At 48.3% G+C, this 60,948-nt stretch overlaps 1 protein-coding gene across 1 annotated transcript; it reads right to left on the bottom strand.

Annotated features, from left to right (window-relative positions):
- Positions 1-5,142: 5,142 nt before the first annotated feature.
- Positions 5,143-33,502, bottom strand: LOC311233692 (chloride intracellular channel protein 5-like; the record flags this gene model as incomplete). The annotated part of the gene is made up of 5 exons (XM_084320687.1): positions 33,399-33,502; positions 30,253-30,378; positions 27,612-27,718; positions 26,864-27,027; positions 5,143-5,307 (listed from the first exon to the last, which is right to left on the bottom strand). The coding sequence occupies exons 1-5, from the start codon at positions 33,452-33,454 to the stop codon at positions 5,143-5,145; spliced, it is 618 nt and encodes a 205-aa protein (XP_084176813.1). The 5' UTR covers positions 33,455-33,502.
- Between the last annotated feature and the right edge of the window lie 27,446 nt (positions 33,503-60,948).

The following is a 60,948-nucleotide window of genomic DNA, read 5'->3' as shown; positions in this document are numbered from 1 at the left end:
GATCAATACCATACTGCTAGACATGATCAATACTATACTGTTATACTGCTAGACATGATCAATACTATACTGTTATACTGCTAGACATGATCAATACTATACTGTTATACTGCTAGACATGATCAATACTATACTGTTATACTGCTAGACATGATCAATACCATACTGTTATACTGCTAGACATGATCAATACCATACTGTTATACTGCTAGACATGATCAATACTATACTGTTATACTGCTAGACATGATCAATACTATACTGCTAGACATGATCAATACTATACTGTTATACTGCTAGACATGATCAATATTATACTGTTATACTGCTAGACATGATCAATACCATACTGTTATACTGCTAGACATGATCAATACTATACTGTTATACTGCTAGACATGATCAATACTATACTGTTATACTGCTAGACATGATCAATACCATACTGTTATACTGCTAGACATGATCAATACCATACTGTTATACTGCTAGACATGATCAATACTATACTGTTATACTGCTAGACATGATCAATACCATACTGTTATACTGCTAGACATGATCAATACTATACTGTTATACTGCTAGACATGATCAATACCAAACTGTTATACTGCTAGACATGATCAATACCATACTGTTATACTGCAAGACATGATCAATACCCTGTTATACTGCTAGTGGGGTAACCCCGACCTTTAAAGAGGTCATATTGTCCCCCGAAGAGGGCAGACAGACAGTGGGAGGGAAATGGGTGTATTCAACCAAGTTACCAGAGGGCAGACAGACAGTGGGGGGAAATGGGTGTATTCAAACCAGGAGGGTATTGAAGGCCACGACAAATACAAAGTATGGTTCGTAGCAAAATTGCTTAAATGCTGAAGGAGGGTACTCTATGTTTAAATACTGAAGGAGGGTGGCTACACTGCTTAGAGGCAGGAGGATGAAATACGGGAGGAGTAGAATCCAGGTTTGCATTCTTTCATTTATTTGCATTTATTTTAAATTTGTTGGACCTTATGGTGTTCTTGTTCTGTTCTTGACTTATTGTTATGTTTTCTTCTTGACTTGTTTAAAGAAGACCTGTACGGCCCATGGGGACATTAACGTGTGTTGTCGGGCCTTATAAATAAATTTTATTTGATTTGATTTAATTAGAGTCCATGTCTAAATAGTGAAATGGATCCTATGTTTAATTCCACGTTTAAGTACAGAGGTGGATGATTTACCATGTTTAAATACAAAAATGGATCCCATGTTTAAATACAAAGGTGGATGACTTACCATGTTCTCAATGATGTAACTATGTGGGAAAGACCCTGAAACGTTTAGCCATGTAAGAATGTAGATCAAGGGAAACACCATGTGATCAAAGACTAGACTATCAGGAGGATGCTCAGAAACTGACAACTGTCAAAAAAAATTACAGAGAAGCTGTGGGTAGCCTCATTTATTTAACAATGTGTACCCGCCCTGACCAATGGTTTGTAGAGAGTAGATTGTCACAGCATTTTGCTGACCCCACAGAGGAGCATTTGGATTACAGCCAAACATGTTTTTTTGTTATCTTAAAGGTACAGGATATTGTGTGAGTTTGAATACAGACAGCTCACTGGTTTCGTGGAAATAAAGAAGCAGCCCACAGTGGCACTATCAACTAGTGAAGCAGAATAGACGGCTCTAGCTATGACCATACATGAGTGTATTTATCCAAAACAACTGCTAGAAGTGATGGAGATAAGATTATGAGTATATTGCTTAATATGTAATAGGTAACTGGAATGTATCCTCTATACCAGATACGGTGGTTCTTGAAGATGAGGGGCGTTTTGTCAACATCATTTAACACTTTAATCGCAGATGACGTGTTTAGACGTCATTCCTAGCCATGCTCATTCTGCCGAAGACGCCGTAACTCGTCTTTGATGTCAATATTTCAAAAATCTGTGATCGAAATCATATTTCTCCTCCGGAGACATGAGATGTACTGGTGAGCTCCACTCAACTGTCTAACGGTTCAAGAGCGCCATCTGGTGGCCGATCGGCAGATCGGCCAACAGGACGTGACGCGCCAAACAGGAAGTGCTCATCCATAAATCGTCCGGGCACTCGCGATCATTAGCAGGACTCTATCTCAACACACTGGATAATCAATCGCTCGCCCTAACTCAATAAACAACGTTATTTGGACGTATATAGTATTATACAACCTGGAAATGGTTCATCAGGATCAACATCCCATAATCGAAAACTGTCTACTCCACGCTGATCGTCCAACGGCACGAGGAAGATACGGTGAGTTTCAACGTTATTTTCTAACGTATTCTATACTAACTGATCTGATGATCATATGACCCACACTAGATGAATGGTATAACGTTGCCCACGGAATTATAAACGCCCCCTCGCCCATCCGGTCAATATCAGATGATACGTAGTAACTTCTAGAAGTACCTCCAGTTGAAATTTTTCATCTGGCAACGATCGCTACCAAACTGTATTTGATCATCAATATAATGCATTTGGAGCTATAAATCAAGTTCTGGAGAAAGCTGCAGAAAACGATAAAAACATACTTATACTTTAGACCATATTTTAGTATGAATATGTGAATGAAAAAGTATATCGTTGCTACACCCTGAACAATGGATATAGGACATTGAATGGGCCATAATAATGGCAATTTAGCAATAGAATTTAAAAAGTTATAGCCCTGCAAAGAAGGGGAACTTCTCCATAGACAAATAGAGCTGGCTAGGGATGGTAAATTATGAATTTGAACCATGGCGATCAAAGTGTTAAAAATGATGGACACTGTGTACATATGAAGGCTGTTGTTTATGAGGGCAACCAGGGAACCATTGTGATTGCTAGGAACCCAGTGTGTCAACATAGATGTAAACATGTCAATATAGAAAATATCATCTCATCAGATCTGTCATCAGAGAAGAAAGAATGACACTGGTTTACTGTCCAACGGATGACAGGGTAGCAAACACTATGAGGAAACCTGTTCCAAATTAAAATTGAAGGAATTTACAAGGGTCATGTTTAATGTGTAAATACCCTGTTGATGTTTTGGATTATATTATTTCCTTTGTAAAATGTTTTTCAAAGAAGTTATCCAGTATGCTAATACAAACCCTAAGTGGGAGTGTTGAAGTCAGAGGTGTAGGATTGTTAGTAACTGTCTAACTGCATATATAACTGTTTCCACTAGTAACTGTCTAACTGCATATATAACTGTTTCCACTAGAGGGCGCTCTAGGCGGAGCCACTCAGGAACACCACCAGGTGGCGAGTATAAATAGAGATGTCTCCTCCCATTCTTTCTCTTTTCCCCCAGCCTCTCAGTGAGAGGAGAACTATAGAACTGCTGCTCTGCCATATGAATAAATAAACAACACCAAAGATAGAAACCATGCCTCTTGACCACATTATTGTCGCCCTATAGCCGGATTCTGTCAACAATACTGCTAGACATGATCAATACCCATATCAGAGATACGTTTCAGTGAAGAAAATCACATCGCTCAGTGTCCATCTCTGAGAAAATAGATTTATTATTCATCGCTTCATGATTTATTATTCATCGCTTCATGATTTATTATTCATCACTTCATGGTTCCAAATCATCACAAAGAATACAAACACAGTTAAGTTTTACACCCATGATATTATTATATATTACGGTATTAAGTATTATTATCATTCTTTAACAAGTCTTCTGTCTCTAGATACAGGCAGTCGTCAGACAAGATCACAAAGGTTTTTATCTTTCACATTCATATTGTCTTCAAATATATTGTACAGAAAGAGAAATATGCAGGCAGAGTGTGATTCTCACTAAAGGCACTTGTAGCTAATAATGTACTGTAAGTTACATACTGTAGGCATTATGTCAAATGTTTCATCTAGTATTTTACCCACTTTCATCTTGGTTTTTAAAGGAACACGCCAACATTTTGGGACATTAGCTTACCGTCTTCTCCAGAGAGAGACAAGAAGATGGATACCAGTTTCCTCTCTGTGCGTTCAGTAGAAAGCTATCTGGCTGCATGTTAGCCTAGCTTAGCACAATGAATGGAAGCGGACATGGCCGGGTAGCCTTCGGGAGAGGTGTTAGTTGGACAATGCCTAGGCTAACCGGCACTGTCCGCTTCCATTCATTGCGTCACATTATTTGACATTCACTCACAACAATACTGTTGTCTTGGTCGACTCTGAACATTATTAAATACAGCGTGATGCATGATCCCCAATCATTGCTTTGTTAGAAAATATTATTTTTAAACATAACATGAAAATAATAGATTGAAATAATTACAATTACAATACACAGTTCTCCAAACAAAAAATAAACAAACAAACTAACGAAAAACATTTGCAAAATAATTAAATACAGTGTGACGCACTACAATCATAGCTTTGTTAGAAAATAGTAATTTTTAAACATAACATTAAACATAACAGTGAAAACTCTGGCATTAATAAAATGTGAGTACTCGGTATTCATTACGTAGTACTCAGTAATCAGTACTCAGTAGTCATCAGTACTCATCAGTACTCATCAGTACTCAGAGGGCCCAGTATTAAGGCAAGGTGGATAATTGTTTCAAAGATAGAATCAGTCATGAATGATTAGATCCCCCAGCCCTCACAGGTGTGTGACAAACATGACACTGTGCAACTCCTTCTGGACTCTGGACAATGAATGGACTGTTTGTATATTGACTTCTACCAACGTCAACCTTTAGCGGTGTCCTCCAAACCTGTTACACATTGTATTGTGCCACATCATAACAACAACATAGAAGCGGACTAGCTAGCTAGCTTGGTAATATAATGATTTCAGCACATTTTGGTAGCTTTTGGACAGAGTCCTACTCCATTCATCGACTCTGTGCTAAAAATACATTTTCAACATTACTGCTGGAAAGGATGTCATGTTTTAAAATGTGTTAATTAATGAATCAATGCCAATTAATTATTACATCAAACCAGTCATCTTTTATGCACCTGGTCCATTCAATGTCCAGTAATTTCGTATTCATAGGAGCACACCACAGAAAAGTGACGTGAAGATAAAGGTCTGTGACTGACGGCATGCCATGACACAGGGTGACTTGTGATTGGACAGGGTCACTTGCCCAGCCTCTTCGCCACGTCCTGATAGGCCTGCTCAATCTCTGCGTCCGCAGCGCAGGTGTTGGTGAACTCGTCTCGACTGTAGGCGTGTCCCAGGTAATGCCACACCCCTCGGAAGTCAGAAGGGATTTCGTAGTTGCGGTATTTCTTAGCCACAACCTGGAGATAGAATAAAAAAACTTGTATTGGCATGAAAATCAAAGAATGTCTTAGAATGGCAACAAACACACAGTTCATTTGTTTTTCAAAATAGCTTTTTTATTTGACTTTGACAATTCCAGTTGTCCCCCTCAAGTTCGGTTATTTGCATGTATTATTATTATTATTATTATTATTATTATTATTATTATTATTATTATTATTATTATTATTATTATTATTATTATTATTATTATTATTATTATTATTATTATTATTATATATTTTTTTTTTTAATTTCTCTTTTTCCCCCTTTCTTTTTCCATCTTTCCTCCATCCCAATGTTAGTTGTTATGCCAATTCCCAATCCCCTACCTGGTCGTTGCGTGCTCTGCCCCCTACCGTCGGTCTGGGAGGGCGGAGACTATCACATGCTTCCTCCGACACATGTGTAGCCAGCCCACCGCTTCTTTTCACCTGGCAGCGCGGACTCTCACTGGGAGAGTGTAACGTGTGGAAGGTTCACACTACCTCTCTTAGATCCATCCCTCGCTGAGCAGGCGCCCCGACCGAACTGTAGGAGTCGCTGTTTACAACGACCAGGACCCACCCACGCCGGCTTTCCCACCCGCTGACACAGCCAATTGTGTCAGTATGGACGGTCGGCCAAGCCGGAGGCACCATAGCTGGATTCGATCCCACTGGCTCTGTGGTGGTAGCTGTTTCTAAAAGGACTGGATTAGTTCCAGCTCATAGCAACCTCACCATGTGACATGACTATAATATAGACCTGTTCGCTGTTTAAAAACATACCATGTTCGAGCCAATCAGCAATACCAACTGAAGCACCAAAAGAAGTACAATGGGGCTCTATGGAGAAACCATGGCACTTTGTTGACAATAATGAGTGTGCTCTCCCGTCATCCATTCAAAGTGATTGACTGATTGACACCAGCTGAGTGATGGACTCATTAATATCAGCTGAGTGTGTGTATATAAGAGCGACCTTCACAAATAAAAATGTTGCTTCCTTGATACACGAATCTCTGTCTCTCAGCGTTTTATTCCTTCTCTCTATACTGTATAGTCCAGGTTATGATGTCTAGCCAATACGCAATATCCGACATTCAACAGGTTATGGGCCCAGAGCGCTAGAATCATGACGACCAGACAATCGGAAGGGAGTTCGCGTTGGTCTCGTCTAGCGTTTGACAGAGATGAACAAAAGTATGAACTGTGGGAGACTAAGTTCATGGGCCATCTCCGGCTACGGAGACTAAAGGGCACTCTCGAAACGGATCTCCCTGACGATGCGTCTGCTGACGAGTTGAGAGAAGATGGTGAGACAAACGCATTGATATACGCAGAGCTCATCCAGTTTCTGGACGATAAGAGTTTATCGCTGGTAATGCGAGAAGCGTCTGATGATGGACGGAAAGCCATCGGAATATTGCGCAATTATTATGCGGGTTCAGGGAAGCTAAGGATTATCAGTCTCTATATAGAGCTGACTACACTGCACAAGTCTAGCAGTGAAACGGTGACTGACTATGTAATTCGGGCAGAAAGGGTAATAACTGCACTGAGAAACGCAAATGAGACTTTGAGTGATGTCTACTCGTGGGCGTGGCTATGGTATTAAAAGGACTGCCCGAGGCATTTAAACCCTTTGCGATACATGTCACACAGAGTGATGAGACTATAGTGTTTTCTGAGTTTAAGACTAAGCTCAGGAGTTCTGTGTCATACTAGCTCCCGCTCAGCGTCTATTGCATATATCTCGCTTCAGCGTATATACACTGAATAAATTTCAAAATGTACCTTTACATGCCAGCATTCATCTGGCCACACCCCCATCCGCTTACCTACATAAGCAGGGATGGGACCACACACTCATCTCCTTCTCAAATGTCATCACAAGCTAAGTGCTGCTCACATGCCCACTTGACGTGGAGAAAAATATTTACTCTGAGGAAAGGAAGAACAAGGAGATACGTTGACATCATATCTTTATTTTCTCTCTCACTATTTTCGAGAAAATACGGCGATATTGTCTTCGTACTGGAGTGTCTGGAAGATGATGATCATTCTAAAAATCCTCCACCGGTTTTCGTATTGGGAGCGCGCCGCTGCATGCCTCCCAACTGCAGTTCCTTGCTGTGGCTGGTTGCGGTAAAACCTTTCAGCACAGCTGGACTGTAGGACGCGCCGCTGTTGTGAGAAGCGGTGGTTCCAGGTTGGTGAGTAATGTTTTGCTTGCAAGCTCCACTTGTCTGTTAGTGCTATGGGGGCTAGCTGACAATGTTTACGAACACCGGCCCCAGATTAAGGTCTTTTGTTCAGCCTCTTAGGCAACAGCGGAAGACCTTGGTCTGAAGCCCATTATAGTTAACTAGTGGGCCACGACCAGTAACACTGGTGATCCCTGTGTTTTCTGGACGAGTGGATGTTTCTCTGTCACCGTGAGGCCCCGTCTTTCATATACAAATGAGAGTATTCCCTCACGAGGAAATATGGGCATGGATGTTCGTTAGTGGAAGATCTGTGTTCAAGTCAGCTACAGCCCAGATGGGAATTGTGCTGGCCCCGCCGGGTGTTGGTAAAATCACCGTTGTAAAACTGTGTTAACATTTCGTTTCTCTTCTCTCTTAAACAGTGAGGAGGGTTTCAGAACGGCGGCCTGTCTGAGTGATTGTTATATCATTGTGTACAAGTTCAGGTGATAGCTGCTTAGCTTACGTGCTAGTGGTGGCCTACTGTTAGCCAGTCAGCTGTTAGCTGCGGCGCTAGCCTGTTGTGATCACTAGGCTAGGAAACGTTAGCTTGCGTGCTAGTTGTGGCCTACCTAGGCTAGGCTAGGAAACGTTAGCTTGCTGCTACCGGCCGAGGGCGGCCGTTAGCTTAATGCTACACTGTTGAACGTGCTTTGAATATAACATGTTTTAAATACTCTTGACTACGACGTCATCTTTGACAGAGGATGTTCGTCGAACCTGCCCTGAGCCAGGACGGCAAGGACTGCGTCAACAAGGGGGACCGTAGCGGCGGGATGGAGCGGCGACGCTGCCCAGGTCGACAACACAGAACGGCTGTGTTTACTACGGTGCCTTGTTAGAGACTGCAGTTTCGCTTGATCTGCGCTCATGGTAGGCAAGGTCCTGACCAGGCCTTGAGCACTTCTTCTTGCTTTCCCTTCTAAATGTTTTGTAAATAACGATGTTTTCCAAAACGAGTGTTGCTGCACTACATTTAGGATACGATGCGAGTTATGTGTGAATTGTCTTGTCACTGGTATTTAGCTTCTCCAAGCAAATCGGGTTGTTTGTTACAGATGTGAAAATGATCTGGTTTGTTGTGTTGAGAAACATCATGTGTGTTTATGTACCGTGTACTCACAACTAAGGGGGTTAAACTAACCTATAAAGCTATGCTTAGTGACATATGAGTAAAGAATGATTCTTTTCTCAGCCTGTAATGACAATGAACAGTGTGTTCACATATTAACAGGTTTTCCTGTTTTAACTGGCCGTATTAAGGGTAAAGTAGGAGGGTTGTGTTTCCCCCCGGTTCCCGTGGGGACTTCTTCATCCTCCTCTCAGACATGTTGTTACACTACATTGTGTCACTGTGTTGTAGGGATACGATGTAACCCTTGGCTTGATTGCTGAGGTTGTGCTAAAACTGCTTGAGAAACTTTATTTTCCTAAAAGAAAAGATTGTTTGGTCGCTTTTCGTGTGTGGCCGATACTAATCGAGAATTATGTATTCTCTCATTATGAAAAACGGCGTTCCTCTGTAGAGTGTTTTTGCCATTTTTTGTAGGTGATGATGGGTTGTGTGTGTCATGTGACCTACAACTGGGTTGGGCTGGCCACAGAAGCACATGTGTATGTTTGGTACTGGGGCTCTTGGAGAGCCCTCTCTATTCTGTGTTTTTTCCTTAGTAAAAATCAGATAGCAGGTTAGCACATGCGCTGTGTGAAGCTGATAGACGCTTCATGGAGCTGACTATGACATACTCTTTTTGTCACTACATCGTATCATGGGTGTGGGGTCGTAAAGGGGTGAACTGGTAACCTTTCCTCCCCCTTTTTTCTGTTGGTCAGGGGTAAACCCACCTGTCCTTCAAGGTTCCTGTCACGTTGCGGTTCGGCACATTACAGGGTGAGGGGGGGGGGGGGGGAGGGAGTTTCCTGGTCCCACGCCCTGGAATATTGGGCGTGTGCACCGCAGAAATTCCCCCGCCATAGAGTACGTCACTGTGCGTGTCTCTGTTGGTAGGACTTCCGTGTGCTGTTCAGGTCCATGTGATGGATCTGTTTCGGGGGGTGGTCAGGGCTCCTCCTCACGAAGCTCCTATTCGGGCCTTCTGTGAGTTGGGACACTCCTTCCATGTGAGGGAGCCTCCTTCGGAGTACACAGCCTCCTCCTCAGATTGTCAAGGTGAGTGGACCCTCAAGAAGGAGTCCTACTCTATTGTGTGTGTATTCGATTCAATTCGATTATTGAGTGTGTATGGGTTCAGTGCCTCCTCCCCGGAGAGCCCTAAAACCAATCTTTTACATGGCTCAAAGTGCAATATATTCTTTTCAATCTGTACAGCTCACGTGGGAAGTCTCTCTGGGGATTTCCGTCTCCTTCCTATGGGAGGGTGGTGGGATGTAAAAATGTGAAAAAATGTTACCCCCGACTGTGTAGACTGGGATACATACTGTTGGTGCTTCCTTCTTTTATATTAAAAAGAGTTGGAGTTAGGAAGTATCACACCTCTCTTGTCGTTCCCCTGGGCGCCTTGGGGATTCAATGACAGGTCTAAATAGCCTGTTCATTGATGTGGTTGTGTCCCGACGCACGCATAGTGCTAGCTCGGGGTGTTCTGTAATCAGGCGACTGACTGGCACGCCTTGGTTGCTTGGGGTTAAAACGGCGTTTTTATAAAGCAACTGGGATGGAGGTTTTTCCTCTTCCGACGACCTGTTTTGGTTGTCGACGGATTCTCGTTCATATCTGGGGGATGATGAGGGAATGGCTCTGAACATATGTAGAGGGGTCTCACGCCCTGGGGGTGGGCCACCGGGTGCGGTTCGCCCCGAACGTCTGGGTGGCGCCTTCTTTTCATGTTTAAGATCAACACGCATATCTGCCCCTTCTCCTGGAGTAGGCATGTCGGCGTGGTTAGGGCACGGGACTGGTTCTGGTCACGCTGGTCCGGATCAGTTAAACCTGTTGTCCACCGGGGATGCAGATCTGCTGTTCTGGTACCCTGAGGGACTTGGGCTTTTTTCAGGGGGAAAAATGCCAGGTCGGTCCGGGTGTCACAGGGTTAAGCGCTATGGAGACCCTGGTTGGGTACATTTTGTACTCAGCACTGTCATAATGGCTTACGGCCATGCCAACCTGTACACGCTCGATCTCGTCAGATCTCGGCCGCTACACAGGTTGGTCCTGGTTAGTACTTGGTTGGGAGACTGCCTGGGAATACCAAGTACGGTGTGCTTGGGGCTGGTTCTCCATTCTTTTCGCTCCTCTCTCACGCATGGCGAAGAGGGGCCTGTTGGGGTGGTCTTTGACCTCCTCGGGGGACCCTGTGCTCCCCGTATCACCGGGCCCGGTCCGAAGTAATGTTTTCGTTGACCCGTAGGCTCGGGATAACCCTGTTGGAAACTGGAACACGGGTACTGCGGTAGTGCCGCAGGTATGTTTTGGAGTTTTTTCCTGAGGGGTTATGGGACCAACCACCGCATAGGGTAACGACTAGGTGGTTGGTTCTCTGGTGTGTTGGAGCAGTGTCAACTCCCGGGTTAACCGGTTGAGGGTGCCCCTGCACGTTCATGACGTTTCAAGTTTCAAGTTTCAAGTTTCTTTAATAGTTGTCATACAGAAGTACAGAATACTTTTATACAAAATGCTTCTTACTGTTACGCTCCAGAGACTGTGCAAGACAAGATAAGTATGAAATAAAATAACATAGTATAGCATGTAAATTAGAGTAAAAAAAATGAGGTCACAGTGTTCAGTATAGACATATGTACAATGTTTGATGCAGAATAGACGTAACTGAGTTACCATATAATATACAATACTGTGTAGTGTACTAATATACAATACTATATAGTGCAAGGCAGAAATAGGATGAGGTGCAATTTAGGTACGATTTACAGTAGGTGTACGAGTTGTAGTGCAAATCCTTTATCAATAAATATAAAGTGTGTTTGTGTGATCTAAAGTGTGGAGAGTGGGTGCTGCAGTGTGTTGTTTGTTTAAGTGAGTGTGTGCGTGTGGGTGTGTGTGCTGTGTGCATTTGATGGTTGTTGCATAGTGTTTATTGTTCGTTTAGCAGCCTGATGGCCTGGGGATAGAAGCTTCTTCTGAGTCTTTCTGTGCTCGCCTTAAGACTCCGGTATCGCTTGCCTGACCGCAGCAGTTCAAAGAGGCAGTTGTTCGGGTGGCTCGAGTCCTTAATAATTCTCTTAGCCTTCCCCTTGCACCGCTTGTTGTAAATGTTCTGGAGGGTGGGAAGCCCCCCTCCAATTGTGCGTTCGGCTGAATGTGTCACTCTTTGTAGTCTGCTACGGTCTTGTGCAGTGCTATTCCCAAACCAGGAGGTGATGTTGCCAGTCAGGATGCTCTCTATTGTACATGAGTAGAAGTTCCTAAGGATCTTCTGACTGACTTGGAACTTCCTTAGGCGCCTGAGGAAGTAGAGGCGTTGTCGTGCCTTCTTCACAACACTGTCAATGTGTGTGGTCCATGTCAAATCCTCGGATATGTGGGCTCCGAGGTACTTGAAACTGTTCACTCTCTCAACCGGTGCCCCGTCGATGCTGAGGGGGCTGTAGTCCTTGACCCCCGACCTCCTGAAGTCCACAATCATCTCTTTTGTTTTGCTGACGTTCAGGGAGAGGCAGTTCTCCTGACACCACTGTGACAGGTTCTCTACCTCTTCCAGGTAGGCCCTTTCGTCGTTGGCAGAGATCAGGCCCACCACTACTGTGTCATCAGCAAATTTGATGATGGTGTTGTTGTTCCGCTGTGCTACGCAGTCATGTGTGTACAGGGAGTAGAGGAGGGGGCTCAGAACACAGCCCTGGGGGGCCCCTATGTTGAGCGTGATGGATGAGGAGGTGCAGTTGCCTGCTCTTACCACCTGGGGTCTGCCTGTCAGGAAGTCCAAGACCCACTGGCAGAGGTCATAGTTCAAGCCCAGGTCCCTGAGCTTGGCTATGAGTTTGGAGGGGACTATGCTATTGAATGCTGAGCTGTAGTCGATGAACAGCATTCTCACATAGTTCCCCTGCCTCTTGTCCAGGTGTGATGCTGCTGTGTGCAGCACATGGGCTATGGCATCCTCCGTGGACCTGTTGGGGCGATATGCAAATTGCAGAGGGTCCAGGTTGATGGGGAGGGAGGAACAGATGTAGCCAATCGTAGATGTAGATTGACGTCTGCCAATTGTGTCAGCCTTCTCTGCCTCAACCCCTCTGGGTGGGTTTTTTTTTAATGGAGGCTTGGTCATGCAACAACGCCAGCATGCGCCCCTTCCGCCGGGGCGGCTGTGTTCAGCTGTCCCCTCTGGCGCCTGTCTCGTCCGCAGTCTCCAGGCTCGGGTTAACAGCCTGTTGCCTGGTTTTCCCCGGTGCGCTGCCTGCTTCCGTTGGTTAACCTTTTTGTGTGCTTACGGCCATGCTGACTGCCTGTTCTGCATGGTCAGTGTGCCAGGCGGTGTACTATTGGGGGGACAGGGCCCGCTCGGCTGAGGGGCCTTTGTCCGAATACGCTGGCGATGTGGGGGGCGGGGTCACTAAGTGCCCACCTGGTGGGGTCTTGATGCTGGCATCATGGACTTCTCCGGGCCCCCGTTCCAGGGGGTCCAGTCCCTTTGGTGGGTCTAGGCCTTCCTTCGCGCTCCGCTGCTACGGCCTTGCCACGGGGTTGGGTTTGCCCTTGACCCCGTGATTCTGGGGGCAGTAACGAGGTTGTTCCCTCCGTTCGTTCCCGGGTGGCATGCGGGTTGTGCGTGTGTGTAGTCGTGGGGTCAGGCCACGGTCTGCTCACCCTGTGCGTTGAGTTGCTTGAGTGCCTCTTCGCGCGGTCGGGTCCGTCGCCCTCCCGGGGACCTCCAATAGGGGGGGTGCCCTCCATTAGGGGGGGTCCGGGGGGGCTCGGCCCTCCCTGTTCTGATGGTTGTGGGGGGCCTCAGCGGGGTTCATTTGTCAAGCTTCTAGCTCCCGCTCAGCTCCTGTTATGCAATAGTATGACACAGAACGTTAGGTTATGTATATAACCAAGTTCTGTTAATACTAGTGACGCTCAGCGTCTAGACGCCGCTGCGGCCCTTGATTTTTCATTGTGGTGAAATTTGTTGGGAAGGAGATGAGTGTGTGGTCCCATCCCTGCTTATGTAGGTAAGCGGATGGGGGTGTGGCCAGATGAATACTGGCATGTAAAGGTACATTTTGAAATGTATTCAGTGTATATACGCTGAAGCGAGATATATGCAATAGACGCTGAGCGTCACTAGTATTAACAGAACTTGGTTATATACATAACCTAATACATAACGTTTTGAGGACACTGAGAAAATGCGCATTACCGCATCGGATGACAATATTATGCGAGCCCAAGCCCTGTCTGACCGGGGTGCACAGAATGCCCAGAGCGCGCGCATTCAGAGCGCACAGCGTACAGACATTATATGCTACAGATGTGGCCAAAGTGGGCATATGAGAAGGACCTGTCAACGCAAGCTGTGGTGTCACCACTGTAAAAGCTCCACACATCAAGGGGCGACCTGCAGACGGAGACCGGAGCAGAACGATGTGTCTGTGCAAGTGAGTTGTCATGACAACAATACATATGCGTTTCTGACGAGTGAAGGCGATCCAGGACGCGGTGTTAAGAAGAAGGGCCTGATGGTGGACACCGGTGCGACTGCGCATATAATCACCGACCTGGCCAAGTTCAAGGTGTTCGATAACGGATTCCAGGCCGAGTCTCACTGCGTGGAGTTGGCTGACGGCACGAGGAGCAACGGGGTCGCAGAGCGCAGAGGGGATGCGGAGGTGTGCTTGATGGACAGCAGAGGGAGGCGACTGACTACAACACTGAGAGGGGCGCTGTACATCCCCTCATTCCCGCAGGACATCTTCTCTGTGAGAGCAGCCACCACTGACACTGGAGCCACTGTGATCTTCAGACAAGGAGAAGACGTCCTACAGCACAGAGACGGTACTGAATTTCACATCCATGAGCATAATAGGCTGTATTATTTGCCCATAGTGGATGACCAATGTGATCAGAGCAAGGGCTGTTTTGATATACAGACATGGCATGAAATTCTAGGACACTGCAATTATGCTGATGTTGAGAAACTCCAGCCTATTGTTGATGGTATGACTATTAAATTAAATACAAAATGGCGCCGCAACGAACGGCTGCCTCTCTGATCGCTCCGTCGAGACTGTGCTTTCTTTTGTTAATTTTTATAGTATTAAGAGTTTTATTTGCACCTACTGTTGGTGCATTATATGTGTATGACCGTCAGCCAATCATTGACATTGGATTAAGGACAACTTACCGATTGGATTGCTCTCTGGATCGGATTGCAGAACAGCAGCAGTGGCCCGCTGAGATCCTTTGTTGTGGCCATGGCCAAGGCGACGACTTGGAAGAGGAGCCGGCCCGCCGAGACCCTTTGTTGTGGCCGTGGCCAAGGCGACGACGAGGAAAAAGAGCCGGGGTCCGAAACAGACTAAGGTCCAAACGACACAGAACCACATTGCCCAGCATATTGTTGGCCAATGTGCAATCGATAGGAAATAAACTGGACGACATCAGAGCACGGATCCAATTCCAGAGGGACATTCGGGACTGTAATGTCCTCTGTTTCACAGAAACTTGGCTGTCTCCTGATGTCCCGAATCATGCAATAGAACCGGCAGACCACTTCTTTGTCCTCCGCAAAGACCGGACGGCGGAGTCACTAAGGACGAAGGGAGGCGGCATTGCCTTCATGATAAACAAGGAGTGGTGCGATATAGGCAACGCAAAGGAACTGTCTAACCACTGCTCCCCAGACCTGGAGTTTATCGCGATCAAATGTCGACCCTTCTTTCTTCCGAGAGAGTTGATGTCCATCATACTCATCGGAGTGTACATCCCACCCAGGCCACGTGAGCGGATCGGCGCGGCCGAGAAATCCGCTCTTCGCTCTTTAAAGCTTGGTCCGCTCCGCTAATCGCTCATGTTGACCCCGCCCCCAAGTCGCTCTCCGCTCGCTCCCCACTCACCTTGAATCGAGCGCTCCCCGCTCCCCGCGCCAGATCGCTCTGCAGTTTTTCTTTTTCTTTTTTGGAGCATGGTGTAAATGAGCTCAAACTACAACAGTCTACACCCCCTGGGCCCCTTAACAATTGTTTGTATTGAGCCGCATTGTAATTGTAGCCATTCTGCAATGTTAAATAACGTTGTTTATCCATTCACTAGCTCTACTAAGCGATGATAGGCTAGCCGAGCCACAATGCTATGGTCGCTGCCATTAACGTTAGCATGTAAGCTAATGTCAACAACAATGGCGTCGATACTTTTTCTAACAAGAGTGAGTGTGGGCGTCATAGATATCTATGGTGGGCGTCTCTACAGTGACGAAGCCTGAACCCTTCTCATTGGTTGAAAATGGCCTTCATGTTTGTACATCGCCATCTGTTGCTTTGGCATTGTACTGCATGTATATATTACATCAACAGTGTTAAACCACTGTGAGCGGCCTGGAGTGGATTGGAGCGGAGGAGAACTCTCGCTCCGGACGTCGCGCCGACTCATTTTAAAACCCACTCCTCGCTCACGTCAAAACCGCCCGCTCCGTGCCCCGCGCCGCTCACGCTCCGATCCGCTCACATGGCCTGATCCCACCACACGCGAGCACTGGGACCGCACTTTCAAAACTTCACGACGAGGTAAACAAACTCCAGACAGCAAACGTTGACGCTGCCATTGTGGTTCTGGGCGATTTCAACAGCGCGCGTCTTAAAAAGGTGTTGCCGAATTTCTATCAGCATGTGACCTGTCCCACCAGAGGCGAGAACATATTAGACCATGTATACTCGCAATTTAAGAATGGGTACAAGTCACAGGCTCTTAGCCCATTCGGTAAGTCCGATCACGCCGCCATTTTTCTTTTGCCAAAGTACAAACAAAGTCTCAAGCGAACGCCGGTGGTCTCGCGAGAGGTTAAGCGTTGGACCGTGACGTCAGAGGAGTCACTCCAAGCTGCACTTGAATGCACAGACTGGAGTGTATTCCGTGATAACACAGCCAATATTAACGAATACACTGAAACGGTGCTTGACTATGTCTGTACTCTGGTAGAAGAAACAATCCCCTCCACCACAATTAAAATCTACCCAAATCAAAAGCCCTGGGTAGACAAATCCGTCCGTGAGGCTCTGAAAGTGCGCACATCAGCATACAACACCGGGCTGGTGACAGGCAACATGGAAGAACACAAGATGGCAAGATACAACGTCAGGAGAGCAGTAATAGAGGCAAAACGGCGTTACAGGGATAAAGTTGAACTTCAGTTTGAACAGGCTGACTCTAGAGGCATGTGGCAGGGCCTCAGAACAATGACAGATTACAAAGGCACCTCCCTCAAACTGAACAGTGACATCTCCTTAGCAAATGATCTCAATTCCTTCTATGCGAGGTTTGAGGCTGTGAATAAAAACACCAGCCTACAAACCACGGCAATGGGGGGGGGGGGGGGTCTGCTGATGGAGACTAAGTGTTCAGGGTAACAGAGCATGAGGTGAGACGGATCTTTAAAAAAGTGAATATCAGGAAGGCAGCAGGACCGGACGGCATCCCCGGCCGCGTCCTAAAAGTCTGTGCCGACCAACTGGCCCCGGTATTCACTGACATATTCAACCTGTCCTTGGAACAGGCTGTCATCCCCACCTGTCTGAAGAAGTCCACCATCATCCCTGTACCCAAAAAATCTACGCCCGCTTGCCTCAACGACTACCGCCCTGTAGCCCTCACCTCCATAGCCATGAAGTGCTTTGAGAAGCTAGTGAAGGGCTACATCTGTTCCTCCCTCCCCATCAACCTGGACCTTCTGCAATTTGCATATCGCCCCAACAGGTCCACGGAGGACGCCATAGCCCATGTGCTGCACACAGCAGCATCACACCTGGACAAGAGGCAGGGGAACTATGTGAGAATGCTGTTCATCGACTACAGCTCAGCATTCAATACCATAGTCCCCTCCAAACTCATAGCCAAGCTCAGGGACCTGGGCTTGAACTATGACCTCTGCCAGTGGGTCTTGGACTTCCTGACAGGCAGACCCCAGGTGGTAAGAGCAGGCAACTGCACCTCCTCATCCATCACGCTCAACATAGGGGCCCCCCAGGGCTGTGTTCTGAGCCCCCTCCTCTACTCCCTGTACACACATGACTGCGTAGCACAGCGGAACAACAACACCATCATCAAATTTGCTGATGACACAGTAGTGGTGGGCCTGATCTCTGCCAACGACGAAAGGGCCTACCTGGAAGAGGTAGAGAACCTGTCACAGTGGTGTCAGGAGAACTGCCTCTCCCTGAACGTCAGCAAAACAAAAGAGATGATTGTGGACTTCAGGAGGTCGGGGGTCAAGGACTACAGCCCCCTCAGCATCGACGGGGCACCGGTTGAGAGAGTGAACAGTTTCAAGTACCTCGGAGCCCACATATCCGAGGATTTGACATGGACCACACACATTGACAGTGTTGTGAAGAAGGCACGACAACGCCTCTACTTCCTCAGGCGCCTAAGGAAGTTCCAAGTCAGTCAGAAGATCCTTAGGAACTTCTACTCATGTACAATAGAGAGCATCCTGACTGGCAACATCACCTCCTGGTTTGGGAATAGCACTGCACAAGACCGTAGCAGACTACAAAGAGTGACACGTTCAGCCGAACGCACAATTGGAGGGGGGCTTCCCACCCTCCAGAACATTTACAACAAGCGGTGCAAGGGGAAGGCTAAGAGAATTATTAAGGACTCGAGCCACCCGAACAACTGCCTCTTTGAACTGCTGCGGTCAGGCAAGCGATACCGGAGTCTTAAGGCGAGCACAGAAAGACTCAGAAGAAGCTTCTATCCCCAGGCCATCAGGCTGCTAAACGAACAATAAACACTATGCAACAACCATCAAATGCACACAGCACACACACCCACACGCACACACTCACTTAAACAAACAACACACTGCAGCACCCACTCTCCACACTTTAGATCACACAAACACACTTTATATTTATTGATAAAGGATTTGCACTACAACTCGTACACCTACAGTAAATTGTACCTAAATTGCACCTCATCCCATTTCTGCCTTGCACTATATAGTATTGTATATTAGTACACTGCACAGTATTGTATATTATATGGTAACTCAGTTACGTCTATTCTGCATCGAACATTGTACATATGTCTAAACTGAACACTGTGACCTAATTTTTTTTTACTTCTAATTTACATGCTATACTATGTTATTTTATTTCATACTTATCTTGTCTTGCACAGTCTCTGGAGCGTAACAGTAAGAAGCATTTTGTATAAAAGTATTCTGTACTTCTGTATGACAACTATTAAAGAAACTTGAAACTTGAAACTTAAAGGGAAAATTGACAAGTCTAAACTGAACTGTGAAGTGTGCACTCAGGGAAAGTTTGTAAAAAGATTCAACACCTCACATGCTGCTGACAGGGAAACGTCCTAATATGTCTAGGATGCAGAAGTTTGGAACTCTGTGTTATGCCTACAGACAGCACAAGAAAAAGTTAGACCCTAGGAGTGAGAAGGGCTTCTTTGTCGGGCATGACAAGAAGAGCCCAGCTTACCTGGTTTTCTACCCCGACAGTGGAAAGGTGAGGAAGCACAGGCTGGTCAGATTTATGCCAAAAACAGTAGGTGAGCAGCAGACACAGACTGAGATATCCATAGATGATGAGGATTTTGGTGGGCCACTTAGGGCTAGCACAAGCAAACAAATGGATGCTAGTCCAGAGACTGCTAAACAGCAGATTCCTGTGACCAGGCCAGAGAACAGCCAGGATCAGGCTAGAGAGGAACAGGAGGTCAAACAGGAGTCTCCACGCTATCCTTCTAGGGACCGGAAGAAGCCAGATTATTTTGGTGATAGTGTATATGAAGTAAGTCAAGACCAGACACAGGTTAATGTTGATTATTGTTACAAAATGTTGTGTAACATACCTTTAACTTACAGTGATGCAGTGAAGTCACCCGAATCAAAGGAATGGGTCAGTGCCATGGAGGATGAAATGCAATCACTGAGAGAGAACGGTACATTTATTTTAACCAACTTGCCACAGGGCAAAGTTGCAGTGGGGGGTCGATGGGTGTATGCTATCAAGAAAAATGCAGATGGTACAGATAAATACAAGGCACGATATATGTTGCTAAAGGCTACAGTCAGAGAAGGGGTGTTGACTATGGAGAGACTTTTTCTCCCACAGCCGACCTGACCAGTGTCAGAGTGCTGATGCAGAAAGCTGCACAAGAAAATTTGATTTAAAATCAGATGGACGTTAAAACTGCCTACCTACATGCACCGATAGATTATGAGATATACATGGAACAGCCAGAGGGTTATGAACATTGAGACATTGGTGTGTAAACTAGAGAAGTCACTGTATGGTCTAAAACAGTCTGGCCGGAATTGGAACAACATGTTACATGACTATCTAATTGTGAATGAATTTGTGCAAAACCCTGCTGATCACTGTGTATATACAAGAGAAACTGAGCATGAGAAGGTAATCATGATTATATGGGTTGATGATTTGGTTCTTGCAGCCAGTAATGAGAATGCAATGAAGGCTGTAAAAGAGATGCTCACAAGGACATTTCAGATGAAGGATATGGGCAGATTGACACACTTCCTAGGAATCGACTTTGAACAGTGCGATGGATGTGTGACAATGTCACAGAAGCAGTGTGTAAAGAACATGCTAGAGAGGTTTGACATGCAGGACTGTAAACCCAGATCAACACCATGTGAGCGGGCACTCGATTACACTGAAGGGGCAGGACTAATGAATGATGTCACCCGGTACAGAGAGGTGGTCGGTAGCCTAATCTATCTTACTATGTGTACTAGGCCAGATCTGTGTTTCATAGTGAGTAAACTGTCTCAGTATTTTAACAAACCAACTGAGGAACATTGGGCTACTGTCAAACATGTATTGAGGTTCTTAAAGGGCACCAGTGATAAAATGTTGTGTTACAAGAAGTGTAATTCTGATTTGAGGTTACAGGCTTACAGTGATGCGGACTGGGCAGCAGATGTCACAGACCGACGCAGCACAACAGGGTACTGTGTTAGTCTACATGAGACTGGTCCATTTGTCTCATGGAAGACCAAAAAGCAACAGACGGTGGCATTGTCCACATGTGAAGCAGAGTACATGGCACTAGCTGCAACCACCCAAGAGTGTTTACACCTGGTACAACTGCTGACACATATGGATGCATGTAAGTATGCACCACCCATTGTCCATGAGGACAATCAGGGAACCATTGCATTAGCTAAGAACCCAGTCCCCAGACAAAGATGAGAACACATGGATATAAAGTACAATTTTATCAGATCTACAGTACTAAATGGACAGATCTGTTTGCGATACTGTCCCACAGATCAAATGGTGGCTGATGTATTTACCAAACCAGCAACTAAGGACAAACTAAATAGGTTCACAAAGGTTATGTTTGGGAGAGAAACCACATCAGTGTGAGTAGTGACCAAGTGGTCAAATCTTTTGTTTTTCTTGTTTATTTCAAAATGTTATAAAAGAGTGCCAGTGAAAAAAAGGACTGTGTAAATAATGAAATCTAATGATTTATGTTCTTGTTTCACTCAGGAGAGGAACCATATCAATGACGTCCTTCGTTTGATTAATGGAATGTAAAAGTGTTACAATAACTGATTGTTATTAAATTGTTTTTTTTTGTTATTATTTTTCCTTCTCCAGTTTAGATAGGTCAGTAGATAGCAAGTGGGGGTGTTGACAATAATGAGTGTGCTCTCCCGTCATCCATTCAAAGTGATTGACTGATTGACACCAGCTGAGTGATGGACTCATTAATATCAGCTGAGTGTGTGTATATAAGAGCGACCTTCACAAATAAAAATGTTGCTTCCTTGATACACAAATCTCTGTCTCTCAGCGTTTTATTCCTTCTCTCTATACTGTATAGTCCAGGTTATGATGTCTAGCCAATACGCAATATCCGACATTCAACACACTTCCCTGACTAAAAGTAGTTTCAAACGAAAACGGCTGGATGTAATTTAGCTAAATCAGCATGGCTGTGAGTGTGAGTCTTTCACCTTTTACATGTCTAATTTGGCATGTATTGGTTGTTTAGATCGCTAGCATGGCTAACAAATGCAAATATATTGTAGTCTGCCCCTTTGTTCTGACCAGGATTACATTCCTTTCTGCCCCGGTGATGTGCGCGCACTGAGTCTGACATATGCGGCGAACAGGTCTATATCCTCGGTCGCTATTCACATCACAAAATCAACTCCCTGTGCCAAATGTGTCTCATTTAAATTGTAAATTTCTAAATAACAATCATTGCCAGCCAAAGCTTTTGCCAGGAAAAAACAAATAGGGCTGTTGCTGAGATTAAACAGACAGATTATTTTCCAAGATGGTGATATATCAATCAATCAATCAATCAAATTTATTTATAAAGCACATTTCACATGACGCGTGTCAACCAAAGTGCTGTACAGAGGGTAAATACACAAGATACATATAGACAACAAACACACTCCGTTTTATGGGAGGGCACACAGGCAAACACATAGAAAAACAGGGCATGAGTCAGTGAACGGGAAAGGCTAGTAGGTAGAAGTGGGTTTTGAGCCTCGATTTGAAGGCATCTATCGAGGGGGCGAGCCTAATGGAGGTGGGGATGCTGTTCCACAGTTCAGGGGCTGCGATAGCAAAGGCACGGCCCCCCCTGAGCTTGAGGTTAGACCTCCGGACTGTCAGGAGCCTCTGATCGGCTGACCTGAGGGACCTGGGCCCTCATGCATCAACGTGGACGTAGAACTTGACCTACTTCCACACGTAAGCACGGAATGTAGAACTAGCGTACGCACAGGGAAGTCGGCATTCATCACACGTGCGTACGCAGGCTCTATGCCCTGCCGTGTTGATGAATACCACTTTGTTCTACCGTCAATGCTCGTGCATGATTATCCATATATGGTCATGAAAATGAGGAAACACCCCCCATGGGATGTGAAATAATGGACCGACCCGAGCGGGACTCCGAGAAACTCCACGGAGAATTCACTGCTGTCGAACCAAGAAGACACTATCGCGTATTATGATTTATGGGATAAATAAAAGGCGGACTTGTAAACGGTGATGTCAGATATCAACGGCTCCCTAAGACCATTGCTGCAATTCTGCCTGGACAGCTCAAAATACTAATAAAGACCGTTCGTTGACCACTGTTTGGCGTTGGTTGTGTGTCATTATAACCGTGCTGTAATATGAATGCCTTTATTAGTTGTGTTCGATTGGCTATATGATTTTTAGAGGCATCTATTTTGTTGTCGGCTAATAAAGACCGCGCTGGAATATGACTGCCTTTTCCCGTGTTGTTTGATTAATACCCACGGATTAAAGTTCTCCTCAATTCTATTCCAAATCGCGATGGATCTCCCGTCAATTTTCTACCTGCTGCATATGATTTCTAGAGGCATACTACAATCTATTTTGATGTCAGTATTGGGTAGCCTATATAAACAATATAATACGAGAGCATATACAAGAACAATGAATCTCACTGCATGTATGATGTAGCCTGCCTTTCAATACATGAACTTGAATTCCATCATGTTTGTGTGCGGGACTCAAGGCTGCTGTCACAATGGGTGGTACCGCCGTACAGTAATAATAACAGTCCACACAATATCACGATCCATGCCATAGCCTATGTTCCATTAGGACATGATCTGTGACGACAAATGTTCTAGAATGTTTGATTAAGATATCATACTCTGACAGCATGCCTATGAGCAACAAAAACGCGAACTTGAATCCCATCATATAGTCTGTCCACTATCTGCATGGTGTCATTGCAATGCGTTTTCTATTCTTTCTTGTACAGTAAAAAGGGGGAAGAACACTATATTCATATGACTTATTCTGCTTACAGCTTCGAAATTCCACTTGTTTCGTTTAACGTAAAGCCTTTTAAATATAATCAAAACGTTCCCGTGTTTCGGCGGTCTGTGCGCAAAATAATAACGAGTTGAGCTTTATGATTTATGATGAATTGAAAATGGGGGACCCTGATGTAAACAGGACGAAAGTTGGTCTGCATCCCCAATTAACAATTGTATGTACTGAGCTGTACTGTACTGTACCCATTCTGCAATCTGTTAATAAACTTTTCAATCAATCAATCAAGCTACGCGGAGCGCAGTCAGTCAGTAGCCTACACCCCGTATATTCCGATAACGCTATATAAACCATGCTGCATTCATTCTGAGAGAAAGATCTATTATTCCAAATGCTATTTATAGGGTTTTGACCATAATTACACTACTGTTGCTATCTTACAATGAACTATAATGAACTACGGTTCATACAGAACATCCAGTGTTATTATGCACAGAAGCTCATTTCCTTGTTGTAATAATATATTCTACCACTGGGAGCTAGGTATGCCAGGTCTGACCTGTGCGTAGATGTACGCACGAAGTCAAGTTCAAGTTCAAATTGATGAATCCCACTCTTTGCTTAGAAATGATCGTACGCACGGGTTACGCACAGATCTGTGCGTAGAACACGTTGATGCATGAGGGCCCTGGTGTTGGAATAGGGGGATAGGAGGTCTGAGATGTAGGAGGGTGTGTGACCATTAAGGGCTTTAAAAACAAATAGGAGAACCTTAAAATCTATCCTGTAGCGTACTGGGAGCCAATGAAGGGAGGCAAGGACAGGGGTGATGTGGTCTCTCTTGCGGGTTCCGGTCAACAGTCTGGCAGCAGCGTTTTGTACCAGTTGTAAGCGGGACAGGGAAGACTGGTTAATGCCTATATAGAGGGAGTTGCAGTAGTCTAATCTAGATGAAATGAAGGCGTGAATGACTCTCTGAAGGTCTGCAGGGGAGAGAAGGGCTTTGAGTTTGGCAATGGTGCGTAGTTGGAAAAAACATGCCTTTACCACTGAGTTTACTTGTCTGTCAAATTTAAATTGTGGATCAAAAATGACACCTAGGTTCTTGACATACGGCTTGACCAGGGAGGACAGGTTGCCAAGGCTGTTGGTAAGGGTGGTGACAGCGTCTGGGGGACCAAAGAGGATTATTTCGGATTTGTTTTGATTTAGTTGTAGAGAGTTTTGTGCCATCCAACATTTAACATCATCCAGGCAGGATATGAGACTGTTAAGTAGAGACTGGTTGTTGGGTTTCAGGGAAACATAAAGCTGTGTGTCGTCAGCATAACAGTGAAAAGAGATGTTGTGCTTCTGAATGATCAGTGATATCTTGGTCTATGATTGAAAGAAGTGGTGATATATCAGTGATATCTTCATCTATAATTGAAAGAAGTGGTGATATATCAGTGATATCTTGGTCTATAATTGAAAGAAGTGGTGATATTGATATATCAGTGATATCTTTATATGATTGACTGGCAGAAATTGAGTTTTAACACGTTTTTAATATTTAAATAGTTTTTGCTGGGTTTCTTTTCACATAATAATAATAATAATAATAATAATAATAATAATAATAATAATAATAATAATAATAATAATAATAATAATAATAATAATAATAATAATAATAATAATAATAATAATAATAATAATAATAATAATAATACATCAGATTTATATAGCGCTTTACAAAGACGCTTTATAATAGTATTCTATTATTTGTATGTTTATTATTAACATGGTGATCACGCTGTCCATCAGCCTTGTTGCTCCCTGCAGGCCCACAGGGAGCTGGGTAATCTGCTGAGCAAAATGCTAACATTTTCTTATGTCTTGATTAAAGATCAAACCACTGGAGCGTGTAGAGGAACTATAGCCAGGATTCATACATGTTACTCATGTGTTCTAAAACATTCCAAAAACTTTAGTGAAAGCAAACAACAACTCTCTTAAAAAGAAAAAGATACATAGAGCTAAAACATGTGAAGTCATCAGGTATGACGTGTGGACAGATGACACCGGGGGGAGGTTCTGCCTATACAGGGACATCTTCTGTTTCACAACTGAGAATTCATTCATTTATTGCATTTATATATAGCGCTTTTCTAGACGCTCAAAGCACTTTACAATGTAGAAATGGCCTCCTTCACCACCACTGGTAGCACCCAACTTTGGGCTACGCAGGCTCAATGGCTACCATACACTGGCACCAGGCACACATCACACTATGGCTTAACGGCTCAGGAGACAGGGATTGATATCAGCCAATTAAGGGGAAGGGATGATTAGGTGGCCTTGATGTCAGAGACCTGATAGTGTATTCTGCCAGGAACGTCGGGGAGCTCCCTACTCTTTACGATAGGCGTCCTGGGTTCTTTAACGACATAATTCAGTCAGGACCTCGGTTTAGCGTCTCATCCGAAGGACGGCACTCGCAGCTGTACGGTGTCCCCATCACTGTAACAGGGGCATTGTTACTGACTAGTCCAGAGGACAGAGTGCCCCCTGCTGGACAACAACACCACTTTCCGACATGTTAGGCAGCAGGTTACCATGACAACATGTAGTTTAGGCAGCAGGTTACCTTGACAACATGCAGTTTAGGCAGCAGGTTACCATGACAACATGTAGTTTAGGAAGCAGGTTACCTTGACAACATGTAGTTTAGGCAGCAGGTTACCTTGACAACATGTAGTTTAGACAGCAGGTTACCTTGACAACATGTAGTTTAGACAGCAGGTTACCATGACAACATGTAGTTTAGGCAGCAGGTTACCTTGACAACATGTAGTTTAGACAGCAGGTTACCTTGACACCATGTAGTTTAGGCAGCAGGTTACCTTGACAACATGTAGTTTAGGCAGCAGGTTACCATGACAACATGTAGTTTAGGCAGCAGGTTACCATGACAACATGTAGTTTAGGCAGCAGGTTACCATGACAACATGTAGTTTAGGCAGCAGGTTACCTTGACAACATGTAGTTTAGGCAGCAGGTTACCATGACAACATGTAGTTTAGGCAGCAGGTTACCTTGACAACATGTAGTTTAGGCAGCAGGTTACCTTGACAACATGTAGTTTAGGCAGCAGGTTACCTTGACAACATGTAGTTTAGGCAGCAGGTTACCATGACAACATGTAGTTTAGGCAGCAGGTTACCATGACAACATGTAGTTTAGGCAGCAGGTTACCTTGACAACATGTAGTTTAGGCAGCAGGTTACCATGACAACATGTAGTTTAGGCAGCAGGTTACCTTGACAACATGTAGTTTAGGCAGCAGGTTACCTTGACAACATGTAGTTTAGGCAGCAGGTTACCTTGACAACATGTAGTTTAGGCAGCAGGTTGCAGTCGGCCAGTGTGAGTTGGTCTCCATCCAGGTACTTGCGGGTGGACTCGGCCCCCTGAAGCTCCTCTGGTAGGGGTCGGAGCAGGAACTCATCCAGCTTAGACAAGGCCTTGTTCAGGCTCTTCTCTAGGGCTAGGGGGACGACACACACACAACACACACACACACACACACACACACACACACACACACACACACACACACACACACACACACACACACACACACACACACACACAGGTCATAAAATATTGATACTAAATACTAGGGTTTTCGATATTGGCTTTTTTACCGATATCCGATATACAGATATTGTCCAACTCTTAATTTCCGATACCGATATCAACCGATACCGATATATGCAGTGTCTCCCCCCCAAAAAACGGAATCATTTCAGGTAATTAACATTACATATCTCTTGTCGTGGAATTAACACAGCATTATGCATACTTTTCACATTAAATAAAATACAAATTTGTTCTTACTTGCTTGCCTGGGTAAATAGAGGTTAAATAGATTTTTTTCTTTTTTTTTTAAACCGATACCGATCATTTCCGATATTACATTTGAATGCCAATATCGGCCGATAATATTGGTAGGCCGATAATATCGGACATCTCTACTAAATACATATATGTATATTAAAACTAAGAATATAGGCAAAATAGATGCCTGTCATTAACACAAACATACTCTAAACATAATTGATTAATTACCTTTATTCTTCTCTGGTTTGGTGTTTTTGACGTAGGCAGAGAACTTGGCAAATATGTCATTTCCTGCCGCGTTGGACATGCGATTCTTTGCTGCCAGCTTAGGATACCTGGGGAGGGCACAGTGAGGGAACAGTGAGGGAACAGTGAGGAGGGCACAGTGAGGGAACAGTGAGGGAACAGTGAGGAGGGCACAGTGAGGGAACAGTGAGGGAACAGTGAGGAGGGCACAGTGAGGGAACAGTGAGGGAACAGTGAGGAGGGAACAGTGGGGGAACAGTGAGGGAACAGTGAGGGAACAGTGAGGAGGGAACAGTGAGGGAACAGAGAGGGCACAGTGAGGGAACAGTGAGGAGGGAACAGTGAGGGAACAGTGAGGAGGGAACAGTGAGGGAACAGTGAGGAGGGAACAGTGAGGAGGGAACAGTGAGGGAACAGTGAGGGAACAGTGAGGAGGGAACAGTGAGGAGGGAACAGTGAGGGAACAGTGAGGGAACAGTGAGGAGGGAACAGTGAGGGAACAGTGAGGAGGGAACAGTGAGGAGGGAACAGTGAGGAGGGAACAGTGAGGAGGGCACAGTGAGGGAACAGTGAGGGAACAGTGAGGAGGGAACAGTGAGGGAACAGTGAGGGAACAGTGAGGGAACAGTGAGGAGGGAACAGTGAGGAGGGAACAGTGAGGGAACAGTGAGGAGGGAACAGTGAGGGAACAGTGAGGAGGGAACAGTGAGGAGGGAACAGTGAGGAGGGAACAGTGAGGAGGGAACAGTGAGGGAACAGTGAGGGAACAGTGAGGAGGGAACAGTGAGGGAACAGTGAGGAGGGAACAGTGAGGGAACAGTGAGGAGGGAACAGTGAGGAGGGAACAGTGAGGGAACAGTGAGGAGGGAACAGTGAGGAGGGAACAGTGAGGGAACAGTGAGGGAACAGTGAGGGAACAGTGAGGAGGGAACAGTGAGGAGGGAACAGTGAGGGAACAGTGAGGGAACAGTGAGGGAACAGTGAGGAGGGAACAGTGAGGGAACAGTGAGGAGGGAACAGTGAGGGAACAGTGAGGGAACAGTGAGGAGGGAACAGTGAGGGAACAGTGAGGGAACAGTGAGGAGGGAACAGTGAGGAGGGAACAGTGAGGAGGGAACAGTGAGGAGGGCACAGTGAGGGAACAGTGAGGGAACAGTGAGGAGGGAACAGTGAGGGAACAGTGAGGAGGGAACAGTGAGGGAACAGTGAGGGAACAGTGAGGGAACAGTGAGGAGGGAACAGTGAGGAGGGAACAGTGAGGGAACAGTGAGGGAACAGTGAGGGAACAGTGAGGAGGGAACAGTGAGGGAACAGTGAGGAGGGAACAGTGAGGGAACAGTGAGGGAACAGTGAGGGAACAGTGAGGAGGGAACAGTGAGGGAACAGTGAGGGAACAGTGAGGAGGGAACAGTGAGGAGGGACCAGTGAGGGAACAGTGAGGAGGGAACAGTGAGGAGGGAACAGTGAGGGAACAGTGAGGGAACAGTGAGGAGGGAACAGTGAGGAGGGAACAGTGAGGGAACAGTGAGGGAACAGTGAGGGAACAGTGAGGAGGGAACAGTGAGGGAACAGTGAGGGAACAGTGAGGGAACAGTGAGGGAACAGTGAGGGAACAGTGAGGAGGGAACAGTGAGGAGGGAACAGTGAGGGAACAGTGAGGGAACAGTGAGGGAACAGTGAGGAGGGAACAGTGAGGAGGGAACAGTGAGGGAACAGTGAGGGAACAGTGAGGAGGGAACAGTGAGGAGGGAACAGTGAGGGAACAGTGAGGGAACAGTGAGGAGGGAACAGTGAGGGAACAGTGAGGAAGGAACAGTGAGGAGGGAACAGTGAGGAGGGAACAGTGAGGGAACAGTGAGGAGGGAACAGTGAGGGAACAGTGAGGAGGGAACAGTGAGGGAACAGTGAGGGAACTGTGAGGGAACAGTGAGGAGGGAACAGTGAGGAGGGAACAGTGAGGAGGGAACAGTGAGGGAACAGTGAGGGAACAGTGAGGGAACAGTGAGGAGGGAACAGTGAGGGAACAGTGAGGGAACAGTGAGGGAACAGTGAGGAGGGAACAGTGAGGGAACAGTGAGGGAACATTGAGGGAACAGTGAGGGAACAGTGAGGGAACAGTGAGGGAACAGTGAGGGAACAGTGAGGAGGGAACAGTGAGGGAACAGTGAGGAGGGAACAGTGAGGAGGGAACAGTGAGGGAACAGTGAGGGAACAGTGAGGAGGGAACAGTGAGGGAACAGTGAGGGAACAGTGAGGGAACAGTGAGGAGGGAACAGTGAGGGAACAGTGAGGAGGGAACAGTGAGGGAACAGTGAGGGAACAGTGAGGAGGGAACAGTGAGGGAACAGTGAGGAGGGAACAGTGAGGAGGGAACAGTGAGGGAACAGTGAGGGAACAGTGAGGAGGGAACAGTGAGGGAACAGTGAGGAGGGAACAGTGAGGGAACAGTGAGGAGGGAACAGTGAGGGAACAGTGTGTGTGTGTGTGTGTGTGTGTGTGTGTGTGTGTGTGTGTGTGTGTGTGTGTGTGTGTGTGTGTGTGTGTGTGTGTGTGTGTGTGTGTGTGTGTGTGTGTGTGTGTGTGTGTGTGTGTGTGTGTGTGTGTGTGTGTGTGTGTGGCCTACTTGGGGGGGGCCAGCCTCTCCTCCAGGTACTCCTCTATCTTGTTGACGTCGGTGCGGACCTCCCCCTCGAAGGTGAGGAAGGGGGGGTGGGTCCCGGGGGCCAGGTTGTGGAGGTCCGATGGCTTCCTGGAGGAGAACAAAACACAGTGTCTCACTTCCTTTACTCTAAAGGAACACGCCAAAATTTTGGGACGTCAGCTTACCGTCTTCTCCAGAGAGAGACAAGAAGATAGATACCAGTTTCCTCTCTGTGCGTTCAGTAGAAAGCTATCTGGCTGCACGTTAGCCTAGCTTAGCACAATGAATGGAAAAGGCTAACCGGCACTGTCCGCTTCCATTGACCTGGAGAAGACGGGAAGCTAATTTCCCAAAATGTTGGCATGTTCCTTTAAACCATAATTTGACTCTTTGCTTGGTCTGTTAAACAATTGTCATCGGCAATCTCCAGCTCCCCAAGGAGATCGTTCGGACACCGGCCGGCCGAGCTCCCAGTCGTGAGCGCAAACAGAAGAGGGGGCTTCGCACGGAGGACTGAGGGCTATAGGCTAAAGCTAGACCCCCATCGGCCAGCGTTACCCTGCCTCTTCCTAGCTAACGTGCGGTCTCTGGTGAACAAAATGGACGAAAATGGACAATCACCTCCCCCAGTGAATTAGGTCATTCTGATTTGACTCGCAATGCGACGTGGCAAGGAGCTGATTGAGCTGATTGTGATATGATTGGCTCTGTGGTTGTAGAGTCACCGCCCACAATCAACAATTCGCGCTCAACAACAGAGCGAGTTACTTCCTCAAACAGAGGATGCCGACAGACAGCAGAGAACGAGCGAGTGAGAGAGAGGGAGCGGGAGAGAGAGAGAGAGAGAGGGGGGGGGGGGAGGCACGCAGGAGTGTGTAAATGTGTGTGCGCGCAGGGCTGGTGTGGGTCTTCTCCCTGGGATATCACTGTCAAAATATCTTTGACTCCCACTCGCACGCCCATATTCCGATCCGTGCAATAATAATCATAGGGGTATATATTCGTTGCATTGTCCGGTGGGATTATGCCCCCCCCCACCCCCCGCGGCGAAATTAATTAGTATCCCCCTCAATCTTTCTATCTCTCTCTCTGTGCTAGTCGCAGACTGTGGGTGACTGTCACTCAAAGTGCTTATGGGCGGAGCCCAGCCCAAACAGCTTGGAATCTTGAAGTCGAAAAATTTTGCTTTTGAGTACTTGATTAAAAATATAAAACAATGCATTTTTTTTAAAAAAACGTTACAGATGTGTTCCATAGACTCACAGGAATTGTGTAAAGTTGCCCAAATAGTGAAAGGAATAGCAATGCATGTCCCCTTTAATCCCGAGCCATATTTTCTTTTAATTTGCCTAAAAGTACATACCCAAGTAAATGTAAGATTGCTCCACTTCTACAAAGTCCATTTGTATGTTCTTGGTATATAGGGAGAGTTTCGCACCTCAGGGAATGTATTCTAGGAAAAAAACACCACAGGCAACATGGAGGAGAGAAACCTTCAACGGCCATTCAAGGGGGGATCCCCCTTCTTGGATGTCGGTGATGGTAGTGTTGCTATGGATGATCGATCGGTGGAGAATAAAACAGGTGAATAGTTGGTATGTATGAACATATACGTGTAATAAAACACAAATATGTACATGCAATAGCAACTGGGGTACATAAGAACAATTTTGCAAGATTTAAATAGAATAGAGTGAAAAACATCAACAAGAACAGACAGTATATCCTACCTTTTCAGGTCCACTGTGGTGACATGGAAGACCACTCCTTACCTTTTCAGGTCCACTGTGGTGACATGGAAGACCACTCCTTACCTTTTCAGGTCCACTGTGGTGACATGGAAGACCACTCCTTACCTTTTCAGGTCCACTGTGGTGACATGGAAGACCACTCTTTACCTTTTCAGGTCCACTGTGGTGACATGGAAGACCACTCCTTACCTTTTCAGGTCCACTGTGGTGACATGGAAGACCACTCCTTACCTTTTCAGGTCCACTGTGGTGACATGGAAGACCACTCCTTACCTTTTCAGGTCCACTGTGGTGACATGGAAGACCACTCCTTACCTTTTCAGGTCCACTGTGGTGACATGGAAGACCACTCCTTACCTTTTCAGGTCCACTGTGGTGACATGGAAGACCACTCCTTACCTTTTCAGGTCCACTGTGGTGACATGGAAGACCACTCCTTACCTTTTCAGGTCCACTGCGGTGACATGGAAGACCACTCCTTACCTATTCAGGTCTACTGCGGTGACATGGAAGACCACTCCTTACCTTTTCAGGTCCACTGCGGTGACATGGAAGACCACTCCTTACCTTTTCAGGTCCACTGCGGTGACATGGAAGACCACTCCTTACCTTTTCAGGTCCACTGCGGTGACATGGAAGACCACTCCTTACCTTTTCAGGTCCACTGCGGTGACATGGAAGACCACTCCTTACCTTTTCAGGTCCACTGCGGTGACATGGAAGACCACTCCTTACCTTTTCAGGTCCACTGCGGTGACATGGAAGACCACTCCTTACCTTTTCAGGTCCACTGTGGTGACATGGAAGACCACTCCTTACCTTTTCAGGTCCACTGTGGTGACATGGAAGACCACTCCTTACCTTTTCAGGTCCACTGTGGTGACATGGAAGACCACTCCTTACCTTTTCAGGTCCCCTGTGGTGACATGGAAGACCACTCCTTACCTTTTCAGGTCCACTGTGGTGACATGGAAGACCACTCCTTACCTTTTCAGGTCCCCTGTGGTGACATGGAAGACCACTCCTTACCTTTTCAGGTCCACTGTGGTGACATGGAAGACCACTCTGTTATGTACCATGCTTTTTGGTTAATCCTGTGTCCTGTGTTGCAGTTGATGGCTGCTAATTGGACACCTGCCTGGCAGGGCTTAAAGGCCCTCCCCCACCCACACATGCACTGACTCTGTTACTGGAAGAGATTGCTACCAGGAAGACACTGTTGGAACAAGTGTCTCCCTATCTTCCACCACATTGATCGTTAGTTTGTGCTAGATATTATAATAGTTATAGTCTTTTGGTTTAAACACAAGACACCATTGGTGTCTGTGTGCCCTTATGTTGCTTCCCTCTGAGCCAGGGTCGTAAAACACTCCTTACCTTTTCAGGTCCACTGTGGTGACATTGAAGACCACTCCTTTGAGCCAGAGGATCATGAAGAGACGCTGAGAGAATGGACAGTTCCCAATGCTCTCACCGTCAAGCCCCGCCTGGACACACACACACACACACACACACACACACACACACACACACACACACACACACACACACACACACACACACACACACACACACACACACACACACACACACACACACACACACACACAGACACACACGCACGCACGCACACACACACACACACACGCACACACACATACACACACACACGCACACACGCGCACACACGCACACACACATACACACACACACGTATTAAATCTTACATTCTTCATTAAATGATAAACAAATGAGTCCGAGAAGGAGCAGAAGGAAGCTTATCTAGTCCTGCCCCTTCCTCACAATATCATACATGAAACTAAATCTCTTACAAATCTAAAAGAACACACACTGATGTCCTCATTGATGTGTTTTATATGTTTTAAATCTTTTTATTTTTCATGAGGTTTCACATTCAATCGACAGATCTACAGAATGTTCAGTGTCACTCGCATGAACAATTTTTTACAATTTTCCTTGTGCTCCCCACTCAATCCATTCTCCCATCTCTCACTCACACTCACACACACTGGGACATACACACACGTACACGCGCACACACGCGCATACAGGCATACACACACACATACACTTGCCCACATACAGGCACACATACACAAATAAACAATTAAACAACAAAAAAAAGAAAATAATAATAAAAATAAAATAAAATAAAGGGACAGTAGGTAAATCATAAGTAATAAGGAATAAAAGTGCAAATGTTGGTATTGTAAACAGTGACATTTTATAGCACCCAGTTGCTCACACCCGCTTATCGATGGCTACTCCGACAGAGAAGGGTCCGGGCCGCTGCGTGTTCAGCTCCCTTTCCCAGACCCGACCCTGTGGGGGCAGGGTTTGACAGCCATGCGCAGGCAACCAGGCACTTATACGCAGACAAAGAGCCTCAACAGATCAGCTAATCTAATCTGCTAAAACTCCACGTCTGTTATATTAGATATGACACATTTATAGGACTACATTATGAGTTTCCAGTTGAGTATAGAGTGGGTTCCAAAGTTCTTGAAATAAGTGACCCTGTTGTGCTTTTCAAGCGTTATCTTTTCTAAGGGAAGAAACTGAGATATTTGTTCTATGAACATATTGAATGTTGGTGAGATTTCATTTTTCCATAGAAGAAGTATACATTTCTTTGCAAAATATGTTATGTATACCAGTCTGCATTTCTTTTGGTCTAAGTGGCAGTTTGTTATATTATTTAATAGATAGACACATGGTGATAACTCAAATTCCAACTCCATGACAGATTTAGTAAATAAGTGGATCTTGTTCCAGAAATGCTTCAATTTGCTACATTGCCAGAACATATGCAGAAATGTTCCTTCTTTAATTTTACATCTTGGGCAATTTGGTGAGTTTTCTTTCGAGATTTTGTGCATTTTTACAGGAGTAAGGTAGAATTTATGAATACATTTGAAATTACTTTCTTTGAAAGAATGAAGGGAAAGAAAGTTCGATCACAGATATCTTGCCAATTGTTTTCTTCAAATTTCGTTGCCAGGTCCGTCTCCCAGCATCTTAATAGAGCTGGGAAGACTGTTTGGCATTGAATTTCATATAGTTACATTCGTCTGGCCACACCCCTATCCGCTACCTTCATAAGCACACTCGCCTCCTTCCCAATCTTTCACCACAAGGCGAGATCAAAGGCCGCAGTGGCGTCCAGACGCTGAGCGTCACTAGTATTCATAGAACTTGGTTATATTCATAACCTTACGTTCTATATCATACTAGCTTCCGCTCAGCGTCATCTGCACTACGGGAGCTGAGCGGGAGCTTGAAGCTCGACAAATGTACCCCACTGAGGCCCCCCACAACCATCAGAACCGGGGAGGACCGAGCCCCCCCGACCCTCCCTAATGGAGGATACCCCCCCTATTAGAGGACGGGAGGGAGACGGATCCGACCGTGCGAAGAGAAACTCGAGCAACTCAACGCACAGGGTGAGCAGACCGTGGCTTGACCCCACGACTACCCACACGCACAACCCGCATGCCACCAGGGAACGAACGGAAGGAACAAACCTCGTTACCGCCCACAAAAACACAGGGTCGAGAGCAACTCAACCCCGTGGCAAGGCCGTAGCAGCAGAGCGCGAAGGAAGACCCAGACCCACTGAAGGGACTGGATCCCCCGGAAAAAGGGGGCCCGGAGAGGTCAGCATCAAGACCTCACCAGGCGGTCACTTAGTGACACCGCCCCCCCACATCGCCAGCGTATTCGGACAGGGCCCCTCCAAGAGCGGGCCCTTCCCCCCACTAGCACGCCGCCTGGCACACTGACCCTGGCAAACTCAGGCAGTCAGCATGGCCTAACTCGAAGCACTCAAAAGGCTACACTACAGCGGAAGCAGGCAGCGCACCGGGGGGATGACCCCAGAGGGGGTCGATCCCTCAAACCAGGCAGCAGGCGTTTGACCCGAGCCTGGAGCACTGCGGACGAGACAGGCGCCAAAAGGGGTCAACTGAAACAGCATCCTCGGCGGAAGGGGCGTATGCTGGCATTGTTGCGCACCATGACAAAGTATCCACCAAAAAACCCCGACCCAGAGAGGCCGAGGCAGAGAAGGCTGACACGATTGGCAGACGTCATGAACGTGCAACACACTCAACCGGGTAACCCGGGAGTTGACTCTGCTCCAACACACCAGGGAATCAACCACCCTCTTGGTACTACATGCGGTGGTTGTTCCTATAACCCCTCAAGAAAAAACTCCAAAACACACCTGCGGGTACACACTGGCTATACCGCAGTACAAGTGTTTTAGTTTTCAAAAAGGGGTTATTCCAGGCCTACGGGTCGACGAAACACAACTTCGGACCGGGCCCGGCGGCTCGGGAAGCACACAGGGATGCCAGAGGAGGTCCATAAGACCACCCCAACAGCCCCCTCTTCGCCATGCGTAAGAGAGGAGCGAAAATAATGGAACACCAGCCCCTTTATGATAACGCAGGGTACAACCTGTACCCAACAAAGGGTCTCCATAACGCCCAACCCTGTGACACCCGGGCCGACCCGGCATTTTTCCTCCTGAAAAAAGCACAAGTCCCTCAGGGTACCAGAACAGCAGATCTGCGTCCCCGGCGGACAACGGGTTAACTGACCTGGACCAGCGTGACCAGAACCAGTCCCGTGCCCTAATCACGCCGACATCCCCACTCCAAGAGAGGGGGTAGGTACACGTGTCATTTAATGCACATATAAAAAATGTCACCAAAATTGCATTCTTCCATCTTCGTAATATCGCAAAAATACGCCCCATTTTAACTCTGGCTGATGCTGAAACCCTGATTCATGCTTTTGTCTCATCACGTCTGGACTACTGTAATGCACTTTTTTTCAGGCCTACCTAATTCAAGCATCAAAAATCTTCAACTCGTGCAAAATGCGGCTGCACGGATACTAACTAGAACTAGAAAATTTTATCACATCACACCAGTTTTGTCCGCCCTACATTGGCTTCCTATCCAAGCCCGTTCTGACTTTAAAGTGCTACTCCTCACCTACAAAATTTTAAATGGGCTTGCACCGCTCTATCTATCCGATCTCATCTCCCGATACTCGCCCGCTCGTGCTCTGCGCTCACAAAATGCGGGGCTTCTATCGACCCCTAGGGTTAAAAAGAAATCCGCCGGCCACAGAGCCTTTGTCTACCGCGCTCCCTACCTGTGGAACAAATTACCTGCCGTCATCAGGGGCGCCTGCTCTGTCGAAGCTTTTAAATCCCTGCTTAAGACTCATCTTTTCTCTCTCTCCTTCAACCTACCTTGATCTCACCTGGTCGGGGACTGACCTTTAGATTAATCTGTGTAGTTTAGTTATGGTACAGGGTACTACATGGTACCACTGGGTAGTTTACTATAGGGTAGTTTAGTTAGGGTACAGGGTACTACATGGTACCACAGAGTACTACATGGTACTGCATGGCACTACAGGGTACTACATGGCTCTACATGGCTCTACATGGCACTACATGGCACAACATGGCACTACAGGGTACTACATGGTACCACAGGGCACTACAGGGTACTACATGGCACTACAGGGTACTACAGGGTACTACAGGGTACTACATGGCCAGGGGAGGAAATTAGGCCACTTTACTGGCCAAATGCTGGTATTTTTTACGTTTGGCTGGTAAAAAAAATCAGATACCCGCCAGTTGGCTGGTAAGCCAAAAAGTTAGTTTCCTCCCCTGCTGGCGAGTATACAAAAAAATAAAACATTCTGCAATCACTGCACTGGCAAACGGTGTGCGTCTTCTGAGTGTTCGCTTTAGTTGACAGTGCCACGAGAGCACTGCACAAGACCACCCGCGGACATATAATGTTTAATAAACGTTTGCGCAGTACTGGCCAACCCGCGGACATATAATAATAAAAGTCCCGCGGTACTAGGCTAGCCATCAGGAGCACTCGCAAACAGATAACGTTAAACACAGCAGAAGATGGAAAACAGACAGACTGACCAACGGGGAACTGCATCCAACCCTAGTACAACCCTCGAGTATAAGTTACTAAGGAAACATTTAAATCACAGAGGTGTAATGTTAGTCTACTGGAACTGTATACAGTGGTTAGCTTCTAGTTAGCGTTTTAGCTATAGCTGCTTGCTAGCTAACGTTAGCCCCGTGTGCTCAAATCAGCCAGCTAGGTGTATCTGTTATGACTATAATGTTTCCAAAAAAGCACCGGACTACGACGTAAGGTTAGACATTTTATTTCATGCTCAAAAGCCCCTGGCTTGCACATCGCAGTCACGAAAGGGGCTAGCTCAACCAGTGCACTGTGCACAACAGCACACCAACCCAACTGACGTTACCACAACACTTGACGGTACTTCACAGCACTGTCGTAAGACCACCGTGCTGTCTTAAAGGCACAGTGTGCCTACTCAGATGCATACACAACATTGACACGGCTTGACATACAAAGAAGTAATTATCACAATTAGCGATTTTTTTTGTCTGGTAAAAAATCTGTTTGGCTGGTAAAAAAAATCAGATACTCGCCAGTTGGCTGGTAAGCCAAAAAGTTAGTTTCCTCCCCTGTACATGGCACTACGGGGTACTATAGGGTACTACATGGCACTACAGGGTACTACATGGCACTACAGGGTACTACATGTCTGCTCCTTTGCAGCACCACAAACATGGGAACTCTCTAACTCTTCCCCCCCCCCTCTTCCCCCCCCCTCCCCCCCCTCCCTCCCCCTTCTCTCTGAGTGCCCGTCTCCTGGCGCTGACTACGGTGATGGATGCCTCGGGGTCTTGGCCAAGATTGTAGTGACTGCTCTACATGCACCTCCGAGGCCTTGGATCAGTTATTCACTGCCGTCTGTCCGTGGTCCTGTCAACTGATTAACAGTATTAACAGACTGTTAACAGATTAACAGTCAACGCGGTTTCATTGCTGGGTTAAGTACTTCTATTCTATTCACATAATACGCTTACTTCATATATCTACTCCATTCACATATATGCCTACCACTGTATCTATTGCTATGTCCGCCTACTACAATCTCATGAGCTGTCTAACGCCTGTCCCGTCTCCCTGTCTCCCTATGACTTGCTGTCCTGGAGTGTTGACCGGAGTGTTGGACGTCCCGTGACGAAGGCCGGGAGATTGCGACCCCCTCTGCGTGCCCCCCTGTCTCCGGAGGTCTCGTAGTGGTGACCGGAGTGCCGGATGTCCCGCGATGATGTCGGGGAGTTTGCGACCCTCTCTGCGCCACCCCCCTATCTCCCTGTCTCCGGCTGTCCCTGTGCAACGACCGGAGTGTTGAATGTCCCGTGACTAAGACGGGGAGGACGTGACCCTCTTTGCGCCGCCCCTGTGCCTCAAATAGATCTGCTATCAACTCTATCTTTAATCTTTCAAAATGTTCAGTTGCTATCGCTATTAGCTCTATCTTTAATCTTTCAAAATGTACAGTTGCTATTGCATGCACTCATCTGTGTTTCACCACACACGTGACATGAGTGCATGCTTACCAACTGTCCGTCTGCAACACTACTGTTGTGAAGGATCAGATTAAACCGAATATGTATATTTATTTATATATATATATTTAATTGTATTTGTATATCGTTTGATATCCCCTGTATATTCCTTGTACAATATGCATTGAATATCCCCGTTTCTACTAAACAGCCCATAATAGTTTCATTCTACCATTGGACGAGAACCTGGCGCCAGGTTGCCATACCCCTAGGTTCAAGTTCAATCGTGCCGCCTAACATGTCGAGGCAACCCCCGGTTCCGCGCAGTAATATGCCGGGCGAAATACGTGTGGTACTATTTGTTCACAGCGCATATATATATGGCGTTCGTAAAGTAGAACTTTCTTTTAGTCCAGTTCTTTACCCTCCAACAGAGTGACAGACGCAAAAGCCTCCCCACGAAGCACGTGCAGTGTAGTAGGGCCTACTTGGCCCAGAATAGGCATTGAGATATCGTGTAGATTAATAGTTGAATGGTCATAGTTTGGCACCATACCGTCGAGTTGGACGTATTCTATTAAGCTAATAATAGTCTATTTATGTATGGTGCATCGTTCGGTTCGAGTTCTACAGTTATCAGTACCCCCATCGTTCCTGACGTTATCTGGACGCTTATCCAGGCTGGTCAGACCCCTAGTGGTGATTGCATCCGAGGAGCTCCGGGTCAAGAGCGACTGGACCTGTATATTGGATTACTCTACCCGACGACGGCGAGCCTTCCACGGCTCTTGGATTATGCTTTATGTGCTTTGATTATTCCATGGATAAAGGCCAACACTGTCGAGTGTTGGAATTACCCCCCGGAGAGGACTACAGGTGAGGCGGCGCTCTACACGTGAGGTCGCACCACGTCTCTCCGTTGTGGACCGGCAGATACCGTTCCACAGAGGGTCCAGCTGTGTTCGTCTACAGCCCGAGGTTCTGTGGGCACTGGGTCTAAGACTTTGGATTCTCCCAAGACACCGTCGGCCAGATGGGATACCGCCAGCGACTTCTCTAACCCCCCCCTCCTACTGTCTTACAACCAGCGGGACCCCCCCCCCCTTTAGTGTATCCAGCTATAATCATTTAAGTACTATCGCTATCGTTTCCTAAATATTCCAGGTTGTATACTTACTCCCTGCGCAACCAGAGATTGGACATTCAATGTTGATTTACCTACGAATACTCATTTGCCATAAAAGTGCATACTTAACATTTCAAATCATAAATGTAATTAAGTGAATGTTGTATACACCCTTTGCTGTATTAAATATTCGATTTGGTCCATTTGTGTTGGTTCGTTTCATCAGGTGGGAAAGTGTTCATCATACTTATATCATGTACTGGGTGGCCAGAAGTTAAAGTACATGAGGTAGTGGTATTAAATATCATATCTAACAATACAGTCAGGGAATTGTACCCCTCAGCTACAATTGGTCCTTCGAGCCGGATGGTAACTAGTGTAATATTAATATAGTGTTATTAATATCGAAATGGCCTATGATGAACACTCCACGAAACGATCCTCCTAACCTAGAACGCCCGCGGCGCAGACGACAGACACCTCAGTACTTAGAGGCTTACACTGTCAGTCAACTACCTAGCCTTCGACAAACGGTAAACGTGGTAAAAGTAGAAAGTAAAATTATGTCTGACCTTAACGACCAGGTTTCCCCGACCACAGAGGCCCTAGTAGGTCCTAATGTAACTGACCAAGCCCACGGTGGAGACCAGGAGGGAATTGACATGCCTTTACCCCCCGCCACTACTAAAGAAGTAGTCCCCGACACGCCCCGGGAGGAAGACAACCCTACAGAGAGAGAACTCTGCACGGAAGAATAAGAGGAGAGCGCCGAGGAACTAGAGCTCCAGGACTCCCCAACGAGTACCCCCAGGAGCGGTTCACGCAGGAGCGGCTCACCTCCACTACCGCCTTCCCCCAGCGAAGCGGAGAGGATACTACAACAGGCGTTCCTCATCAGCCTGACAGCCTCTACCGAACGCGATCGGCTCCAAGCACAGACGCTTAGCGAGCGCGAACGTCTCCAAGCCCAGGCGACCAGCGAGCGCGAACACCTCCAAGCACAGCAACGGAGCGAAGAACAGCGCACAAGTCTGGAGATGAGACGCTTCCAGATGGAAGAGAATATGGCAAGAGACCGCGCCGACGCCCAGCGCACCGCTGCCGGTGCCCAAAGAGACGCAGAGCGCGACAGACTACAAGCGCAACTGATAGAGCAGCTGATCAAAAGGACAACTCCCTCTCCCTCCGCCAGGGGCTCAAGGAACTCGTCGAGACAGCAGTCAAGAGCAGCGTCACCGCAACGAGCAAGCGACCCTGAACTTGACCAACAGACCGAGTCTAGACCCCCCGCAGACCCCCTTCCCATACCGGTCCAAGCGAGACCCAGCTACAAGGAAGGAGCAGCCTACACTGCGGAGAAGCTAAATAAACGATTACAAGATCTGGAAGATTTGATAGAAGAAGAAGAGGGAGAAGAGGAGAACCAAGCCCGACGACAGCACAGTACTCCACCGAACCAGGAGGTCCCATACAGTCCAGGCTATACCCCCGCGGCGCTGCGCTACAGACCCCCGACTCTATTTACGGGTGAGCACGACGCACGACCAGCCCCGAGGAACAGTACCTGGACCAGCGGGCCATGGTACCCTGCCAGTACCGGCCCACAGCGAGGCGCAAGAGGGGACTCGCCCAGGAGGTCTCCCCAACGCTCGCCGATGTATTCGCCATCCACGGCGTCATACAACGCCACGCCGTCAATCCCAGACTTCGCCTATGAGAGTCGAGCACAGTACACGGAGCTCCGGATGTGCTTAGAGACAATGCTGGTGGATGTCATTGATGAACGCCACAAGTATGCAATATTATTGAAGCACCTGAAAGTACCGCGAGCACACAATATAGCGCTAGCCTATGCTACCTCCTCGACCCCATACACAGCGGCCCTTGCAGCGCTGGATCAAAGATATGGACGTATATGGGATTACGTAATCCAGGAGATAAGGCATATTGACCGCCTACCCCCAGCCACAGACAATCGCTCACTGGACGACCTGTCAATCAAAGTGCAGTCCCTGGTGGGGATGCTGGGAGCTCAACGGGAGAAGGGCAGGCATGAGCTGTACGCCAACTCTAACGTTGAGAGGATTTTGGAGAAGCTGCCACCCGCAAGACAGGAGCGCTTTCGGCGGCAGAGGGACTACCGAGATCCCGACGGCCCCGAGCCATCCCTCCTTGATCTGGCCGACTTCTTGGCGAGAGAGGTCAGCAGCTTACGACTGGACACCTTCGGGCGGAGCACGCCAAGCTCCAGAGAGGGACCCAGGAGAATAAGTGATGGAAGAAGATCGGTGACTGTCATGCACCAATCAGAGTCAGTAACGAGCAGTAAGAGTCACAGCACCCCCTCGAGAAAGGAGAAGTGGAAGATAGCGTGTCCCTACTGTGAGAAAGAACACTGGCTGTCACAATGTGACTCATTCACAAAGATGAATGCAGAAGAAGTGAGCCAATGGATAAAGTCCAACCGGCGCTGTTATCGATGTGCGCGGCCCCACATGGCAGCCGAATGCCGCCTAAAGAAAAGGTGCAGCCGGTGCGATGGAGCCCATCTAGATATACTACACGATAGTAACGGAAGACGGCCTACACCTGCACCACGGAGCGGCACCAAGGCAAGTGTCATGTACATTGACCCCGCCAGCAGCAACGGAGCTCAAGTGCTCTTAAAGGTAGTCCGTGTGACATTGAGCTACCAGGATAAAGTCATGGACACTTACGCCGTCCTTGATGACGGGTCAGAGAAGACCCTTCTGCTCGCCTCCGCTGCGACTCAACTGGGACTGCGGGGGAGCAAGAACGAAATGACGATTCGGACAATAAGAAGAGATTTAAAGACGATAAAGGGCGAGAATGTCTCCTTCACTATCGCAGCCAACGGGCAGCCAGAGCGACGGTACAAGATCACAAATGCTTTCACCAGCCAAGAAATAGGACTCTCGCAGTACACCTACCCTGTCACCAAGTTGATGGATAAATATGTGCACCTGCGCCAATTACCTATCCCGCTCATAAACGGCGCTACCCCGACCCTGTTGATAGGCTCCGACCATGCAGAACTCATAGTCCCGATTGACCGGGTCCATACCGGTCCCCGAGGCTGTCCTGCAGCCGTCGAGACCCGCCTAGGATGGACATTACAAGGCCCCCTCGCTAAATCTCTCAACCGAACCGCAGCCACTAGCTGCTTCCACTCCCGAACGACAGAAGAAGACACCACTCTCCTGCAGCATGTTGAGAGGCTATGGACCCTAGAGACAATGCCCTTTAAGAACGAAAAGAAAGACATTCGCTCTAAAGAAGACATTTACGCCATCCACCTACTCGAGCAGGGGACAAAGAGAGTCACAGTCGGCGGAGTGATGAGATACGCAACTCCACTCCTGAGGCGAGAGGGAATGCCCCCCTTTCACGCAAAGAAAGACGCCACGGAGCGCTATCTACTGAACACAGAGCGGCGCCTAGCCAAAGACCCCGCTCAACAGAGTGTGTACCGAGCTGAGATTGAGAAGCTAATCACAGCGGGACACGTAACAAAGATTGACATTAAAGAGGCCGATCAGACGACCGAATCATGGTACGTGCCGCATCACAAGGTCCATCACAATGGCAAGGATCGCATTGTGTTTAACTGCAGCTACCAGATCGGATCCCAAAATCTGAATAAAGAGCTCTTGCCCGGCCCCACACTCGGCCCCTCCCTACTAGGCGTGCTACTGCGCTTCCGCCAGGACAAGGTGGCTATAAGCGGGGATATCAAAGGGATGTTCTTGCAAGTGAGACTAGTAGAGGAGGACAAGCCTCTGCTACGGTTCCTATGGAGAGAGAAGATCGGAGATGAGAACCCATCCATCTACCAGTGGGAAGTACTCCCCTTCGGAACCACATGCAGCCCGTGCTGTGCTACATTTGCACTACAGAAACACGTCACAGTGGGCCAGCAGTGACCCGCACGTATTGCGCAGCCTCTCCTCCGCAGACAAGGCTGCCAGCAGCGAGACCTGGATGGCGACAATCCCAGGAGAAGCCCAAGAAATGACACTAGGATTAGTCTGGCGCTTCAAAACAGACTTGCTCCACTATAGACACAAACCCTTGGCTCCAGAGCAAGGAAGGTCGGCGGCGATACCGACCACCAGACGGAGTGTGTACAGAACACTCGCCAGACAATACGACCCGCTGGGATGTATTCTACCTTACACCACCAGGGCAAAGATGATTGTACGAGCACTATGGGACAAGGACCAGGGCTGGGACGACCCAATACCCGCACACCTTGCCTCAACATGGAGAGAGTGGGAGACGGAACTCCGCTCACTCCCAGGTGTCAATATACGCCGCAGCTACTTCCCATCCACAGTGAGGCCAGAGACATGCGAGATTGAGCTACACGTCTTCAGCGATGCCTCCGAAGTAGCCTACGGATCGGTTGCTTATTTGCGTGCCCAAGAGACGGGAGGAGAGATACACACTGCTTTCATACTGGCCCGCTCAAGGATAGCCCCACGTAAGCAACAATCTATCCCACGTCTAGAGCTCTGCGCAGCCCTCGCAGGAGCGCATCTAGCCACGTTAATCCAACGTGAACTCACCATTCCGGTGCATAGAACAATCTTGTGGTCAGATTCCACGACAGTACTCACATGGATTAAGTCTGATTCATGCAGATACAAAGTCTTCGTGGGAGTCAGAGTCACCGAGATTCAGGAACTAACAGAAGAAGCAAGCTGGAGATATGTGGATACCAAACACAACCCAGCTGACGTCATCACCCGGGGAATGTCCCTGGATGACCTAACCCGTCGCAACGTCTACAGTGACGGACCAGCATTCCTCCAGCTCCCGGAAGGTGATTGGCCTACGCCCACCCCGAGGGAAGCAAGTAGAGAGGAGGCTGAGAACAAGAAGCCTATGTTCTGTGGACTGAGCACTGTCGCCTCCACAGACCCGAACATAGAAGACTGCATTACCCTAGAGAGTGCGCAACAAAGGACATTCCTGCGGCACCACCCAGAGATTCAGTCCACCACTGACATGTCAGCAGCTGACTACGAAGAAGCAGAACTTCTTCTACTACAACGAGCCCAGAGAGACTCGTTCCCCGATGAGCTAGACTGTCTACAGGGAGGAAACCCCGTCCCATCAGACAGCAGACTGATTCACCTGGCACCAGAGAGTGACGCACATAATTTCATCAGAGTGGGTGGTCGCCTGCGGAGAGCCCCCGATCTACCAGATGACATTAAGCACCCGATCGTCTTGAACAGCCGACACAAGGTCACAGAGCTGATCATAAAGAAATACGACGAGGATGTGCACCACGCCGGAGCAGAGAGAGTCTTCGCGGAGATCAGACGTCGTTATTGGATATTACAAGGGAGAGAAGCAGTACGGCGCTTCCAGCGAACCTGTCTAGACTGCCGTAAGTGGCGCGCGCAGCCCAGCATACCACGGATGGCTGACCTACCCCCCTGTCGCCTCCGAATCGGCGACAAGCCATTCCACTCCACAGGCATGGACTGTTTTGGCCCGTTGTATATAAAAAGAGGAAGAGGCACCGAGAAGCGGTGGGGTATTGTATTCAAATGCATGACCACCAGAGCGATACATATCGAGCTCCTTCCGACCATGAGCACAGACTCATTCCTTATGGCCTTCCGGAGATTCATATCACGGAAAGGACAACCGTCTACATTGTTGTCTGATCACGGGACCAACTTCAAAGGCGGAGAAAGAGAGCTGAGAGAGAGCTTCCAAGCTATGGGCCCAGAACTTAAGACCCACCTCGCTCCAGCCCAGGTTGACTTCCAGTTTAATCCCCCGAACGCACCCCACTTCGGTGGAACCTGGGAACGAGAAGTACGTTCTATAAAGACAGCCCTGTATGCTGTACTCGGAGCCCAGACTGTGGCAGAGGAAGTCCTAATGACAGTCCTCACGGAGATCGAGGGAGTATTGAACTCCAAGCCCCTCGGTTACGTCTCCAGTGATGTAGCAGATGTCGACCCAGTCACCCCCAACACACTCCTAATGGGGCGGCTGGACCCCGCGCTACCCCAGACAATGTACAGGCCCGAAGAAGCGAACGGCCGAAGAATGTGGAGGTACAGCCAAGTACTAGCTGACAAGTTTTGGAGCAGCTTCCTACTTCACTACCTACCGTCTCTACAGACCCGCCAGAAGTGGGTAAAAGAGAGAGACAATTTGACAGAAGGAACAGTCGTCATGATAGTTGACCAGTCACTCCCCAGAGCTATGTGGCCGGCTGGCCGCGTAAGCAAAGTGATCACCGGTGCCGATGGCAAGGTCCGAGCAGCTGAAGTACTCGTCCAAGGGCGCACCTACACACGGCCCGTGGCGAGGCTCATAGAACTGCTCCGACTCCCAGATACTATCGATGATGACCATGACCCTATGACTTTGTGAGTTGACTGACCTTACAGCGGACCTTGAGTGGAAGACAGTGCGGTTAATCTGTCTCTGCTTAGCTAATTAGGTGGGACTAATTAGGGGGCGGCTGTTGTGAAGGATCAGATTAAACCGAATATGTATATTTATTTATATATATATATTTAATTGTATTTGTATATCGTTTGATATCCCCTGTATATTCCTTGTACAATATGCATTGAATATCCCCGTTTCTACTAAACAGCCCATAATAGTTTCATTCTACCATTGGACGAGAACCTGGCGCCAGGTTGCCATACCCCTAGGTTCAAGTTCAATCGTGCCGCCTAACATGTCGAGGCAACCCCCGGTTCCGCGCAGTAATATGCCGGGCGAAATACGTGTGGTACTATTTGTTCACAGCGCATATATATATATGGCGTTCGTAAAGTAGAACTTTCTTTTAGTCCAGTTCTTTACCCTCCAACAGAGTGACAGACGCAAAAGCCTCCCCACGAAGCACCTGCGGTGTAGTAGGGCCTACTTGGCCCAGAATAGGCATTGAGATATCGTGTAGATTAATAGTTGAATGGTCATAGTTTGGCACCATACCGTCGAGTTGGACGTATTCTATTAAGCTAATAATAGTCTATTTATGTATGGTGCATCGTTCGGTTCGAGTTCTACAGTTATCAGTACCCCCATCGTTCCTGACGTTATCTGGACGCTTATCCAGGCTGGTCAGACCCCTAGTGGTGATTGCATCCGAGGAGCTCCGGGTCAAGAGCGACTGGACCTGTATATTGGATTACTCTACCCGACGACGGCGAGCCTTCCACGGCTCTTGGATTATGCTTTATGTGCTTTGATTATTCCATGTTTAAAGGCCAACACTGTCGAGTGTTGGAATTACCCCCCGGAGAGGACTACAGGTGAGGCGGCGCTCTACACGTGAGGTCGCACCACGTCTCTCCGTTGTGGACCGGCAGATACCGTTCCACAGAGGGTCCAGCTGTGTTCGTCTACGGCCCGAGGTTCTGTGGGCACTGGGTCTAAGACTTTGGATTCTCCCAAGACACCGTCGGCCAGATGGGATACCGCCAGCGACTTCTCTAACCCCCCCCCTCCTACTGTCTTACAACCAGCGGGACCCCCCCCCCCTTTAGTGTATCCAGCTATAATCATTTAAGTACTATCGCTATCGTTTCCTAAATATTCCAGGTTGTATACTTACTCCCTGCGCAACCAGAGATTGGACATTCAATGTTGATTTACCTACGAATACTCATTTGCCATAAAAGTGCATACTTAACATTTCAAATCATAAATGTAATTAAGTGAATGTTGTATACACCCTTTGCTGTATTAAATATTCGATTTGGTCCATTTGTGTTGGTTCGTTTCATCAGGTGGGAAAGTGTTCATCATACTTATATCTTGTACTGGGTGGCCAGAAGTTAAAGTACATGAGGTAGTGGTATTAAATATCATATCTAACAATACAGTCAGGGAATTGTACCCCTCAGCTACAACTACTATCACCAACATCTAAGAAGGGAGATCCCCCCTTGAATGGCCCTTCTAAGGTTTCTCTCCTCCACACTGCCTGTGGAGCTTTTCTCCCTATTGTTAGGTTTTAGTGAGTTTTTCCTTACCTTCGCGTGGGGTATGTCTGAGAGTGCTTGCATTCTTTCATTTATTTGCATTCATCTAAAAATGTTTGGACCTTATGGTGTTCTTGTTCTGTTCTTGACTTATTGTTATGTTTTCTTCTTGACTTGTTTAAAGAAGACCTGTACGGCCCATGGGGACATTAACGTGTGTTGTCGGGCCCTATAAATAAATTTGATTTGATTTGATTTGATCTAAAACATGAAAAGAGGGCGCCACCCAGACGGTCCCATTCGTACCGCGCTCAGTGGCCCACCCCAAGGGCGTGAAACCCCTCTACCTATGTTTTGATCTATTCCGTTAACATCCCCCAGATATGAACGAGAATTCGTCGAGACCTAGTAACAGGCGCTCGGAAGAGAAAACCTCCATCCCAGTTGCCCTATAAAAAACGCCGTTTTAATAATGAGCAACCAAGGCGTACCAGCCCAATGCGTGATTCTTATCAGAAACACCCTGAGCCAGCACTATGTACGCGTCGAGACCCAAACACATCAATGGATAGTCTAACCAGACACCAGACATTGGTCCTTCAAGTCGCCTGGGAGAACGACAAGGAGTTGTCGTGCTTCATATTCTTTCCTTTTTTTATTAAAAAAGAAAGAAACACAGACTGACATGAATTCCACGTGACGCGGCTGAGGGTAATTTTTTTTTCATTTTTACATCCCGCCACCCTCACCACAGAGAGGAGATGGGAATCCTCAGAGAGTCTTCCCACGTGAGCCATGAATTGAAAAGTCACGGTAACATTGAGCCATGTGACCAACAGACTCAAGTTACACGTATATCGAGCGTAGCAGAACACTAAGTTCCTACGCTCTGCCCCGACAACTTGACAATGACAGACCCTACATACGGGTCTGAAAAAACTCACGGAAGCCGTCGTCCAATAGAAACATGCCCAGTGACGTATTCTATGACGGGGGAAACCCATGACTCAACCGCCCGTGATAGGTGCTGAGTCAGGGAAACCCTCCCCCCCCCCCTAACAGCTTGGCAGGACCGAATGAAAAGAGAGTAAAAAAAAAACGACAAATCAGAAGAGGGAAGGAGGGGTTTATCCGGTACCCCCTCGCAAGCCCAACCCTTGAATACGACAACAACAATAGCCATATGATACCTTAAGTAGCCAGTATGCTAATGAACAGTGGAAAGCTAATTCAATGCGCGCTAGCCACAGACAAGTCTGTGAACAGGGTTTATAACAAGGCCAAAGTTATATGTGAACCTGTGAACCTGTGTTTATGTTGCAAGACACAGAAAATCTGATAGAGAGAGAAAGCGGCCTGAACCGCGGTACCTTTATACACACGAGCATTACTGCAGACCAACACAACAGTGTTGCGGCTCAATATCACTGTTTAAGCAACAGAGCACACAACTAACCTCTACCTTTATGTAAAGAACCTAACCTTCAGGTCGAGGCAGAAAAAAACCTTTTTCAACCGAGTGTAAGCTGCAGGCCTTGCTTAAGCTCTAACATGAAATGTAGCGACCAACAAGACTTAAAGTCTAGCCCTTCTATCAAACCCACACTAGCAAAAGGTTCACACATCGTATCCCCATCATATGTAGTGAATAAACACACAGTTTGTAACAAAAAATAGTCCCTCCCAGGAGGGACCTTTTATTTCTTTAACAAAATCATACGATGGGCCGGGAAGGGAACAGGGGGGACCACAGAGAGAAAAAAGTCACTTTAGCGACGCCTGCCACGAGCCGCTCGGGACTTGCCACCCCGGGGACCCCCGGAGGGACGGTAAAGGATAGGAGGTTGGTCACGACGATCCCTACCGTCACCTCCGAGCGTGGATGGGCCGGCTGCAGTGGCGGAGGCGCCCTCTCTCCTCCTGGCCTTCTTTGCTGAAGGTCCAGCAGTGGCGGTGGTAGCAGCGGCGGCTACGGCGGCAGAACCCTGACGACGAGCCTTCCGTCTGACTCCACCGGCGACATCGGGCGGGGGGAAATGAGGCTGGAGCACGGAACGCTCCTCCTGCATTTCCCTGCAGGTTGAGGTCATCAGCTGCAACGCCGACCCGAAGAGCCCAGCATCGGAGAGGGGTGCGGTCAGAAGTGGAGTCCTCTTCTTCTCCGGCACACACGCCTGCTCCAGCCAAAGGTGGCGCTGGGCTAGAGTGGCCAGGGCACGTACTTTACCAGCGGCGACGGCCTGCAGCTGGATCAGATAAAGGATGGCTCCTGCCGACTGGGCGAGCTGATCATGTTGCAAATCGGTCAGCTCCGTACTGCCCGTCAGTATCCCGGACATGAATCTCGCCAGCTGCGCGATGTTAGAAGTGGCAGCCAGAGATTGAGTCGTGGAGATAAATGACTGGTCACTCCAGTAAGCCAACCGCCTCGCCGATTTCCGTAACGGCTCCCACACCGCCTCAGGACAAAGGAGAGCTGCCATCGGCCTATCAAGCCGAGGCACCCCCTCCTTCATACCGTCTACCAAACCCACCACCCTCGTGACTCGCACGTAGGCGGGGGTGAGGCCCATGATGTGGGAGACCACCTGTCCCTGACGGACGTAGGCCTCCATCGAGGGGAAAAATGGACAGACAACACCCATCTCTTTCACAGGACGGCGTTGCCATTGATGACCTATGAGATCATCAGGGACAGGAACAGGCAGTGACTGCGGCAGCGGCACGCCGTTTGCAACTGCCGCCGCCGCCATGAGCTCGGGGAACAAAGCACGCAGTTCCCCCTGCATACTTTCCCCCACCGAGCTCGCGTCCCTCACATGCAGCAGACTACTGGTTACAGAGCCACATTCTGATGTGGCTGATAGCAGGGCATCCCGCCGCCGAGTCGGAGGTTCTAACCCAACATCCGCGTACGAGGGACCCCAAGGAGACCTATCACCCCCCTCCAGTGTTACCTGGACGGGCGGCGGACATGTCTCCACCGGGGCGTCAAATAAGAACCTGTCTGCTTCTACCATGTTGTCCTCTGTTTCCATCGGCCATGGAGAATCAGACGCATCCTCATCCGGCTCCAGCAACTCACCAAAACCAGGCCGTCCGCGTCTACAAGCCACCATCTTACGACGGGAGCGAGCCGACGCAAAAAGTTTGCGTCTCAAATCCTCCGCCACCAGAGGAGCCGGCCGCCCAACAGCGGATGACTCTCCGGCAGCAAAGGAACCAGAGCCAGAACCAGGCCATCGCACAGGAGACGGCGCCGGTGCACCAGCTCCTTGGAGAGAAAAACTACCTATCGGACGCCTACCGGGCGCGGCTGCCGATCACGAAAGTGGCCTCAACCCCGCTCCAAGACGCACGACAGAGGAGGCAATGGAGAACCGCTGGTGAAGGGTAACGTTGCTAGCGCGACCCTCCGAGGTAAACATTATGACTTAGCTTTTTTCTTTTTAAAGTTATGAGAGAAAGAAAAAAGCAAGAAAGCATTTAAACACGTAACTCAACTTTCTTCAGCTTAAAGAACCTCGTCAAGTGATGTATATAACAGGTACTTCCTTGTGGTGAAAGTGAAGAAGGAGGCGAGTGTGTGGCCACACACCTGCTTATGAAGGTAGTGGATGGGGGTGTGGCCAGATGAATGTTGGTATGTAAAGGTACATTGTGAATTTTTATTCAGTGCAAATGCACAAAGTGAGGTTAGTGCAGATGACTCTGAGCGGAAGCTAGTATGATATAGAACTGCTCTTAAAGTGGCCGAGGTCAATTTAGGTTTTAGTTCAATGTACATCTATAGTAGTGCGGCTGGGTGGCGCAGCGGGCAATTCGCTCGTCACCAACGCAGGAGACACTGGTATTGAGCCCAGCTCTCGGTGTTGCTACCAGCTTGGCCGGCCGTCATACTAACACAATTGGCAGTGTTAGGAGTGGAAGTCGATGGGTGGGGATTGGACGTTGTGGACAGTGACTCCTACAGGTCGGTTGGGTGACGCCGGTGCGGAGGAAACAGGAAGTATCAGGGGCAGCGTGAGCCTCCCACGCGTTACTCCTCGCCACTGAGAGTTCGAGCTGCTGCGGTGAAAAGATGTGACAGGCTGCCTCCTCGTGTACCGGAGGGGACACGTGATGCAAGGCTTCTATCCTCACTACAACCAACCAGTGGGAGGCATAGTCTAGCAACGTTCAAGACGGGGGAGAGGAGAAATTGGGATGGGAGAAAAATTGAAAAATAAGGAGAAAAAGTGGATAAAAAAAATGTACATCTATAGTTTGTATATGTTGGCCCTATTTTCTTCAATTCCAATGTAGGCTGCAGTACTTTTATGAAAATGCTACTTCATTAACCCTTTCTTGGGGGATCATGTTTGTTTTTTTATCTACTTTTTCTCCTCCTATTTTCTGTATTTTTCTCCCATTCCAATTTAGTCGTTATGCCAAATCCCCCCTCCCCTTCCTGGTCATTGCGTGCATGTGCCCCCTACTGGTCGGTCTAGGGAGCCCTGAAGTCTATCACATGCTTCCTCCGATACATAGGAGACAGCCAGCAGCCTCTTTTCACCTGACAGCGAGGACTCTCATTGGTGAAGTGTAACGTGTGGGAGGTCACACTACCTTCACCATCTCCCTCCCTCGCTGTGCAGGCGCCCTGACCGACCTGTAGGAGTCGCTGTTTACAACGACCAGATTACCACCCACCGGCTTCCCTCCCACTAACACTGCCAATTGGGTCAGTATGACGATTGGCCAAGCCGGAGGTACCGCTGACAGCTGGATTCGATCCCACTGTCTCTGCGGTGGTAGGCAGACGCTTAGTCCGCTGCGCTCCCCGGCCACCCCACTTGGGGGATTATGTTTGTACATGTACCCGGAGACAAATACTGGTAAAACGGTTCCTTTTGTTTTATTCTAGAAGTACTAATTCCAACTATTTAGACTGCATAGTGCTTCTGTTGTGGACGGTTCAAACCTTTGTCTGCATGTTGTGGTGTGAATTAAATCTTTTCTGTTTCAAGTCGACGTTTGCTACCCATCTGATTGTTCCTGGTTCACTCTGACCCCGAGCTGAACTCTGACCCCGAGCTGAACTATGACCCCAAACAGAACTCTGACCCCGAGCTGAACTCTGACCCCGAGCATAACTCTGACCCCGAGCTGAACTCTGACCCCGACCAGAACTCTGACCCTGAGCTGAACTCTGACCCCGACCAGAACTCTGACCCCGAGCTGAACTCTGACCCCGAGCAGAACTCTGACCCTGTGACTCAGGTAACGGCTCTGCATCAAATTACACTACACTTAAAGGAACATGCCAACATTTTGGGAAATCAGCTTACCATCTTCTCCAAGGAGAGACAAGAAGATAGATACCAGTTCCCTCTCTGTGCGTTCAGTAGAAAGCTATCTGGCTGCATGTTAGCCTAGCTTAGCACAATGAATGGAAGTGGACAGTGCTGGTTAGCCTTTGGGAGAGGTGTTAGTTGGACACTGCCTAGGCTAACTGGCACTGTCCGCTTCCATTCATTGTGCTAAGCTAGGCTAACGTGCTATCCTCACTAAGTGTCTACCATATACAAACTACTGTACATGCGGTGTGTGTATCTGCATGTATACATGACTCATGTGTTTTTGTTTGTATGACAGAGGATTAAAATAGACTGTGTGTGTGTGTGTGTGTGTGTGTGTGTGTGTGTGTGTGTGTGTGTGTGTGTGTGTGTGTGTGTGTGTAAGGAGACACCACATGAATAATCCAAACAACGGCCTCTAACTGCAGCAGCTCGTCTCGTATTAAACACTTAAAAAAATAGATGTTTACCAAACTGAAGTTGTACTTTGCGTGTTAAGCAGAACTAACAAAAACATTTTCAAAAGACAAACATTTTCAGTGAACACAATTTTCTGAATACATAAGAAAGTATAGACTTTGGACTCTTCGTTGTTTATGATGAGGTCCACCACGTGGTGTCTGGAAACATGGTGATGGTGTTTGTACCATGTATAGGAGTGCAGTCGTGGGTGAAGAGGGAGTAGAGGAGGGGGCTCAGCACGCAGCCCTGTGGGACTCCGGTGTTCAGGGAGTAGAGGAGGGGGCAGGGTGAAGAGGAGGGGGCTCAGCACGCAGCCCTGTGGGACTCCGGTGTTCAGGGTGAAGAGGGAGTAGAGGAGGGGGCTCAACACGCAGCCCTGTGGGACTCCGGTGTTCAGGGTGAAGAGGGAGTAGAGGAGGGGGCTCAGCACGCAGCCCTGTGGGACTCCGGTGTTCAGGGTGAAGAGGGAGTAGAGGAGGGGGCTCAGCACGCAGCCCTGTGGGACTCCGGTGTTCAGGGTGAAGAGGGAGTAGAGGAGGGGGCTCAGCACGCAGCCCTGTGGGACTCCGGTGTTCAGGGTGAAGAGGGAGTAGAGGAGGGGGCTCAGCACGCAGCCCTGTGGGACTCCAGTGTTCAGGGTGAAGAGGGAGTAGAGGAGGGGGCTCAGCACGCAGCCCTGTGGGACTCCGGTGTTCAGGGAGTAGAGGAGGGGGCAGGGTGAAGAGGAGGGGGCTCAGCACGCAGCCCTGTGGGACTCCGGTGTTCAGGGTGAAGAGGGAGTAGAGGAGGGGGCTCAGCACGCAGCCCTGTGGGACTCCGGTGTTCAGGGTGAAGAGGGAGTAGAGGAGGGGGCTCAGCACGCAGCCCTGTGGGACTCCGGTGTTCAGGGTGAAGAGGGAGTAGAGGAGGGGGCTCAGCACGCAGCCCTGTGGGACTCCGGTGTTCAGGGTGAAGAGGGAGTAGAGGAGGGGGCTCAGCACGCAGCCCTGTGGGACTCCGGTGTTCAGGGTGAAGAGGGAGTAGAGGAGGGGGCTCAGCACGCAGCCCTGTGGGACTCCAGTGTTCAGGGTGAAGAGGGAGTAGAGGAGGGGGCTCAGCACGCAGCCCTGTGGGACTCCAGTGTTCAGGGTGAAGAGGGAGTAGAGGAGGGGGCTCAGCACCCATCCCTGTGGGACTCCAGTGTTCAGGGTGAAGAGGGAGTAGAGGAGGGGGCTCAGCACGCAGCCCTGTGGGACTCCAGTGTTCAGGGTGAAGAGGGAGTAGAGGAGGGGGCTCAGCACACAGCCCTGTGGGACTCCAGTGTTCAGGGTGAAGAGGGAGGAGAGGAGGGGGCTCAGCACACAGCCCTGTGGGACTCCGGTGTTCAGGGTGAAGAGGGAGTAGAGGAGGGGGCTCAGCACGCAGCCCTGTGGGACTCCGGTGTTCAGGGTGAAGAGGGAGTAGAGGAGGGGGCTCAGCACGCAGCCCTGTGGGACTCCGGTGTTCAGGGTGAAGAGGGAGTAGAGGAGGGGGCTCAGCACGCAGCCCTGTGGGACTCCGGTGTTCAGGGTGAAGAGGGAGTAGAGGAGGGGGCTCAGCACGCAGCCCTGTGGGACTCCGGTGTTCAGGGTGAAGAGGGAGTAGAGGAGGGGGCTCAGCACGCAGCCCTGTGGGACTCCGGTGTTCAGGGTGAAGAGGGAGTAGAGGAGGGGGCTCAGCACCCATCCCTGTGGGACTCCAGTGTTCAGGGTGAAGAGGGAGTAGAGGAGGGGGCTCAGCACGCAGCCCTGTGGGACTCCGGTGTTCAGGGTGAAGAGAGAGTAGAGGAGGGGGCTCAGCACACAGCCCTGTGGGACTCCAGTGTTCAGGGTGAAGAGGGAGGAGAGGAGGGGGCTCAGCACGCTGCCCTGTGGGACTCCGGTGTTCAGGGTGAAGAGGGAGTAGAGGAGGGGGCTCAGCATGCAGCCCTGTGGGACTCCAGTGTTCAGGGTGAAGAGGGAGTAGAGGAGGGGGATCAGCACACAGCCCTGTGGGACTCCAGTGTTCAGGGTGAAGAGGGAGTAGAGGAGGGGGCTCAGCATGCAGCCCTGTGGGACTCCAGTGTTCAGGGTGAAGAGGGAGTAGAGGAGGGGGCTCAGCACACAGCCCTGTGGGACGCCGGTGTTCAGGGTGAAGAGGGAGGAGAGGAGGGGGCTCAGCACGCAGCCCTGTGGGACTCCGGTGTTCAGGGAGTAGAGGGAGTAGATGAGGGGGCTCAGCACGCAGCCCTGAGGGACTCCGGTGTTCAGGGTGAAGAGGAGGAGGCTCAGCACGCAGCCCTGTGGGACTCCGGTATTCAGGGTGAAGAGAGAGTAGAGGAGGGGGCTCAGCACGCAGCCCTGTGGGACTCCAGTGTTCAGGGTGAAGAGGGAGTAGAGGAGGGGGCTGAGCACACAGCCCTGTGGGGCTCCGGTGTTCAGGGAGTAGAGGGAGTAGAGGAGGGGGCTCAGCACGCAGCCCTGTGGGACTCCGGTGTTCAGGGTGAAGAGGGAGTAGAGGAGGGGGCTCAGCACGCAGCCCTGTGGGACGCCGGTGTTCAGGGTGAAGAGGGAGTAGAGGAGATAGTGTTGCTCTCATCCAGGTGGGAGAGGGAGGAGTGTAGCGCTGAGGAGATAGTGTTGTTCTCATCCAGGTGGGAGAGGAGTGTAGCTGAGGAGATAGTGTTGCTCTCATCCAGGTGGGAGAGGAGTGTAGCACTGAGGAGATAGTGTTGCTCTCATCCAGGTGGGAGAGGAGTGTAGCGCTGAGGAGATAGTGTTGTTCTCATCCAGGTGGGAGAGGAGTGTAGCTGAGGAGGTAGTGTTGTTCTCATCCAGGTGGGAGAGGAGTGTAGCGCTGAGGAGATAGTGTTGCTCTCATCCAGGTGGGAGAGGAGTGTAGCTGAGGAGATAGTGTTGTTCTCATCCAGGTGGGAGAGGAGTGTAGCGCTGAGGAGATAGTGTTGTTCTCATCCAGGTGGGAGAGGAGTGTAGCTAAGGAGATAGTGTTGTTCTCATCCAGGTGGGAGAGGAGTGTAGCGCTGAGGAGGTAGTGTTGTTCTCATCCAGGTGGGAGAGGAGTGTAGCTGAGGAGATAGTGTTGCTCTCATCCAGGAGAGAGAGGGAGGAGTGTAGCGCTGAGGAGGTAGTGTTGTTCTCATCCAGGTGGGAGAGGAGTGTAGCTGAGGAGATAGTGTTGTTCTCATCCAGGTGGGAGAGGAGTGTAGCTCTGAGGAGATAGTGTTGTTCTCATCCAGGTGGGAGAGGAGTGTAGCGCTCAGGAGATAGTGTTGCTCTCATCCAGTTGGGAGAGGAGTGTAGGGCTGAGGAGATAGTGTTGCTCTCATCCAGGTGGGAGAGGAGTGTAGCGCTGAGGAGATAGTGTTGTTCTCATCCAGGAGAGAGAGGAGTGTAGCGCTGAGGAGATAGTGTTGCTCTCATCCAGGAGAGAGAGGAGTGTAGCGCTGAGGAGATAGTGTTGTTCTCATCCAGGTGGGAGAGGAGTGTAGCTGAGGAGATAGTGTTGCTCTCATCCAGGAGAGAGAGGAGTGTAGCGCTGAGGAGGTAGTGTTGCTCTCATCCAGGAGGGAGAGGAGTGTAGCGCTGAGGAGATAGTGTTGTTTTCATCCAGGTGGGAGAGGAGTGTAGCGCTGAGGAGATAGTGTTGCTCTCATCCAGGTGGGAGAGGAGTGTAGCTGAGGAGATAGTGTTGCTCTCATCCAGGTGGGAGAGGAGTGTAGCGCTGAGAGGAGATAGTGTTGCTCTCATCCAGGTGGGAGAGGAGTGTAGCGCTGAGGAGATAGTGTTGCTCTCATCCAGGTGGGAGAGGAGTGTAGCGCTGAGGAGGTAGTGTTGTTCTCATCCAGGTGGGAGAGGAGTGTAGCGCTGAGGAGATAGTGTTGCTCTCATCCAGGTGGGAGAGGAGTGTAGCTGAGGAGATAGTGTTGCTCTCATCCAGGTGGGAGAGGAGTGTAGCACTGAGGAGCAGTGATGCCACAGATTACTTGTAAAAGTAATCTGATTACTGATTACTGATTACTCCTTTAAAAAGTAATCTAAGTTACTTTACTGATTACTTGATTATCAGAGTAACTTAGTTACTTTGAAAGTAACTAGGTTACGAAGTCGTCGTCGTTCCCCCAACAGTTTTTTTTAAACGCTTTATTGAAAGTGCATAAATTGTTTTTAACTTGTTTCTCTGCACATAACGTAAATTGTTAAACTAGTGCTTCAGCTTCTGTACCATCAAGTATGGTAAAGCAACAGTCTATGATGCTCACAGCATTAGAGCAGCCAGCCAGTGGTTTTACAAAACCAGTGTATCACATCTAACAAATGCAGGCTGAACTATTCAATTATATCAACTGTAACTATTAAATTGTTTTTATAAATGTCTCTCTATAAACATACAATCAGTCTCTCTTTAACATGTAAATTAACTGTAAATCTGGCAAATAAGAGCTTTTGCTCTGCCACCATCAAATATACATTAATCAAAAGGGAAAGAAACAATCTCTCTCTTTTGCTGTTGGACCTCCGAGTCCTCCTGTACCTAGTCGAAGCGTCGGCTAGTGTTGTGATTCCAGATGCTTTCAATGCAATTGGATGTGCTGTTTTTAGCGGTAGACAGTATTTTGTTTCCTCCGTATATGAATGTTTTTTTCACCCGGCTTAGCTGACACAAACGTGAAGTAGTGACTGAGGCTACGTTTAGACGAGCGTTTTGGGATGGAAGTCTGAACAGAAACCGCAAAAGTCGTCTTGCGGTTTCACTTTTAATTTTGCGTTTAGACAAGCGTTTTGGGGTGGAATTCTGCGTGTAGACGAGGCTGTAACGACGGAGCCCTGCTGTCACACGATTGGCGCATATGTCACATGACGTGCTGTGAAGACCCGCCCTACTCTGCCTATGATTCGCAGACTGTGGATGGGGAATGTGATTGGACCAAAGCAGAGTCACTCACAGACAGAGGGTCCAGTCACGCCGCGGGACACATTCTTGTGTAACCCTTTCACTGCCACACGACGTCACTCCCAAATAAGAAAAACAGCTCAAAATGTATTTTTGACTGTCGAAAACGAAATAAAATACTGCATTCCGCCTGCATTATGAATTTATGATGAGATAGTAACGAAATAGTAACGCACAGTCACTTGGACAAGTAACTGCAATCAGATTACTGGCTTTTAAAGATTAACGCGTTAGATTACTATTTTCGGGGAAAAGTAATCAGATTACAATAACGCGTTACTTAGTAACACGTTACTGGCATCACTGCTGAGGAGATAGTGTTGTTCTCATCCAGGTGGGAGAGGAGTGTAGCGCTGAGGAGATAGTGTTGCTCTCATCCAGGTGGGAGAGGAGTGTAGCGCTGAGGAGATAGTGTTGTTCTCATCCAGGTGGGAGAGGAGTGTAGCGCTGAGGAGATAGTGTTGCTCTCATCCAGGTGGGAGAGGAGTGTAGCGCTGAGGAGATAGTGTTGCTCTCATCCAGGTGGGAGAGGAGTGTAGCACTGAGGAGATAGTGTTGCTCTCATCCAGGAGAGAGAGGGAGGAGTGTAGCGCTGAGGAGATAGTGTTGTTCTCATCCAGGTGGGAGAGGAGTGTAGCTGAGGAGATAGTGTTGTTCTCATCCAGGTGGGAGAGGAGTGTAGCTGAGGAGATAGTGTTGTTCTCATCCAGGTGGGAGAGGAGTGTAGCGCTGAGAAGATAGTGTTGTTCTCATCCAGGTGGGAGAGGAGTGTAGCGCTGAGGAGATAGTGTTGTTCTCATCCAGGTGGGAGAGGAGTGTAGCTAAGGAGATAGTGTTGTTCTCATCCAGGTGGGAGAGGAGTGTAGCTGAGGAGATAGTGTTGCTCTCATCCAGGTGGGAGAGGAGTGTAGCACTGAGGAGATAGTGTTGTTCTCATCCAGGTGGGAGAGGAGTGTAGCACTGAGGAGATAGTGTTGCTCTCATCCAGGTGGGAGAGGAGTGTAGCACTGAGGAGATAGTGTTGCTCTCATCCAGGAGAGAGAGGGAGGAGTGTAGCGCTGAGGAGATAGTGTTGTTCTCATCCAGGTGGGAGAGGAGTGTAGCTGAGGAGATAGTGTTGTTCTCATCCAGGTGGGAGAGGAGTGTAGCACTGAGGAGATAGTGTTGTTCTCATCCAGGTGGGAGAGGAGTGTAGCGCTGAGGAGATAGTGTTGTTCTCATCCAGGAGAGAGAGGGAGGAGTGTAGCTGAGGAGATAGTGTTGTTCTCATCCAGGTGGGAGAGGAGTGTAGCGCTGAGGAGATAGTGTTGCTCTCATCCAGGTGGGAGAGGAGTGTAGCGCTGAGGAGATAGTGTTGTTCTCATCCAGGTGGGAGAGGAGTGTAGCACTGAGGAGATAGTGTTGCTCTCATCCAGGTGGGAGAGGAGTGTAGCGCTGAGGAGATAGTGTTGTTCTCATCCAGGAGAGAGAGGAGTGTAGCGCTGAGGAGATAGTGTTGCTCTCATCCAGGAGAGAGAGGAGTGTAGCGCTGAGGAGATAGTGTTGTTCTCATCCAGGTGGGAGAGGAGTGTAGCTGAGG

The sequence above is a fragment of the Notolepis coatsorum genome (genome assembly GCF_963971535.1).
Source record: "Notolepis coatsorum genome assembly, chromosome: 1".
In the NCBI taxonomy this organism is placed as follows: Eukaryota; Metazoa; Chordata; class Actinopteri; order Aulopiformes; family Paralepididae; genus Notolepis; species Notolepis coatsorum.
Note: the sequence above shows the minus strand (reverse complement) of the source record. Positions and strands in the feature narration are given on the sequence as shown.